The sequence below is a fragment of the Hemitrygon akajei genome, chromosome 7 (genome assembly GCF_048418815.1).
Source record: "Hemitrygon akajei chromosome 7, sHemAka1.3, whole genome shotgun sequence".
NCBI lineage: Eukaryota > Metazoa > Chordata > Chondrichthyes > Myliobatiformes > Dasyatidae > Hemitrygon > Hemitrygon akajei.
The window spans coordinates 2,497,295-2,561,505 of NC_133130.1; the positions used below are offsets into that span (position 1 = coordinate 2,497,295).

The following is a 64,211-nucleotide window of genomic DNA, read 5'->3' on the forward strand; positions in this document are numbered from 1 at the left end:
ATGGGTGGGGAGAGTCAGTGATGGGGAGTGTGTCTATGGGCTGTGGGAGGGGATTCAATGGGTGGGGAGAGTCAGTGATGGGGAGGGTGTCTATGGGCTGTGGGGGGGATTCAGTGGGTGGGGAGAGTCAGTGATGGGGAGTGTGTCTATGGGCTGTGGGTGGGATTCAGTGGGTGGGGAGAGTCAGTGATGGGGGAGTGTGTCTATGGGCTGTGGGTGGGAGAGTCAGTGATGGGGGAGGGTGTCTATGGGCTGTGGGGGGGATTCAGTGGGTGGGGAGGGTGTCTATGGGCTGTGGGGGGATTCAGTGGGTGGGGAGAGTCAGTGATGGGGAGAGTGTCTATGGGCTGTGGGGGGATTCAGTGGGTGGGAGAGTCAGTGATGGGGGAGAGTGTCTATGGGCTGTGGGGGGATTCAGTGGGTGGGGAGAGTCAGTGATGGGGAGAGTGTCTATGGGCTGTGGGGGGATTCAGTGGGTGGGGAGAGTCAGTGATGGGGGAGGGTGTCTATGGGCTGTGGGGAGGATTCAGTGGGTGGAGAGAGTCAGTGATGGGGAGAGTGTCTATGGGCTGTGGGTGGGGATAGTGTCTATGGGCTGTGGGGGGATGCAGTGGGTGGGGAGAGTCAGTGATGGGGAGGGTGTCTATGGGCTGTGGGAGGGGATTCAGTGGGTGGGGAGAGTCAGTGATGGGGAGAGTGTCTATGGGCTGTGGGAGGGGATTCAGTGGGTGGGGAGAGTCAGTGATGGGGAGAGTGTCTATGGGCTGTGGGTGGGATGCAGTGGGTGGGGAGAGTCAGTGATGGGGAGTGTCTATGGGCTGTGGGTGGGATGCAGTGGGTGGGGAAAGTCAGTGATGGGGAGAGTGTCTATGGGCTGTGGGTGGGATGCAGTGGGTGGGGAAAGTCAGTGATGGGGAGAGTGTCTATGGGCTGTGGGTGGGGATAGTGTCTATGGGCTGTGGGGGGATGCAGTGGGTGGGGAGAGTCAGTGATGGGGAGGGTGTCTATGGGCTGTGGGTGGGATGCAGTGGGTGGGGAAAGTCAGTGATGGGGAGAGTGTCTGTGGGCTGTGGGGGGGATTCAGTGGGTGGAGAGAGTCAGTGATGGGGAGAGTGTCTACGGGCTGTGGGAGGGGATTCAGTGGGTGGGGAGAGTGTCTGTGGGCTGTGGGGGGATTCAGTGGGTGGGGAGAGTCAGTGATGGGGGAGAGTGTCTATGGGCTGTGGGGGGGATTCAGTGGGTGGGGAGAGTCAGTGATGGGGAGGGTGTCTATGGGCTGTGGGGGGGATTCAGTGGGTGGGGAGAGTCAGTGATGGGGGAGAGTGTCTATGGGCTGTGGGGGGGATTCAGTGGGTGGGGAGAGTCAGTGATGGGGAGAGTGTCTATGGGCTGTGGGGGGGATTCAGTGGGTGGGGAGGGTGTCTATGGGCTGTGGGGGGGATTCAGTGGGTGGGAGAGTCAGTGATGGGGGAGAGTGTCTATGGGCTGTGGGGGGGATTCAGTGGGTGGGGAGGGTGTCTATGGGCTGTGGGGGGGATTCAGTGGGTGGGGAGAGTCAGTGATGGGGGAGAGTGTCTATGGGCTGTGGGGGGGATTCAGTGGGTGGGGAGGGTGTCTATGGGCTGTGGGGGGGATTCAGTGGGTGGGAGAGTCAGTGATGGGGGAGAGTGTCTATGGGCTGTGGGGGGGATTCAGTGGGTGGGGAGAGTCAGTGATGGGGGAGTGTGTCTATGGGCTGTGGGGGGGATTCAGTGGGTGGGGAGAGTCAGTGATGGGGAGAGTGTCTATGGGCTGTGGGGGGGATTCAGTGGGTGGGGAGAGTCAGTGATGGGGAGGGTGTCTATGGGCAGTGGGAGGGGATTCAGTGGGTGGGGAGAGTGTCTGTGGGCAGTGGGTGGGGAAAGTGTCTATGTGCAGTGGGAGGGGACTCAGTGGGTGGGGAGAGTGTCTGTGGGCTGTTGGGGGGATTCAGTGGGTGGGGAGAGTCAGTGATGGGGAGAGTGTCTATGGGCTGTGGGAGGGGATTCAGTGGGTGGGGAGAGTCAGTGATGGGGAGGGTGTCTGTGGGCTGTGGGGGGATTCAGTGGGTGGGGAGAGTCAGTGATGGGGAGAGTGTCTATGGGCTGTGGGAGGGGATTCAGTGGGTGGGGAGAGTCAGTGATGGGGGAGGGTGTCTATGGGCAGTGGGAGGGGACTCAGTGGGTGGGGAGAGTGTCTGTGGGCTGTGGGGGGGATTCAGTGGGTGGGGAGAGTCAGTGATGGGGAGAGTGTCTATGGGCAGTGGGTGGGGAGAGTGTCTATGGGCAGTGGGAGGGGATTCAGTGGGTGGGGAGAGTGTCTGTGGGCAGTGGGTGGGGAAAGTGTCTATGTGCAGTGGGAGGGGACTCAGTGGGTGGGGGGAGTATGTGTGAGATATGAGAGGGGTTTTGATGTGTAGGCAGACAGATTGTGATGGGAGAGACTGTTCATGGGCTGTGAGGGTGTGGGATTTGGTGAATGAGGAGAGTTTGTGATGGGGGTGAGAGTTGGTGACATGGTGAACAGCCCCTGGGGTAAAGGAAGAGATTCTGCTTTCGGAGCTGGCCATGTATGAGAAGCGATGTATTGGGAGAGGGGCACACCTGAGGAATGTGCTGTGAGCCATGGGACAGAGTCAGTGAGTCTGTGCTGAGCTTGGAAATTCAGGAGCTGTCCCAGACATTGTCTGTCTTTGGGCCAGTTTTGATCTGGAGTCTCAAAAATATTCACACCTGATTGACCGGGGAGCAAAAGGCACATGTAACAGCACCGAACATCAGAGCAACTGATGGGCCAAATGGCCTAACTCTGGCCCTATACCTTACAGTCTAGCAAATAAAATAGAATTAGTAGGTCATTCGGCCCTTCATGTCTGTTCTCCCATTTGGTTCATTTCCTGCAATTATATTTTATTCTTTCATTTCCCCTAAAAGCTAAAGATACTATGCTCCACTCCCCTCGATCAGATCTCAACTTCTTCAGCCCTTTGCCTTTTCCGCCATTCCCCTCCCAGCTTCTTACTTCATACCTCCTCCCCGTCAGCTGATCTTACCTTGTAGTTGTCGTCCTTCCCATTCTGCCTTTCTCCACCTTCCTTTGAGAGCTGTATAGCACAGAAACAGGCCTTTCAGCCCACCTAGTCCATGTTGAACCTCATTAACCTGCACTCGGACCATAGCCCTCCATACCCTCCCATCCAAGCCTCTCGTGAGTGTTACTATCAAACCCAGATGCACCACTCACACATCAGCTGATTCCACTCTCACCACCCTCCAGGTGGAGGTTACCCCTCATGTTCCCCTTAAATACTTCATCTTTAAACCTCAAATATTTAATCTTTCACCCTTAGCCTATGCCCCAAAAGGTTGTCTGTTCACTCCCCTCCATAGATGTTGCCTGTCCTGCTGCGTTCCTCCAGCACTTTGTGTGTGTTCCTCTGGATTTCCAGCATCTGCAGAATTTCCTGTGTTTTTGAACGCTGTTCTCTCATCTCAGCACACCCTGGAGACTTACCTATTGTGATGTTTTTCAAAACACCTTGCCCCTCCTCCTCCTTAAGACCAACATGCTCCACACCCCCTGATCTCACAAACATCCATGCCTGTCTCCTCAAAGCCCAGAGTAAATTTGTTATCACCTGACCTGTTTGGCAACAGCGCAAGGGACAGGTGTACAGCACAGCCAACGATAAATCAGTGGTATTCCTTTGAGAGGACTGGAATAGTCTAGTAATGCTGAGGCTTTATAGGGCATTGGTCAGACTGCACTTGGAGTATTGTGAACAGCTTGGGCCCCTTATCAAAGAAAAGATGCACTGGCACCACGGTGAGTGGGTTCCCAGGAGGGTCATAAGAATGATTCTGGGAATGAAAGGGGTAACATGGGAGTGTTGAACAGCTCTGGGCCTGTACTCGCTGGAGTTTAGGAGAATGGCAGGGGATGGTGTCTCATTGCAACACATTGAAACGCCTCGATACAGTGGATGTGGAGGGGGTGTTCTCTATTGGCAGTATGGTAGCGTAGTGGTTAGCACAATGCTTTACTGTACTGGTGACCTGAGTTCAGTTCCTGCTGCTGCCTGTAAAAGGTTGTACCCGTGACCGCGTGGGTTTCCTCTGGGTGCTCTGGTTTCCTCCCACAGTCCAAAGACATACAGGGTTGGTATGTGAATTGGTCGATGTAAATTGCCCTGGGATAGGCTAGGATTGATTAAATCAGGGGACTACTAGGTGGCACAGCTGGAAAGGCTGATTCCATATGACCACAAGACATAGGAGCAGAATTAGGCCATTTGGCCCATCGAGTCTGCTCTGCCACTCAATCATAGCTATCCTTTATTTGTATCTCCTTCTCAGCCCCAGTTCCTGGCCTTCTCCACGTAAACATGTCCATGTCATTCAAGAACCTAGCAATCTCTGCCTTAAATACAGCCAACGGCTTGGCCTCCACAACTGCATGTGGCAACAAATTCCACAAATTCACCACCCTTTGGCTAAAGCAATTTCTCATATGTTTTGAAAGGGCGCCCCTCTATCCTGAGGCTGTGCCCTCTTGTCCTAGGCTCTCCCACCATGGGAAACATCCTTTCCACATCTACTCTGTCTTGGCCTTTCAACATTTGAAAGGTTTCAATGAGATTCCACCTCATCCTTCTGAATTCCAGCGAGTACAGACCCAGAGCCATCAAACGTTCCTTGTATGATAACCCTTTCATTCCCAGAGTCATCCTTGTGATCTCCTCTGAACCCTCTCCAATGCCAGCACATCCTTTCTTATATAAGGAGCACAAAACTGTTCACAGTACTCAAGGTGAGGTCTCACCAGTGCCTTATAAAGCTTCAGCATCACATCTTTGCTCTTGTATTCTAGACCTCTTGAAATTAATGCTAACGTGGCATTTGCCTTCCTCACCACTGACTCAACTTGCAAGTTAACCTTCAGGGTGTTCTGCACAAGGACTCTCAGGTCCCTCTGCATCTCAGATTCCTGTATTTTCTGCCCTTTAGAAAATAGTCTGCACATTTATTTCTACTACCAAAGTGCATGACTGTGCATTTTCCAACATTGTATTTCATTTGCCACTTTCTTGCCCGTTCACCAAATCTGTCTAAGTCCTTTTGCATCCTACCTGTTTCCTCAACACTTCCTGCCCCTCCACCAATCTTCATATCATCTGCAAACTTGACAGCAAAGCCATCTATTCCATCATCTAAATCATTGATATACAGCATAAAAAGAAGTGGTCCCAACACCAACCCTGCAGAACACCACTAGTCACTGGCAGCCAACCCCAGAAAAGGATTATTTTAGTCCCACTCTCTGCCTCCTACCAATCAGCCATGTTGGTAACTTTGCTGTAATACCATGGACTCTTAAATTGGTAAGCAGCCTCATGTGCGATACCTTATCAAAGGCCTTCTGAAAGTCTGTATATACATCTACTACATCCCCTTTATTTATCCTACTTGTAATCTCAAAGAATTCCAACAGGTTCATCAGGCAGGATTTTCCCTGAAGGAAACCATGCTGACTTTGTACTATCTTGTCCTGTGTCACAAAGTACTCATCACCTCATCCTTAATAATTGACTCTAACATCTTCCCAACCGCTAAGGTCAGGCTAACTGGTCTATAATTTCCTTTCTGCTGCCTTCCTCCTTTCTGAAATAGTGGAGTAACATTTGCAATTTAATGATCTTTGAAAGATCATTCCTAATGCCACCACAATCTCTAATGCTACCTCTTTCAGAACCCTAGGGTGCAGTTCATCTGGTCCGGGTGACTTATGTACTTTTAGATCTTTCAGCTTTTTGAGCACCTTCTCTCTTGTAACAATAACTGCACCCACTTCTCTTCCTTCACACACTACAACATCAGGCATACTGCTAGCGTCCTCCACAGTGAAGACTGATGCAAAATACTCATTTAGTTCAGCAGCCATCTCTTTGTCCCACGTTATTATTTCTCCTGACTCATTTTCTAGCGGTCCTATATCCACTCTCATTTCTCTTTTAACATACAGTACTTGAAAAACCATAAGATATAGGATCAGAAGTAGGCCATTCAGCCCATCGAGTCTGCTCTGCTATTCAGTCATGGACTGATCCAGTTCTTCCACTCATCCCCATACCCTTTGGTGCTCTGGCTAATCAAGAACCTATCTACAAACGTTTGTATCTCTGCCTTAACTGCACTCAACGACTTGACCTCCACAGCTGCTTGTGGCAAAAAATTCCACAGATTTTCCACCCTCTGGCTAAAGTAATTTCTCCACATCTCTGTTCTAAATAGACGTCCTTCAATTCTGAAGTTGTGCCTCTTGTCCTAGACTCCCCTACCATGTGAAATAACTTTGCCATATCTAATCTGTTCAGGCCTTTGAACATTCGGAATGCTTCTATGATATACCCCCTCATTCTCCTGAACTCCAGGGAATACAGCCCAGGAACTGCCAGACATTCCTCATACAGTATTCCTTTCATTCCTGGAATCATCCTCGTGAATTTTCTCTGAACCCTCTCCAATGTCACTATATCCTTTCTAAAATGAGGAGCCCAAAACTGCACACAATACTCCAAGTGAGGTCACACAAGTGACTTATAGAGCCTCAACATCACGTCCGTGCTCTTATGTTCTATACCTCTAGAGATGAATGCCAACATTGCATTTGCCTTCATCACCACCGACTCAAACTGGAGGTTAACCCTTAGAGTATCCTGCACAAGGACTTCTAAATCTCTTTGCATCTCTGGATTTTAAAATCTCTCCCCATCTAAATAATTGTCTGCCTGTTTATTCCTTCCACCAAAGTGCATGACCGTACACTTTCCAAGATTGTATTTCATTTGCCACTTCTTTGCCCATTCCCCTAAACTATCTGATTCTCTCTGCAGGATCGCTGTTTCCTCAACACTACCCGCGCCTCCACCTATCTTTGTATCATCAGCAAATTTAGCCACAAATCCATTAATTCCATAGTCGAAATCATTGACTTACATCCTAAAAAGCAGCGGTACCAACATCGACCCCTGTGGAACTCCACTGGTAACCAGCAGCCAGCCAGAATAGGATCTGTTTATCCCCACTCTCTGCTGATCAGCTAATGCTCCACACATCTTATCTGATTAAGCAGCCTCATGTGCGGCACCTTGTCAAAGACCTTCTTAAAATCCAAGTACACCACATCTACTACATCTCCTTTGTCTACCCTGCTTGTAATTTCCTCAAAAAATTGCAGTAGGTTTGTCAGGCTGGATTTTTCTTCCAGGAAACCATTATGGCTTTAGCCTATCTTGTCATTTGCCTCCAGATACTTCGTAATCTCATCACTAACAATCGATTCCAACAACTTCCCAACCACTGAAGTCAGGCTAACAGGTCTATAGTTTCCTTTCTGCTGCCTTCCACCCTTCGTAAATAGCAGAGTAACTTTTGCAATTTTCCAGTCATCTGGTACAATGCCAGAATCTGTCGCTTCTTGAAAGATCATTGTTAATTCCTCCACAATCTCTTCAGCTACTTCCTTCAGAACCCAAGGGTAGAATCCAAGATGGCAGCACGACGCAGCTTGCAGCGGCCACTCCGAAGTATCTGTTATTTGTGAAGTGGGGTGCCATGCGCAATCATAATTGATTGAAAACGGACGTGGGAGCATGGAGGAACATCGGGAAATCTCCAGGAAGACCTTTTTCGTTGCTGCTGCTGCTGTGAGGTCCGGGACTCTGCTGGGAAGAACAGGCCCCCAGTCCTTGGTGTCGCATTGCTAATGGCCATTGGTGGGGCCGTCTTAATACGCTCGGCAGAGGATGGTTCTCGGAGAAGCTGTGTCGGAGGGGATGGTCGTCGGCTCGGAGGTTCGGTGGACTCGGAGTCCACTGCGGTCAGGTTGCTTTCAGTGTGTGCTGCGTCTGCGAGGCTGGGTTCGATGGAGCTTTCACTGTGTGCTACGTCTGCAAGGCTGAGTTGGGCGGCACCGTTGGAGTCCATAGCGGGGGTATTCCCTTCTGCCACTGGCGTGAGATGACAAGTCTATCGGGACCCTGAGGACTTGTGGAAACTGTGTGGTGGTTTCTTTTGAACTTAGAGACTTTTAACATCTTTGAACTATTTTTACTGTGCCCATGGTCTTTTTTTTTTTATCAATTATGCTATTGTTTGCACTGTTGTAACTATATGTTGTAACTATGTGATTTTGTGCAGGTCTTGTAGCTTTAGTTTTTGGTCTTGTTCTGTCTGGTGGGTTTGGAGCTCCTTTCCGGGGAAAGCAATATGATGGTAGTGCGATATTAATACACAGCAGCCCCTCTGGACTCTGGATTGGGGATTGCCAAACGTTATGTGGATTTTCTGGTGTCTGTTTTGTCATGTGCTTTTGTGATATCATTCTGGGGGAACGTTGTCTCATTTTTTAACTGCATTGCATTTGTGGTTTCTAAATGACAATAAACTGAATCTGAATCTGAATTTCATCAGGTCCAGAAGATTGATCCACTCTCAGTCCATTAAGCTTCCTGAGCACCGTCTCAGTCGTAATTTTCACTGCACAAACCTCACTTCCCTGACACTCTTGAATGTCCGGTATACTGCAGACGTCTTCCACTGTGAAGACTGATACAAAATACTCATTCAGTTCCTCTGCCATCTCTGCGTCTCTCATTACAATATCTCCAGTGTCATTTTCTATTGGTCCTATATCTACCCTCAACTCTCTTTTACCCTTTATATACTTCAAAGAGCTTTTAGTATCTTCTCTGATATTAGTTGCCAGCTTCCTCTCATAATTCATCTTTTCTTTCCTAATGAAATTCTTAGTTTCTTCTGAAAGTTTTTAAAAGTTTCCCAATCCTTTATCTTCCCACTAGCTCTGGCTTCCTTATATGCCCTCTCTTTTGCTTTTACTTTGGCTCTGACTTCACACGTCAGCCACGGTAGTGTCCTTCTATTTGAAAATTTCTTCTTATTTGGAATATATCTGACTTGTACTTCCCTCATTTCTCTCAGAAACTTTAACCGTTGCTGCTCTGCTGTCCTTCCTGCTAGTGTCTCTTTCCAGTCAACCTTGGCCAGATCCCCTCTCATGCCATTGTAATTTACTTTATTCCACTGAAATACTGACACATTGGAATTTAGTTTCTCCTTCTGAAATTTCAAAGTGAACTCGATCATATTGTGATCACTGTTCCCTAAGGGTTTCTTAACCTTAAGCTCGCTTATAGCCTCCAGATCATTGCACAACACCCAATCCAGCACAGCTGATCCTCGATTGGGCTCAATGACAAGCTGGTCTAAAAAGCCATCCATTAGACATTCTACAAATTCTCTCTCTCGAGATCCAGTACTGGCCTGGTTGTCCCAATCCAGTTTCATGTTAAAATCCCCAACGATTATCATGACATTGCCCTTCTGACATGCCTTTTCTATCTCCTGCTGTAATTTGTAATCCACATCCTGGCTGCTGTTTGGAGGCCTGTATACAACTGCCATTAGGGTCCTTTACCCTTACCATTTCTTAACTCAACCCATAGAGACTCTAACAACACACACAAAATGCTGGTGGAACACAGCAGGCCAGGCAGCATCTATAAGGAGAAGAACTGTCGACGTTTCGGGCCGAGACCCTTCGTCAGGACTAGTCGGGTCTCGGCCCGAAACGTCGACAGTGCTTCTTCCTATAGATGCTGCCTGGCCTACTGTGTTCCACCAACATTTTGTGTGTGTTGTTTGAATTTCCAGCATCTGCAGATTTCCTCGTGTTTGCTCCATAGAGACTCTGCACTTTCCAATCCTCTGTCATCCCTTTCTAATGATTTAATATGATTTCTTATACACAGGTCCACACCGCCCCCTCTGCCTACTAACCTGTCTTTCTGATACACCATATATCCTTGGACATTCGGCTCCCAATGGCAGCCATCCTTTAGCCAAGTTTCAGAGATGGCCACAACGTCATACTTGCCAATCTGTAGCTGAATTTCAAGATTATCCATTTTATTTCTTATGTTGCGTGCATTTTCAGTCCAGTATTCGTTGCTTTCTGTTTAAACTGCACCACACCTCTATTGCCCTGTAACTCATCCCACTGGCTGTGATTAAGTCTCGTCTCCTGTCTGTCCTTTCTATAATCTCTGTTGCACACTATCTTTGATTTATTTCTGTTTTCCCCTTCCTCAGCCCTATCACTCTGGTTCCCATCCCCCTGCTAAGTTGGTTTAAACCCTCCCGCACAGCTCTATTAAACCTGCCTGCTAGAAATAAAACTTTTACTATCCACTTTGATATTATTTGCTAGCTTGCTTCCATATTTCATCTTTTCCCTTCTAATGATTCTTTTAGTTGCTCTCTGTAGGTTTTTAAAAACTTCTCAATCTTCCCACTAATTTTTGTTTTGTTGTATGCCCTTTCGTTTGCTTTTACAATAGCTTTGACTTCCCTTGTCAGCCACGGTTGTACTATATTACCATTTGAGTATTTCTTCATTTTTGGAATACACATGTAGATAGATAGATAGATAGATAGATAGATAGATACTTTATTCATCCCCATGGGGAAATTCAACTTTTTTTCCAATGTCCCATACACTTGTTGTAGCAAAACTAATTACATACAATACTTAACTCAGTAAAAAAAATATGATATGCATCTAAATCACTATCTCAAAAAGCATTAATAATAGCTTTTAAAAAGTTCTTAAGTCCTGGCGGTTGAATTGTAAAGCCTAATGGCATTGGGGAGTATTGACCTCTTCATCCTGTCTGAGGAGCATTGCATCGATAGTAAACTGTCGCTGAAACTGCTTCTCTGTCTCTGGATGGTGCTATGTAGAGGATGTTCAGAGTTTTCCATAATTGACCGTAGCCTACTCAGCGCCCTTCGCTCAGCTACCGATGTTAAACTCTCCAGTACTTTGCCCACGACAGAGCCCACTTTCCTTACCAGCTTATTAAGACGTGAGGCGTCCCTCTTCTTAATGCTTCCTCCCCAACACGCCACCACAAAGAAGAGGGCGCTCTCCACAACTGACCTATAGAACATCTTCAGCATCTCACTACAGACATTGAATGACGCCAACCTTCTAAGGAAGTACAGTCGACTCTGTGCCTTCCTGCACAAGGCATCTGTGTTGGCAGTCCAGTCTAGCTTCTCGTCTAACTGTACTCCCAGATACTTGTAGGTCTTAACCTGCTCCACACATTCTCCATTAATGATCACTGGCTCCATATGAGGCCTAGATCTCCTAAAGTCCACCACCATCTCCTTGGTCTTGGTGATATTGAGACGCAGGTAGTTTGAGTTGCACCATATCACAAAGTCCTGTGAGGTCTATCTGTCAAGTAGTCCACTATCCAATCCACCATGTGAGAGTCTACTCCCATCTCCGTTAGTTTGTGCCTTAAGATCTTGGGCTGGATGGTGTTAAAGGCACTAGAGAAGTCAAGGAATGTAATCCTCACAGCACAACTGACCCCATCTAGGTGAGAGAGTGATTTGTGCAGCAAATACGTGATAGCATCCTCCACTCCCACCTTCTCCTTATACGCAAACTGAAGAGGATCCCGGGCGTGCCTGGTTTGTGGCCTCAGATTCTGTATTATCAGCCGCTCCATGGTCTTCATCACGTGCGACGTCAAGGCAACAGGTCTGAAGTCATTCAACTCCTTTGGTTGTGGTTTCTTCGGTACCGGGACAATACAGGATGTTTTCCACTGTCTGGGTACTCTTCTCTGCTCCAGGCTCATGTTGAAGATGCGCTGTAGTGGTTCTCCCAGCTCAGTCGCACAGGCCCTCAGTAATCGTGGGGAAACTCCATCCGGTCCAGCCGCCTTGCTGGTACAGATCTTCCTCAGTTGACCTTCCACCTGTGCAGCCGTAATCCTGGGCGTGGGCAAGGTCTCCTGTGAGTGGCTATTTTCCTGTGAGGGAAGTAAGCCTGGTGTGGATTTCTGCGGTGAGGATGAGATTGTGCTGTCGAACCTATTGAAGAAGTTGTTCAGCTGGTTCGCTTTCTCCACATCTCCACTTATGTTTGCCCCCCGCTTTGCACCGCATCCGGTGATGATCTTCATCCCATCCCACACCTCCTTCATGCTTTTTTTCTGCAGCTTTTGTTCTAGCTTCCTCCTATACTGCTCCTTTGCCCCCCTCATCTGTACTCTGAGTTCCTTCTGAACTCTTTTAAGCTCCAACCGATCACCATCTTTAAAGGCCCTCTTCTTCTGGTTTAGGAGGCCTTTGATGTGACTAGTGATCCAGGGCTTATTATTGGGATAGCAGCGAACAGTTCTAACAGGGACAATGGCATCCACACAAACGGCATCTTTGTAGTTTTTCCCAGAACCTCAGGCCATTGCTGCTCTGCTGACATCCCTGCCAGCAGCTCCTTCCAATTTATTTTGGCCAAGTCCTCTCTCATACCACTGTAATTTCCTTTACTCCACTGAAATACTGCTACATCAGACTTTAATTTCTCCCTATCAAATTTCAAGTTGAACTCAATCATATTGCGATCACTGGTTCCTAAGGGTTCTTTTCCCTTAAGCTCCCTAATCGCCTCCGGTTCATTACAGAACACCCAATCCAGTGTGGCTGATCTCCTGGTAGGCTCAATGGCAAACTGCTTAAAAAGCTATCTCATCGGCATTCAACAAGCTCACTCTCTTGAGATCCATTACCAACCTGATTTTCCCAATTGACCTACATTTTAAAATCTCCCATGATGATCATAACATTGCCATTTTGACTGGCCTTTTCTATTTCCTGTTGTAACCTGTGGTCCACCTCCCAGCCATTGTTGGGAGGCCTGTAGATAACTGTCATCAGAGTCCTTTAACCCTTGCAGTTTCTTAACTCAACCCACAAGGATTCAACATCTTCCAATCCTATGTCGTATCTTTCTACTGATTTGATGCAATTCTTTAGCAGCAGAGTCCCACCACCCCTCTGCCTACCTTCCTATCCCTCCGATACAATGTGTAACCTTGGATATTCAGCTCCCAACTACAACCATCCTTCAGCCACGATTCAGTGATGGCCACAACATCATACCTGGAAATCTGTAATATTGCAACAAGATCATCCACCTTATTTCTTACATTATGTACATTTAGATACCCCTGAGTGTCAGGTGAAGTAGGAGACACCCAGTGATCATTACACAGATACCCCTTTGGGCGTGGTGAGGGGGCTTTTCCACAGACGGTGGTCATCGTATAGATACCCCTCAGGGTGAGGTCAGCTGTCTGTCCAGAATGATTATAGGATTGATTCAAGATTCCCATTCTCCTACATCTTCACACACACACAGGCCACCCAACTCCAGGCCCGGCCACCTTTGGGCCTCCAGTTCCTGGCCCTGGACTCACAAACTTGCAGCCGTTGAGACTCCAATCTCCATTCTCTGGACATGCAGAGCCAGCTTTTTGGGCCACACATTCTGGTGTGTCTAGCTAGTGAGCTAGTTAAGCCCCATCATAGGCTTCCGATAGCAGCTCCCTACAGACCTCTCTCCTGGGCCAGTATTTCACATTGTTCCCAGGTGTAGCCCATCTTCTTGGTGTATCCTTCTTCTCCCAGGGATGAGGTCTTTGGAGCTTCTGTTGGCGTTTCTGTAGCTCTGGGTTTTTAGGGGACGGGGTTGCTGGTCCCATGTCCAACCTCCTCCTTTCACAGCGGAGATCAGGGTAGAATTCAGCATGCCCAGAGGTGGCGGAGTGGAGGTACATCTCTACCAAAGGAGGTGTAAGGCTCTTCTTCCATCCACTAGTCTGCAGGTCACCTTGGGCAAGGTGTAGCATCTGCTTAGTCCCTGATCAGGGTTACATGAAGCCATAGGAGAAGGTGGTGGGTGGTCGTACGAGCAACTGGTGCATATCACAAGACCTGGTTATGTGACTGCTGGTACCAGGCAGACAATCTCTGAAGAGTATTGATAATGGCTGGGGTCACCCGTCTTGTAAAGACACTGCCCAGAAGAAGGCAATAGCAAAGCACTTTTGTGGAATAATTTGCCAGGAACGATCATGGTCGTGGAAAGACAATGATCACCCATGTTCTACAACACAGCATGTAATGATGATGAGAGGTTGAATAAAGTTGGGTTGGGAACCAGAGAGGTTCCCGAAGTTTTATTTAATGTATCAGATCAAAGACATTTAATCAGTGAGAAAACAAAGGTTAACCCTGGTCCTCTCTCCGCAGAAACTGCCTGACCGGCCGAGTGTTTCCTGTTTTACCAGAGGAAGCTGTTGTGAAGTCAGGAGGGTTCAGGTTGTGAAAGAGTTAATGCTGTCAAAACGATGAGCTGTGGTGTCTCAGGGTCAGAGTGTTCTGCGTAGGCGGTGGACTCCCCTGCAAACAGTCTTATCCCATTGGCTGCCCTTTGCCAAGCTGGCTGGTTAATCTTTACACTTGGAGGAAGTGAGAGATCAACTGGTTTGTCGACCAAAGGTTGGTGTGCTGAAGTTACAGCAGGTCTGTGCCCAGCACAGATAAACTTCGCCCGGCGCTGTGCGATGTGGAGGCATCACCTTTGCCCATGTCCTTCCTTGCCACCGGCTTTGGCTGCCTACCCCTGAGGAGGAGTTTTGGACTCGGTCGCCCACCCCCCCCCGTCCTGGTCAGTGAGTGCAGATTGGGGCTCTCTCAGTGGATTGGCGGCTGGAGCTGGGGGAGCAAAAGCTGGAGAGAGGCTGGGAGGGGCTTGGGAATGATCTTGACGGGATTTGGTATGTCATCATGACTTTAGCAAATTTCTACAGATGTACCATGGAGGATTCCAACTGCTTGTGTCACTGTCTGGTATGAGGATCTACAAAAGCTGCAGACGGTTGTAAACTCAGCCGGTTCATCATGGGCACAACCCTCCCCACCATCCAGACTATGTTCAAAAGGCAGATCCATCATTAAGGACCCTCGCCACCCAGGACATGCCCTCTTCTCATTGTTATCATCAAGGAGGAGGTATCAGAGCCTGAAGGCACACAGTCAATGTTTTAGGAACATCTTCTTCCCCTCTGCCATCAGATTTTTGAATGGAGAATGAACCCCTGAGCACCACCTCACTATTCCTCTTTTGGACATTTATAAGCTTTATAATTTGGAGTGATTTAAAGTCCTTACGCTGTCCTGCTGCCTCAAAACAACAAACTTCACTTCACATCATGCAAAACACTGGAGGAACTCAGCAGGTCAGGCAGTGTCTATGGAGAAGAATAAACAATGAACATTTGGGGCTGAGTCTCTTCATCAGGACTGGAAGAAGGGGCCAGAAGGTGGAATAAGAAGGTGGGGGAAGGGGAGGAGTACAAGCTGGTGAGACCTGTGAGGGGAAGGGGAGGTGTACAAGCTGATGAGACCTGTGAGGGGAAGGGGAGGTGTACAAGCTGGTGAGACCTGTGAGGGGAAGGGGAGGTGTACAAGCTGGTGAGACCTGTGAGGGGAAGGGGAGGTGTACAAGCTGATGAGACCTGTGAGGGGAAGGGGAGGTGTACAAGCTGGTGAGACCTGTGAGGGGAAGGGGAGGAGTACAAGCTGGTGAGACCTGTGAGGGGAAGGGGAGGTGTACAAGCTGATGAGACCTGTGAGGGGAAGGGGAGGTGTACAAGCTGATGAGACCTGTGAGGGGAAGGGGAGGTGTACAAGCTGATGAGACCTGTGAGGGGAAGGGGAGGAGTACAAGCTGGTGAGACCTGTGAGGGGAAGGGGAGGTGTACAAGCTGATGAGACCTGTGAGGGGAAGGGGAGGTGTACAAGCTGATGAGACCTGTGAGGGGAAGGGGAGGTGTACAAGCTGATGAGACCTGTGAGGGGAAGGGGAGGAGTACAAGCTGATGAGACCTGTGAGGGGAAGGGGAGGTGTACAAGCTGGTGAGACCTGTGAGGGGAAGGGGAGGTGTACAAGCTGGTGAGACCTGTGAGGGGAAGGGGAGGTGTACAAGCTGGTGAGACCTGTGAGGGGAAGGGGAGGAGTACAAGCTGGTGAGACCTGTGAGGGGAAGGGGAGGTGTACAAGCTGGTGAGACCTGTGAGGGGAAGGGGAGGAGTACAAGCTGATGAGACCTGTGAGGGGAAGGGGAGGAGTACAAGCTGATGAGACCTGTGAGGGGAAGGGGAGGAGTACAAGCTGATGAGACCTGTGAGGGGAAGGGGAGGTGTACAAGCTGATGAGACCTGTGAGGGGAAGGGGAGGAGTACAAGCTGGTGAGACCTGTGAGGGGAAGGGGAGGTGTACAAGCTGATGAGACCTGTGAGGGGAAGGGGAGGAGTACAAGCTGGTGAGACCTGTGAGGGGAAGGGGAGGTGTACAAGCTGGTGAGACCTGTGAGGGGAAGGGGAGGAGTACAAGCTGATGAGACCTGTGAGGGGAAGGGGAGGTGTACAAGCTGATGAGACCTGTGAGGGGAAGGGGAGGAGTACAAGCTGATGAGACCTGTGAGGGGAAGGGGAGGTGTACAAGCTGATGAGACCTGTGAGGGGAAGAGGAGGTGTACAAGCTGGTGAGACCTGTGAGGGGAAGGGGAGGAGTACAAGCTGATGAGACCTGTGAGGGGAAGGGGAGGTGTACAAGCTGATGAGACCTGTGAGGGGAAGGGGAGGAGTACAAGCTGATGAGACCTGTGAGGGGAAGGGGAGGTGTACAAGCTGATGAGACCTGTGAGGGGAAGAGGAGGTGTACAAGCTGGTGAGACCTGTGAGGGGAAGGGGAGGAGTACAAGCTGATGAGACCTGTGAGGGGAAGGGGAGGTGTACAAGCTGGTGAGACCTGTGAGGGGAAGGGGAGGTGTACAAGCTGGTGAGACCCGTGAGGGGAAGGGTTTGGGTGGACGTTGGCAGTTGTTTATCCATCTTGTGTGCGGTTTTTCACTGATCCTTTTGTGTTTCTTTGTGTTTACTGTGAATGGCTGCAAGAAAATAAACCCCAGGCTTGTGTATGGTGGTATGTATACACACACACACACACACACACACACACACATACACACACACACACACACACACACACACATACACACACACACACACACACACACACACACATACACACACACACACACACACACACACACACACACACACACACATACACACACACACACATACACACACACACACACACACACACACACACACACACACACACACACACTCATAGGGTACACACACACACACACACCCTATGATGTGTGTGTGTGTGTGTACCCTATGAGTGTGTGTGTGTGTGTGTGTGTGTGTGTGTGTGTGTGTGTGTGTGTGTATGTGTGTGTGTGTGTGTGTGTGTGTGTGTGTATACACACAAATAAATTTAATAAATTTACTCTCAACTTTGATTTTTTCCCTCCATAGACACTACCTAACCTGCTGAATTGCTCCAGTGATTTGTGTGTTGTTTTGGTTAACCTGCTGTAGAAACGTCGTCGTTAGTCGGAGAATTAAGAGCTCGAGACAGCAGGGTTAAGGTCAATGGGGAAAGATTTAAAAGAATGTGAGTGGCAGCTTCCTGCAAAGGATGGGACATATCAGAATCGAGTTTATAATCACTGACAAATGGCGAAAAATCTGTTGTTTTGCTGCAGTAGCACTGAGCAATATTTTAAAATCTCTACAGATTACAAAATAAATCATGCAAATGAGATTAACCAGGTGTTCACTGTCCATTCAGAAATCTGATGGCAGAGGGGAAGAAGCTGTTCCTGAAATGTTGAGAGTGTGATGTCAGAATCCTTCACCTCCTGCTCCTTGCAATGTGGAATGAGATGCCAAGGGAAGTGGACGAGGCAGGTACAGTAATGCCCTGGGCTGGCACGGTTGCACAGTCGTCAGTGCAATGCTTTACAGTGCAGACAACTGGGGTTCAGTACCCGCCGTTTCCTGTCAGGAGTGTGTACGTTCCCCTCCAGACTGCGTGGGTTTCCTCCCACAGTCCAGCTGGTACATTGTAGATTGTCCTGTGATTAAGCTAGGGTGAGATTGGGGATTGCCGGACAGCACAGCTCGAAGGGTGGAAAGGTCGATTCTGCACTGTATCTCAATTATTAAACATTAAAAGCCATTTAGATGGCGCACCATCAGCTCGGGTGCACCCCAAGCCTGTGGGCTTCGTTCCCTGCTCTGTGTCTGGCTAAGCACAGCTCCAACACCACGTTCACGTTTGCTGACCACACTATAGCTGTCGGCCAAATCAGCTCATCAGAGGGAGACTGAAAATCTGGCTCAGTGGTGTCGTAACACAAACCTCTTGCCAGGCGACCGAGGAACTGATTATAGACCAAGAGGAGGGACCCAGGGGTGCATGAGTCAGTCCTCACCGGGGGATACGAGGTGGAGAGGGAACTTTAAATTTCAGAGGATGGCTCATACGCCCAGTGTGTCAGTGCAAACAGGAAGACAGTGGGGCAGCACATGAAGTTTGTGAAAATGTCATCTAAAGTACAGTGGAGAATACTGTATCACAGCCTGGTATGGGAACACCAATGCCCTTGAATGGAAAATCCTACAAAAAGTAGTGGATACAGCTCAGTCCATCGTGTGTAAAGCCCTCACTACCATTGAACACACCTGCACAGAGCATTATCACAGGAACGACACACACAAAATGCTGGTGGACCACGGCAGGCCAGGCAGCATCTATAAAGAGAAGCACTGTCGACGTTTCAAACGTACAAACTCCTGACAGGAAACGGCGGGTACTGAACCCCAGTTGTCTGCACTGTAAACGTCGACAGCGCTTCTCCTTATAGATGCTGCCTGGCCTGCTGCGTTCCACCAGCATTTTGTGTGTGTTGTTTGAATTTCCAGCACCTGCAGATTTCCTTGTGTTTGCTCATTATCACAGGAATACTGCATCCATTATCAGGGACCCCACCACCCAGGTCAGGCTCTCTTCTCACTGCCAGCATCAGGAAGAAGATACAGGAGCTTCAGGACTCGCTCCACCAGGTTCAGAAACCGTTATTACCCCTCAGCCTTAAGGCTCTTGTCAGGATGCTGGAGCAGGGATCCAGTCATGGACCCAGTACCGTGCACCGAGTCTGCTCGGATGGTGGGGACGTCTTCCATACAGGGTCATCCATCACTCCTCCATTGGTTAACTTTTTCTTCTATAGTGATAATCTCTTCATTTTTCTGGGTTGTGCTTTCATGTACTTCTGATTGGAATTGCATACACTTGCATGGCGCACCGGTTATTGTTACGAATATTATTCTCTTGTTGTATTTGCTCTGCTTGCTGCTATTGGAACCGTGGTTTTGTCCTGATGGGTACGCTCTTTCATTGATTCTGTGGTGTTCCTTTGTATTTACTATGAGTGCACACAAGAAAATGAATCTCAGGGCTGTATATGTACTTTGATAATAAATTCACTTTGAACTGAAATACAAAGTGTTTAGAGGGATATTGGCCAATCACAGGCAAACGGGGCTAGTTTAGACAGGCACGGGTGAGCTGGTCTGATGGCCTGTTTCCGTGGTGCGTCCCACAGGGTGGAAGTGGGGTATGAACGACCCCGGCCTGCCAGACTGATCTTGCCGCCGGTCACTGCTGTTCAGGTTACTGGACAGGCCTGTTCCTCAGCTCGCTATTTTCCACACGTGTGACTGGAGAAGACACTAACATCAGCGCTCGCCTGGCCTTGCATTTCAGATGTGCTAAGGACACCACCTGATGGCTCCACCTTTAGTTCTGGGCGCAGAGACCTGGGCCGCGAGCGGTGGGACTTACGTGGTGACCCTGGACACGTTCTGTGCCCTGAGCCTCCTGCTTCTCATCCTGCTTGTGATCTCCTGTGGGGACTGCATGAGGTAAGTCGTGGAGACGGGGGTGATGGCGGGGGCAGGGTAACATTGCACGGGGCATGGTTCTCATGCTGTGAACAACGTCAGAAGCTTTGGGTCTTTTATCTAAGAAAGGATGTGCTGGCATTGGAGAGGGTGCAGAAGAGGTTCTAGACAATGACCCTGGAAAGGGATGTGGGAGTATTTGTGTAGGATTCCTAAAATGTTAACTTGCAGGTTGAGTCAGTGTTGAGGAAAGCAAATGCAGTGTTAGCATTCATTTCGAGACAACTACAATATCAAAATCAGGTTTATCATCACCGGCATCTATTGTGAAATTTGTTAACTTCGCAGCAGTAGTTCAATGTAATACATAATACAGAATAAATCAATCAATCAATCAATCAATCAATCAATTACACTATATGTATATTGAATAGATTTAAAAATGTGCAAAAACAGAAATACTATATATTAAAAAAGGTGAGGTAGTGTCCAAGGGTTCAATGTCCATTCAAGAATCGGATGGCAGAGGAGAAGAAGCTGTTCCTGAATCGCTGAGTGTGTGCCTTCAGGCTCCTGTATCTCCTACCTGATGGTAACAGTGAGAAAAGGGCATGCCCTGGGTGCTGGAGGTCCTTAATAATGGACACTGCCTTTCTGAGACACCGCTTCCCAAAGATGTCCTGGGTACTTTGTAGACTAGTACCCAAGATGGAGCTGACTAGATTTACAACACTCAGCAGCTTCTTTCGGTCCTGTGCAGTAACCCCTCTGTACTAGACAGTGATGCAGCCCATCAGAATGCTCTCCACAGTACATCTATAGAAGTTTTTGAGTGTACTTGTTTACATACTAAATCTCTTCAAACTCCTAATGAATTATAGTCGCTGTCTTGCCTTCTTTTTAACTGCATCAATATGTTGGAACCAGGTTAGATCCTCAGAGATCTTGACACCCAGGAGCTTGAAACTGCTCACTCTCTCCACTTCTGATCCTTCTATCTGGATTGGTATGTTTTCCTTTGACTTACCCTTCCTGAAGTCCACAATCAACTCTTTCATCTTACTGATGTTGAGTACAAGGTTGTTGTTGTCCGGTTGCTACAGGCCTCACCCACAGAGCCAGTTCAGCATCCATTTGCTGCAGGCCTCACCCACAGAGCCAGTTCGGCATCCAGTTGCTACAGGCCTCACCCACAGAGCCAGTTCAACATCCAGTTGCTACAGGCCTCACCCACAGAGCCAGTTCGGCATCCAGTTGCTACAGGCCTCACCCACAGAGCCAGTTCAACATCCAGTTGCTACAGGCCTCACCCACAGAGCCAGTTCAGCATCCATTTGCTGCAGGCCTCACCCACAGAGCCAGTTCGGCATCCAGTTGCTACAGGCCTCACCCACAGAGCCAGTTCAACATCCAGTTGCTACAGGCCTCACCCGCAGAGCCAGTTTGGCATCCATTTGCTGCAGGCCTCACCCACAGAGCCAGTTCAACATCCAGTTGCTACAGGCCTCACCCACAGAGCCAGTTCAGCATCCAGTTGCTACAGGCCTCACCCACAGAGCCAGTTCAACATCCAGTTGCTACAGGCCTCACCCACAGAGCCAGTTCAGCATCCAGTTGCTACAGGCCTCACCCACAGAGCCAGTTCAACATCCAGTTGCTACAGGCCTCACCCACAGAGCCAGTTCAGCATCCAGTTGCTACAGGCCTCACCCGCAGAGCCAGTTCGGCATCCATTTGCTGCAGGCCTCATCGGCAGAGCCAGTTCAGCATCCAGTTGCTACAGGCCTCACCCGCAGAGCCAGTTTGGCATCCATTTGCTGCAGGCCTCATCCGCAGAGCCAGTTCAGCATCCATTTGCTACAGGCCTCACCCACAGAGCCAGTTCAGCGCTGAGGCAAATAAAACCTCACCGAGTAGTGAGCAAAATACTGGTTTGTTCTTCATCCTCAGCCTCGACACCTTAATCCTTTTAATCTGACTCGGTGTTTAAATCAGCAAAACATTTGCTCATTTTTAAACTCTTGGGCCTGGGCCCACTTCAATCGGGCCCAAAGGATGCTCCAGCAACGGGAGAGGAGGGAGCAGAGGGGAGATTCTGTGGACGTGAATGGGACGACAAAGTGCCAGGTCTGGGATGTCTCAGATCACATCCATAACATTTTGGAGAGGCAGAGACAGCAGCCAGATGTCTTGGCACATATTGGTACCAATGACATAAGAAGGAAAAGCAAAGAGGTCCTGAAGAGAGAATTTTAGAGAGCTAAGAAACAGGATGTCTATGGTAGTAACTTCTGGATTGCAACCAGTGCCACGCGCCATTAAGAGTAGAAACAGGATGATTTGGCAGATAAATATGTGGCTGAGAAGCTAGTGCAGGGGTCAGGGCTTCAGGTTCTTGGATCATTGGGATCTCTTCTGGGGGGAAATACGATCTGTACAAAAGGGGCAGGTTGCACATGAATACAAGGGGGACCAATATCCTCAGGGGCAGGTTTGTTAGATCTGTTGGGGAGATTTAAACTAAATTGGCAGGGGGTTGCGAACCAGAGTGAAGGGACCCAGGATAGGACGGATGGTAAAAAAGCAAAGATAGCCGGCAGTCAGACTGTCAGGAAGGGGAGACAGGTGATGGGACAAAATTGCAGCCAACAGAGTGAGTATCAGTGCATTAGGGATGCAGAATCAAAAAGGGTAGCAAATACAGGACTCAAAGTGTTATATCTCAATGCATAGAGTATAGGAAATAAGGTGAATGATCTTGTTACACTATTACAGATTGTCAGGTATGATGTTTTGGCCATCACTGAATCGTGGCTGAAGGATGGTTGTAGTTGGGAACTGAATGTCCAAGGTTACACATTGTATTGGTGGGATAGGAAGGTAGGGAGAGGGGGTGATGTGGCTCTACTGATAAAGAATGGCATCAAATCAGCAGGAAGATGTGACATAGGTTCAGAAGATGTTGAATCTTTGTAGACTGAGTGAAGAAACTGCAAGGGAAAAGGACCCTAATAGCAGTTATATGCAGGCCTTCTAAGAGCAGGTGTGATGTGGACCACAGATTACAATGGGAAATGGCAAAAGTGTGAATTTTTTGAATGCCTATGAGATAGCTTTTCAGCGCAGTTTGTTGTTGAGCCTACTAGGGAATCAGCTATACTGTATTGAATTGGCTGTTATTCAATGAAACAGAGGTGACTAGGGAGCTTAAGATACAGGAACCCTTAGGAGTCAGTGATCACAATATGATTGAGTTCAGTTTGAAATTTGATAGGGAGAAAGTAAAGTGTGACATGACAGTACTTCAGCTGAGTAAGGGAAATTACAGCGGTATGAGAGAGGAGTTGGCCAAAGTAAATTGGAAGGAGATATTGGCAGGGATGTCAGCAGAGCAGCAATGGCGTGAGTTTCTGGGGAAAAATGAGGAAGGTGCAGGATAGATGAATTCCAAAAACAAAGTACTCAAATTGCAAAATAATACAACTGTGGCTGACAAGGAAGTCAAAGCTAATGTAAAAGCAAAAGAGAGGGCATACAACAAAGCAAAAATCAGTGGGAAGACAAAGGATTGGGAAGCTTTTAAAGACCTACAGAGAGCAACTAAAAGAATCATTAGCAGGGAAAAAATGAAATATAAAGACAAGCTGGCAATCATATCAATGTGGATAGAAATAGCTTTCTCAAGTATGTATAAAATAAAAAAGAGATGAGAGTGTATATAGGAACCCTAGAAAATGAGGCTGGAGAAATAATAATGGGCAGACAAGGAGATGGCAGATGAACTAAATGAGTATTTTGCATCAGTCTTCACTGTGGAAGACACGAGCAGTGTGCCAGGTGTTGAAGGGTGTGAGGGAAGAGAAGTGAGTGCAGTTACTATTACAAGGGAGAAGGTGCTCAACAAGCTGAAAGACTTAAAGGTACACAAGTCACCTGGACCAGATGAACTGCACCCTAGGGTTCTGAAAGAGGTAGCGATAGAGATTGTGGAGGCATTAATAATGAACATTCAAAAAGCATTGGACTCTGGCATGGTTCTGGAGAATTGAAAAATTGCAAATGTCACTCCACTCTTTAAGAAAAGAGGAAGGCAGCAGACAGGGCAGTTATAGACCAGTCAACCGGACCTCTGTGGTTGGGAAGATGTTAGTGTCAATTGTTAAAGCTGAGGCAATGGAGTACTTGGTGACACCGGACAAGACAGGACAGAGTCAGCATGGTTTCCTTAAGGGAAAATCTTGCCTGACGAACCTGCTAGAATTCTTTAAGGAGATTACATGGAGGATAGATAAAGGGGATGTAGTGAGTGTTGTATATTTGGACTTACAGAAGGCCTTTGACAAGGTGCCACACATGAGGCTCCTTACCAAATGAAGAGCCCATGGTGTTTCAGGAAAGTTACTGGTATGGTTAGAGCATTGGCTGCTTGGTAAGAGGCAGCAAGCAGGAATAAAAGGATCCTTTTCTGGTTGGCTGCCAGTGACTAGTGGTGTTCTGCAGGGGTCGGTGTTGGGACCACTTCTTTTTATGCTGTGTGTCTATGATTTAGAATGGAATAGATGGATTTGTTGCCAAGTTTGCAGATGATATGAAGATTGGTGGAAGGGCAGGTAGTGTTGAGGAAACAGGTAGGATGCAGAAGGACTTAGACAGATTAGGAGAATGGGCAAGAATGTGGCAAATGAAATACAATGTTGGAAAATGCATGGTCATGTACTTTTGTAGAAGAAATAAATGTGCAGATTATTTTCTAAACAGGGAGAAAATCCAGGAATCTGAGATGCAGAAGGACTTGGGAGTGCAATATCCTTGTCAATTTTCTCTGCACTCTTTCAATCTTATTGATATCTTTCTAGTAGGTAGGTGACCAGAACCGGAACAATACTCCAAATTATGCCTCACCAATGTCTTATACAATTCCAACACAGCATCTCATCTTCTGTACTCAATACTTTGATTTATGAAGACCAGCTTTCTTTAAGACCCTATCAACCTGTGCTGCAACTTCCAATGAATTACGGACCTGCATTCCAAGATCCCTTTATTCTATTACATTCCTCGATGCCCCACCGTTCACCGTGTAAGACCTACCCTGGTTTCTTTATGACCTGATCTACCTGTGACACCATTTTCAAGGAGTTATGTTGCAAGGCTCTGCAGTTGTGCTGAACGGGACAGACTCAGAGCGGATCGGACAGATCCCACCGGGGTCCCGTGAACCATCATCACCAGCAGAAACGCACCCCCCTCAACCTGTGACCTCCTGCCAATCCAGGGGACCAACCCTGGGTCAGGGGCACATGGCAAGGGCAGCAGCAGGCAGGCAAAGTCAACATTGAGTTGATTGCCACACGTTTTTTATGCATGGTGCTAAGAGTTATGTTTTCCCTCATTTCATCTTTTCCCTTCTTATAGCATTTTCAGTTGCCTTTCATTGGATTTTAAAAACTTTCCAATCAACCAACTTCCCACTCACTTTTACTACGTTATATGCCCTTTCCTTGGCTTTTGTGCAGTCCTTAACTTCCCTTGTCAGCCGCAGTTGCCTACCCCATTTGAGAACTTCTTCCTCTGTGGGACCTATCTGTCCTGTGCCTTGTGAACTATTCCCAGAAACGTCAGCCACCTCTGGTCTGATGACGTGAGACTTCAGGTTTCTGTACCTCCTGCCCAATGGAAGTGACAGCCCAGTGAGATTGCAACACAAAGTATTTCTCAACATAAACACTCATAAGTACTTCATTGCTGTAACAGGCTTATATTTGGAGTAGCATCTGCACCTGCACCTTGGCGGAAAGCCAGGGACCAGGTGTTGCAAGGCTGCTCAGGCACTCAGTGTTACCTGGGTGACATCATTGCTATCAGCAAGGATGACAAGGAACATCTCCAAAACCTCTAGACAGTGTTAGAAAGATTAGAATCTGGGATCAGAGCACGACGCGACAACTGTGAATTCTTTAAAGCAAGCATCACTTACTGTGGTCACACGATTGACGCACAAGGATTACACAAATGTGCTGACAACATTCAAGCAGAGTTGGATGCCCCGAGGCTAAAGGATGTGTCACAGTTGCAGCTCTTTTTGGAATTGTCAATTATTACAACCGGTTCCTGCTACGCTTCATAGTCGGAGACTGCAGGTGTTGTGGATGGTGTGGAGGGCTGTCAGAGGTTACAGCGGGACATTGATAGGATGCAAAACTGGGCTGAGAAGTGGCAGATGGAGTTCAACCCAGATAAGTGTGAGGTGGGTCATTTTGGTAGCTCAAATATGATGGCAGAACATAGTATTAATGGTAAGACTCTTGGCAGTGTGGAGGATCAGAGGGATCTTGGGGTCCGAGTCCATAGGACACTCAAGGCAGCTGTGCAGGTTGACTCTGTGGTTAAGAAGGCGTACGGTGTATTGGCCTTCATCAATCGTGGAATTGAATTTAGGAGCCGAGAGGTAATGTTGCAGCTCTATAGAACCCTGGTCAGACCCCACTTGAGGTACTGTGCTCAGTTCTGGTCGCCTCACTACAGGAAGGATGTGGAAACCATAGAAAGTGTGCAGAAGAGATTTACAAGGATGTTGCCTGGATTGGGGAGCATGCCTTATGAGGATAGGTTGAGTGAACTCGGCCTTTTCTCCTTGGAGTGACGGAGGATGAGAGGTGACCTGATAGAGGTGTACAAGATGATGAGAGGCATTGATTGTGTCGATAGTCAGAGGCTTTTTCCCAGGGCTGAAATGGTTGTCACAAGAGGACACAGGTTTAAGGTGCTGGGGAGTAGGTACAGAGGAGATGTCAGGGGTAAGTTGTTTCTTTTACTCAGAGAGTGGTGAGTGTGTGGAATGGGCTGCCGGCGGTGGTGGTGGAGGTGGATATGATAGGGTCTTTTATGAGACTTTTAGATAGGTACACGGAGTTTAGAAAAATAGAGGGCTATAGGTAAGCCTAGTAGTTTCTGAGGTAAGGACATGTCCGGCACAACTTTGTGGGCCGAAGGGCCTGTATTGTGCTGTAGGTTTTCTGTGTTTCTATGTCTATGTTTTCACCCCTTGCTTCATTACTGCAGATTGGGAAGATATGGCAATGGATAAAACAGCGGGAGGTGGCTTTCCAAAAGATGAGTGAAAAGATGATGTCAGACACTGTACTAACACATTATGATCAACATTGTCCAGTGACCCCTCGCCCTCTGGTAGAGGTGCAGTCATGTCACAGGTTATGAGTGGCCCCGTAGTCTTTGCATCCCGTTCCCTTACCACTGCAGAGAAAAATTATGCCCAGATTGACAGAGAGGCTTTGAGTCTCATTTGTGATGTAAAGTACTTTAAATAGTGTTTATCTGGGAGAGAGTTTACCCTCATTAATGATCATCAGCCACTAGTGTCCATTTCCGATCCACAGAAGGGTGTTCCACCCACAACAGCAGCGCGAATGCAGAGCTGGGCTTCTCTGTTTCTCGGAGGACACAATTACAAGATTGAATTCAAGAGGATGACTAATCATGGAAATGCTGATGGATTATTCCCGTTTATCCTTGGAAAAGGAAATACTGGAAACATTTACAAAAAAAGACACTGCTTTTGACGTATTCTCCCAAATGCAAATCGGAAGTCTTCCTATTACAGCAGAGATGACCCAAAGGGAAACCAGAAAATACCCTACACTACCTCAGGTCTCCGTAGCTGGAACATGCAACAGAAACCCCAGTTGCCGCATTTTACCGATGCCGATGTAGGCATTGTTAAAATGAAAGCTGGCTCGAATCTTTGATGGTCTGGGATAGATCACCAGCTTGCCAAGCATTGTTTGAGATGCCAACACATCCAGAAGATGCCTCCCCATCCCCGGGAATGGCCTGCGTTGCCCCGGCAGTGGATTCAAATTGATTTTGCTGGACGACTCAAGGCACATATTTCTGGGTTGTAGTGGATTCAGCTACAAAGTGGTCAGAAATGCTCCCAATAGCCTCCACTGTAGCCTCACACACTGCTGACCAGTCGAGAAGCCTATTCACAAGGACTGGTATTCCAGAACACTTAGTCGGTGATAATGGACCACGGTTTGTTGCAGATCACTTTCAGTCATTCCTCAGAATGAGTGGACTGGACCACCCGGCTTGGCAGGAAGGTTTGTCTGGAGTCTAAGGAACACACTGTGAGCAACGCCAGCAGAACATACGACACTAACACTGAGTCAGAAACTCGTTAATTTCCTCCTTGCAGCACACTCCACAATGAACAACTCACCAGGTAAGGTGTTCCTGAGTCGTCCCTGGATATCCTCAGACCCAATTCCAGAAGGAGCTCCTCGAACAAGGAGGTTTGCCGTTTCACTCCCAGGAAAGCAGTCTTGGTGAGGGACTACAGAGTGGGCACTCAGAGGGATTCAGGACAGAACTGGACCACCCTCCTGCACAGTCTGTGATGACATGGCAGCAACACATTGATCAGTCGAGGAGACCAAATTGTTCAAAAAGAAAGATGTCTACAGCTGTCAAAACCACTTCCTGCAGTCTCATGCTCAATCCCTACAACCAAGAGAGGAGGCCCCAGAACCTAACTTTGTTTCAGAGCAATACACCTAACCTGCAAGCAGAGTGACCTGGCTTGTCAGGAAAGATGCTATCCCACAAGAGTAAGAAATCTTCCACAGGGATTAAATCTTTAGGCCTGAATGGGACAATTTACAATTTACTATGCTGTGTATGTCTGTATTGTAGCTGTATTAAATAGTACACTCTGCATATAACGCCGTACGATACGTACGATATAAGAGCACAAGTAGGCCATTCGGCCCATTGAGTCTGCTCCGCCATTCGATCACAGGCTGATCCAATTCTTCCAGTCATCCCCACTCCCCTGCCCTCTACCCATACCCTTTGATGCCCTGGCTAATCAAGAACCTATCCGTCTCTGCCTTAAACACACCCAATGACTTGGCCTCCACAGCCGCTCTTGGCAACAAATTCCACAGATTTACCAGCCTCTGACTAAAGTAATTTCTCTGCATCTCAGTTCTAAATGGACGTCCTTCAAAACCTGAAGTCGTGTCCTCTTATCCTAGACTCCCCTACCATGGGAAATAACTTTGCCATATCTAATCTGTTCAGGCCTTTTAACATTCGGAATGTTTCTATAAGATCCCCCCTCATTCTCCTGAACTCCAGGGAATACAGCCCAGGAGCTGCCAAATGTTCCTCATACGGTAACCCTTTCATTCCTGGAATCATTCTCGTGAATCTTCTCTGAACCCTCTCCAATGTCAGTATATCCTTTCTAAAATAAGGAGCCCAAAACTGCACACAATATTCCAAGGTTGAGGACTTCCAAGTCTCTTTGCATCTCTGCATTTTGAATTCTCTCCCTATTTAAATAATAGTCTGCCCATTTATTTCTTCCACCAAAGTGCATGTCCATACACTTTCCAATATAGTATTTCATTTGCCACTTCTTTGCCCATTCCCCTAAACTATCTAAGTCTCTCTGCAGGCTCTGTTTCCTCAACACTACCCCCTCCTCCACCTATATTTGCATCATCGGCAAATTTACCCACAAATCCATTAATACTGTAGTCCAAGTCATCTGTTACAATGCCAGAATCTATTGATTCTTGAAAGATCATCGTTAATGCCTCTGCAGTCTCTCCAGCTACTTCCTTCAGAACCTGAGGGTGCATTCCATCAGGTCCAGGAGATTTATCCACTCTCAGACCATTAAGCTTCCTGAGCACCTTCTCAGTTGTAATTTTTCCTGCACAAACTTCACTTCCCTGACACGCTTGAATGTCCGGTATACTGCAGACATCTTCCACTGGGAAGACTGATGCAAAGTACGCATTCAGTTCCTCTGCCATCTCTGCATCTCTCATTACAATATTTCCAGTGTCATTTTGTACTGGTCCCATATCTACCCTCGACTCTCTTTTACCCTTTATATACTTAGAAAACCTTTTAGTATCTTCTTTGATATTAGTCAGCAGCTTTCTCTCATAATTCACCTTTTCCTTCTGAATGACTTTTTTAGTTTCCTCCTTCAAGTTTTTAAAAGCTCCCCAATCCTTTATCTTCCCACTAGCTCTGGCGTCCTTGTATGCCCTCTCTTTTGGTTTTACTTTGGCTCTGACTTCACTTGTCAACCACGGTCGTGTCCTTCTTCCCTTTGAAAACTTCTTCTTATTTGGAAAACTTCTTATCTGTCTTGCACTTCCCTCATTTTTCACAGAAAGTCCAGCCATTGCTGCTCTGCTGTTTTTCCTGCAAATGTCCCTTTCTGGTTAACTTCAGCCAGTTCCCCTCTCATGCCAATGTAATTTCTTTTATGCCCACTGAAATACTGACACATTGGATTTTATTTTTCTCTCTCTCAAATTTCAATGTGAACTCAATCATATTGTGATCATTGTTCCTTAAGGGTTCCTTAACCTAAGCTCTCTTATCACCTCCGGATCATTGCACAACACCCAGTCCAGCACAGCCAATCCCTTAGAGGGCTCAACAACAAGCTGTTTTAAAAAGCCATCCCTTATACGTTCTGCAAATTCTCTCTCCTGAGGTCCAGTACTGGCCTGGTTTTCCCGATCCACTTTCATGTTAAAAGCCCCAGTGATATAGTTGAAATGCATTCTCTGTTGCGTTGGAGTTTATAGCTAAGCAGGGAGGAATGTTGTGTATTTAATATTTCAGTAACATTTGAGTAATCTTGTATATATGGTGTATTGTTTGATTAAGCATTCTTGTTCATTCAAATAAGTCATTACAGGTTATATGTAAAAAATGTCAATTCCATATGTCATCACGCTATCATGTGATGTTTGTGCACCTCGCTTAATGTAAACACCAAGTTAGACTCACATTTCTTCCTTTGAATTAGTTTAATGTTTTGAAGTTATCAAACAACATTAGCGAGGAGGTAATTTCAAAATGAACCCGAAATGGCTATTGACCTATTGAAGTGCAACAAGATGTTCGATCTAACAGCTAGGAACAGCAAGTAGAAAATATGGTCCAGCACATGCAGGGTAGTCGAGTTAAAACAAAAGCAACAGAGCTCGTGTTCTTTGGAAGGGAAAGCACAATTGAGTCTTTTTGTCACAATCGAGATTGTCAGAAAATAGAAGAATTCACACGTTCATAAAGAATGAGTACTGGTTGATAATAATCATAAAAAGGAGCAGAAATGATTGGCTACATTGGAAGGATTGGCACTTTTGATTCTATAAGCGATAACTGAGTATACTGAGTTGATTGAACAGTATTTTGAAGCAAATGAAAACAATAAATAAATAAATAAGCAATAAATATCAAGAACATGAGATGAAGAGTCCTTGAAAGTGAGTCCAGTTCAGTTTAATGATGGGGTGAGTAAAGGTGAGTGAAGGTTGAGTTGGATGTTAATGCAGTCAATGCATTTTGCCGCATGTTTCAATGTATATGAATACATCTGAATCTGACATCAGGGTCGAGGGTGTGGGTAATAGCGACAGGCTAAGGACACTGACATGGTTCCCAGTCACAACTGTGGTGTGGGTGATCCACATTAACTCCCTCTTGGGATCATTACAGGAGTGGTCTCCAACTACCTGATTCCATTTACAAGATGTGAGGAACAGGCTAAGAGCCCAGGATACAAGAAAGGTAATGGGATCAGACAATGTCCCTCCTGTGGAACTGGAGAAACATATCTAGAAGGGACCAGAGTGTGGTCATGGGGCCCTGTGCATAGAACTGGTTGTGCCTCTGGCCAAGAAGTTTTAAGGCCAGGTACAATGATCGTATTCCCCGGAGAATGTGGAGAATTAACCACATACGCCCAGTACACACTGGATATCACAAACACAATCTAACCAGTCAGTCCACTCTCAGACAGTTCATTGACAGAGCCAGAGCAATAAACACAAAATGCTGGAGGAACTCAGCAGATCAGGCAACATCTACGGAAGAGAGTGAACGGTCACCGTTTCGGACCAGTCCCTTCATCCAGCATTTTGTGTGTGTTGCTTTGGTTTTTCAGCATCTGTCGATTTTCCCCTGTTTGTGGTTGACAGAGCCAAGAGGGACGCAAAGGCAGCATTAGACCAGGTGTGGCATCATGGAGCCCTGGTAAATGTCTCAGCGGTTTGAGCCATTTATCTCCTGACGATTTTGTAGGAAGGACACACTTTGTTGAGAGCTGCACAGACGTCACAAAGATAGGTGGAGAGGCTGATGTGTTGAAGAAGCAGGTAGTCTGTGGAAGGACTGAGACAAATTAGGAGAATGGGCAAAGAAGTGGCAGATGGAATATAGTGTAGTGACATATATGGTCATGCATTGTGGTAGAGGGAATAAAGGTAAAGACTATTTCCTAAACATTCAAAAATTAGAGGTGCATAGGGCTTGGTAGTTCTCATCCAGGATTCCCTAAAGGTTAACTTGCAGGCTGAGTTGGTGGTGAGGAAGGTAAATGCAATGTTAGCATTCATTTCGAGAAAACTAGAATATAAGAGCAAGCTTGTAATTCTGAGGCTTGGTCAGACCTCACTTGGAGTTTGTGAGCAGTTTTGGTCCCTTATCTAAGAAAAGATGTGCTGGCATTGGAAAGAGACCAGAGGAGGTTCACGAGAATGATTTTGGGAATGAAAGGGTTAACATATGAGTCGTGTTTGATAGCTCAGGGCCTTTACACATTGGGGTTTAGAAGAATGGGGTGGGATCTCATTGGAACCTGTTGAATATTGAAAGGCCTGGATAGAGTGGATATGGAGAGGATGTTTCCTATATGGGGAATCTAGGTCCAGTGGGCACAGCCTCAGAAAAGGAGGACATTCATTTAGAACAGAGATGAGGAGGAATTTCTTTAGCCAGAGGGTGGTGGATCTGTGGAATTCATTGCTAAATACAGCTGTGGAGGCCAAGTCATTGGGTATTTTCAAAGAGGAGGTTGATAGGTTCTTGATCAGTAAGGGTGTCAAAGGTTATGGGAAGAAGCAGGAGAATGGGGTTGAGAGAGGTAATAAGTTAGCCATGATGTAATGGTGCAGCAGACTCAATGGGCTGAATGGCCTCATACTTGTGCACAGTGGAAAGGATAATGAGATGAGCTGTATTAGGACAATGGCTGCATGGCTCTGGGCATGGAGTCCTGTACTGGTCCTGGGATGATCTGCAGGACAGAAATCCCACTGGGAATTTCCACACAAACATGGGAGTTTTCTAACATCTGCTGTTCCTCTCTCTTGTAGGAATTCATCTCAGTTCTCAACGGACAGGAACTACACGGAATATACAGAGGGTGAATCACAGCTGATCCGGGTGGTGAGTGGAAACAGGAGGGCCATGGTGGAGGGAGGAGGGGGCATGTTCCTGCTACCTCTGCTCCAACTCATTCAGCGGATCTCCGGCTGAGAAACCAGTGACTGGGACCTAAGGGTCAGTAGCGTGTCGGACAATGAGGTGGGCTAATTGGTCTACTCTCACACAGCTACTGAGATAGGGCTGAGGTTTATAGATTCTTGGTTACTCAGGGTGTTACAAGTTACAGGGAGAAGGCAGGAAATTGGGGTTGAGAGGGATAGTAAATTAGCCAGACTCAATGGGCTGAATAGCATAAAATTGCTCCTATGTCAGAGGTTACAGGTGTTTTGTTTTACACAGAGCGGTAGTTACGTGGAATGTGCTGTCTGGGGTGGGGGAGAGTAGAGGCAGATACATTAAAAATTTCTTAGGCCATGGATTATAGAAAAATGGAGGTGTATATGGGAGGGAAGGGTTAGATTGATCTGGAGTAGGTTAAAGGTCAGTCCAACATCATGGGTCGAAGGGCCTGTACCGTTCTATGGTGCACAAATATGTCAGTGATGTCCCAATTCCGGAAACCAGACCTGGAATATCTCGTAATGAAGGGTTGGCCATTTTACCTGACGCAGGAGATTTCAACGATCATTTTGGTACCTGTATACCTTCCACCTCAGGCCAGTGTCAAACAGGCTTGGATGATCTGAGCAATGGGATCAAAATGCACCAAACAGGCCAGACTGTCGTCTTCCCCATCATTCTGGGGGATTTTAACCAGCCCAGCTTGAAAAAAATCACTAAATAATTCCCATCAATAAATCACTTGTCATACCGGAGGAAGCAACACACTGGACCACTAAAGTTCGAAATTCCTACTGTGCTCACTTTGGAAATTCTGATCACCTGGCTGTACTTCTACTCCCTGAGTCCAGGCAGAGACTGAAGACTCCAGCACCAGTCCTGAGGACCAAGAAGGTTTGGACAAGGGAAGCACAAGAGCATTTTCAGGACTGCTTTGAATCGGTGGACTGGACCATATTCAGGGATTCATCTTCAAACCTGGATGAGTATGCTGTAGATGTTACCAACTTAATTAAAACCTGTGTGGATGAGCGTGTGCCTACAAGGCCTTACTGTACATTCCCAAACCAACAGCCGTGGATGAACCAGGAGGTACGTCATCTGCTGAAGTCTAGATCTGCGGCATTTAAGTCTGGCGACCCAGGTCTGTACTAGAACAACACACAGAGATTTCCTCATGTTTGCTCTGTACCAGAATGCCAGGTATGATTAGTGGAGGACTATTTCAAGGGCGAAATAGAAACATAGAAAACCTACAGCACAATACAGGCCCTTCGGCCCACAAAGCTGTGCCGAACATGTCCCTACCTGAGAAATTACCTGGGGTTACCCAAAGCTCTCTATTTTTCTAAGCTCCATGTAGCCATCCAGGAGTCTCTTAAAAGACCCTATCATGTCCACCTCCACCACTGTTGCTGGCAGCCCGTTCCACCACTCACTACTCTCTGCGTAAAAAAACTTACCCCTGACATCTCCTCTGTACCTACTTCCAAGCAACTTAAACCTGTGTCCTTTCATGTTAGCCATTTCAGCCCTGGGAAAAAGCCTCTGACTATCCACACTATCAATGCCTCTCATCACCTCATACATCGTATGCTGTCCAGTAGCCACTCACATCTGCAGTGAAGAAATGCTTTGAGAGGTTGTTCATGGCTAGAATAAATTCCTGTCTCAGCAAGGACCTGGACCCACTGCAACTTGCCTTTTGCCACAGTAGGTCCACGGCAGATGCGATCTCAATGGGTCTTCGCGTGGCCCTAGATCACCTGGATAATACAAACACCTACATCAGGATGCTGTTCATCGACTATAGCTCAGCATTTCGCACCAGCATTCCCACAATCCTCATTGATAAGTGGAAGAACCTGGGCCTCTCTACCTCCCTCTGCAACTGGATCCTCGACTTCCTCACCGGAAGCCCACAATCTGTGTGGATTGGTGATAACATCTCCTCCTCACTGACGATCAACACTGGCCCATACTCTACTCTCTATAACCATGACTGTGTGGCTAGGCATAGCACAAATGCCATCTATAAATTTGCTGATGATGCAACCATTGCTGTAGATGCAAGGGTGCAAAGGATTTTTGCTCTATATTTAATTTAACTATATACATACTTACTGTAATTGTTTTCCTTATTTTTCTCTATATTATCACGTAGTGCTGCTGCTAAGTTAACAAATTTCATGATACTTGCTGGTGATACTGAGCCTGATTCTACGAGGGGTGATTGGTAGAAGGAGATGAGTTATACAGCTCTCGTTACATGCACGTGCAGTTCAACTCTTTGAGTGATTATGCAGAAAGTTTGAAGTTAATAACTCATCGGGGCGATTGATAAGTTCGTGGCCTAAGGTAGAAGGAGATGAGACTCTTTCTTCTTCTTTACGGGGTCTCTGGTGATGCTGGCTGTTTTACTGAGCCAGCGAGAAGTGTCCATGGAGAAGAGACTGGTTCCTGTGACGAGCTGAGCTGTGTCCACAGTTACATGTGGTCACGGGCAGAGTAGTTGCTGTAACAAGCTGAGGTGTACCCGGACAGGATGCTTTCTATAGCACACTGAATTTCTTTAGCCTCCTGAGGAAGGATATAACAGTGAGGGTGTGGACCCTGGAGTACCAGCCAACTCGAGGAGGAGACACACATCTGGGAGTGTGGGGGCTTATCTTCTGTTGGGACAGGATGGGCGGGGGATATGGGGAATCAGACCATGGCCAAGCCATAATTAGATGCTCTGTCCTCCTTGCAGATGAAGCTAGACAACGATGAACAGCCAAAGATCACCTGCAAACCGACGTTAAGAGAAGGTATGGGCCTGCGAGAAGGTACACTCTGGTGAGATGTGGGTATTTCTGGTTTGTACATATAATTATTCTATTTATTTAGATATACAGTGTGGAAATTCCAGGCCTTTGAGCTGTGTCACCTAGCAACCCTGATTTAACCCTCGCCTAATCACGGTACAGTTTACAGTTACCTACTAACCAGTAGAGTTTTGGACTGTGGGAGGAAAAAGGGTTTTGGGCTGTCAGGAGGTGAGCTCCTCACCAAAGGATCCACAACTCTTGTAGTCACGAGGCCAGTCCAGCAGTATCTGGTGATGGGAATGGGGAGCCCAGGTTTTCAGACTCTCTGCTGAAGATGGTAGTGACAAGATGTGAGTCCAGTGCTCAGCTGGGGCTGCAGAGAGATCTAAACTCAGTGAACGAGCCCAGTCCTGGATTGTTGGGATTGTCAACACGTGGAGAGTGCGGAGTCAGCAGATGCAGTGCCAGGGGTGGGGTGGGGTGGGGGCGCGGTGAACTGGAACCCGGTTCACTGTTTTGTTCTGTGGTTTTTAACTGTCAACATGAGACAAATCACTTCCTCTCTCCTGCTGATGTCAACTCTCAGCTCACAGATAGCTGTTTCTGTGCGGGCATGTGGGTGTGTGTTATTAGAGTGAGTGAGTGAGTGAGTGAGTGAGTGTGTGTGTATGTATTAATGTGTGTTTGTATGTGTGCCTCTGTGTGGTCGTGTGCGAGTGAGTCTGTGTTTTAATGTGTCTCCCAACCGGCCTACAGGGGGAGTGTGGATAACCCAGTCCGTGTCTCCCAACCGGGGTGCAGGGGGAGTGTGGATAACCCAGTCCGTGTCTCCCAACCGGCCTACAGGGGGAGTGTGGATAACCCAGTCCGTGTCTCCCAACCGGCCTACAGGGGGAGTGTGGATAACCCAGTCCGTGTCTCCCAACCGGCCTGCAGGGGGAGTGTGGATAACCCAGTCCGTGTCTACCAACCGGGGTGCAGGGGGAGTATGGATAACCCAGTCTGTGTTTCCCAACCGGGCTGCAGGGGGAGTGTGGATAACCCAGTCCGTGTCTCCCAACCGGGGTGCAGGGGGAGTGTGGATAACCCAGTCCGTGTCTCCCAACCGGCCTGCAGGGGGAGTGTGGATAACCCAGTCCGTGTCTACCAACCGGGGTGCAGGGGGAGTGTGGATAACCCAGTCCGTGTCTCCCAACCGGGCTGCAGGGGGAGTGTGGATAACCCAGTCCGTGTCTCCCAACCGGGGTGCAGGGGGAGTGTGGATAACCCAGTCCGTGTCTCCCAACCGGGGTGCAGGGGGAGTGTGGATAACCCAGTCCATGTCTCCCAACCGGCCTGCAGGGGGAGTGTGGATAACCCAGTCCGTGTCTCCCAACCGGCCTGCAGGGGGAGTGTGGATAACCCAGTCCGTGTCTCCCAACCGGCCTGCAGGGGGAGTGTGGATAACCCAGTCCGTGTCTCCCAACCAGGGTGCAGGGGGAGTGTGGATAACCCAGTCCGTGTCTCCCAACCGGGCTGCAGGGGGAGTGTGGATAACCCAGTCCGTGTCTCCCAACCGGGCTGCACGGGGAGTGTGGGTAACCCAGTCCATGTCTCCCAACCGGCCTGCAGGGGGAGTGTGGATAACCCAGTCCGTGTCTCCCAACCGGGGTGCAGGGGGAGTGTGGATAACCCAGTCCGTGTCTACCAACCGGCCTGCAGGGGGAGTGTGGATAACCCAGTCCATGTCTCCCAACCGGGCTGCACAAGGACTGTGGTTAACCCAGTCCGTGTCTCCCAACCGGCCTGCAGGGGGAGTGTGGATAACCCAGTCCGTGTCTCCCAACCGGGCTGCACAAGGACTGTGGTTAACCCAGTCCATGTCTCCAACCGGCCTGCAGGGGGAGTGTGGATAACCCAGTCCGTGTCTCCCAACCGGGGTGCAGGGGGAGTGTGGATAACCCAGTCCGTGTCTCCCAACCGGCCTGCAGGGGGAGTGTGGATAACCCAGTCCATGTCCCCCAACCGGGGTGCAGGGGGAGTGTGGATAACCCAGTCCGTGTCTCCCAACCGGGGTGCACGGGGAGTGTGGATAACCCAGTCCGTGTCTCCCAACCGGCCTGCAGGGGGAGTGTGGATAACCCAGTCCGTGTCTCCCAACCGGGCTGCACAAGGACTGTGGTTAACCCAGTCCGTGTCTCCCAACCGGCCTGCAGGGGGAGTGTGGTTAACCCAGTCCGTGTCTCCCAACCGGGGTGCAGGGGGAGTGTGGATAACCCAGTCCGTGTCTCCGAACCGGCCTGCAGGGGGAGTGTGGATAACCCAGTCCGTGTCTCCGAACCGGCCTGCAGGGGGAGTGTGGATAACCCAGTCCGTGTCTACCAACCGGGGTGCAGGGGGAGTGTGGATAACCCAGTCCGTGTCTCCCAACCGGGCTGCACAAGGACTGTGGTTAACCCAGTCCGTGTCTCCCAACCGGGCTGCACAAGGACTGTGGTTAACCCAGTCCGTGTCTCCCAACCGGCCTGCAGGGGGAGTGTGGATAAACCAGTCCGTGTCTCCCAACCGGGGTGCAGGGGGAGTGTGGATAACCCAGTCCGTGTCTCCCAACCGGCCTGCAGGGGGAGTGTGGATAACCCAGTCCGTGTCTCCGAACCGGCCTGCAGGGGGAGTGTGGATAACCCAGTCCGTGTCTCCCAACCGGGGTGCAGGGGGAGTGTGGATAACCCAGTCCATGTCTCCGAACCGGCCTGCACAAGGACTGTGGTTAACCCAGTCCATGTCTCCCAACCGGCCTGCAGGGGGAGTGTGGTTAACCCAGTCCGTGTCTCCCAACCGGCCTGCAGGGGGAGTGTGGTTAACCCAGTCCGTGTCTCCCAACCGGCCTGCAGGGGGAGTGTGGATAACCCAGTCCATGTCTCCGAACCGGCCTGCAGGGGGAGTGTGGATAACCCAGTCCATGTCTCCGAACCGGCCTGCACAAGGACTGTGGTTAACCCAGTCCGTGTCTCCCAACCGGGGTGCAGGGGGAGTGTGGATAACCCAGTCCGTGTCTCCCAACCGGGGTGCAGGGGGAGTGTGGATAACCCAGTCCGTGTCTACCAACCGGGGTGCAGGGGGAGTGTGGATAACCCAGTCCGTGTCTCCCAACCGGCCTGCAGGGGGAGTGTGGATAACCCAGTCCGTGTCTCCCAACCGGCCTGCAGGAGGAGTGTGGATAACCCAGTCCGTGTCTCCCAACCGGCCTGCAGGGGGAGTGTGGTTAACCCAGTCCGTGTCTCCCAACCGGCCTGCAGGGGGAGTGTGGATAACCCAGTCCATGTCTCCGAACCGGCCTGCAGGGGGAGTGTGGATAACCCAGTCCATGTCTCCGAACCGGCCTGCACAAGGACTGTGGTTAACCCAGTCCGTGTCTCCCAACCGGGGTGCAGGGGGAGTGTGGATAACCCAGTCCGTGTCTCCCAACCGGGGTGCAGGGGGAGTGTGGATAACCCAGTCCGTGTCTACCAACCGGGGTGCAGGGGGTGTGTGGATAACCCAGTCCGTGTCTCCCAACCGGCCTGCAGGGGGAGTGTGGATAACCCAGTCCGTGTCTCCGAACCGGCCTGCACAAGGATTGTGGTTTAACTGCAGTTGCATCACAGTCAGGCTGACTCACCCAGAAGTTGTCGCTGTTTTCCCAAAACGTTTGACACTCATGACTTGTTTTATCATCTGATCTCTTTGCTGTGTCTGGCTCACTCATTTCAGTTATGAGTAACTCTCTGTAAGGCCTGGGAGCCTCTCCCAGTTAGACTGTAAGATACAGGACCAGAATCAGGCCATTTGTCCCATTGAGTCACGGCTGATCCATTTTTGCTCTCAATCTCCTGCCTGCTCCCTCTACACCTTCATGCCCTGAGTGTTCAAAAATCTAACAAGCTCTGCCTTAAATATACATAAAGTTTTGGCCTCCACAGCAGCCTGTGTGGCAAGGAATTCCACAGATTTACCACCCTCTGGCTCAAGAAAATCTTCCTCATCTGCATTCTAAAAGGATGCCACTCTATTCTGAGGCTGTGTCCTCTGGTCTTAGACTGTCCCCACGATAGGAAGCATCCTCTCCACATCCACTCTATCAAGGCCTTTCCCATTTGATAGGTTTCAATGAGGACACCCCTCATTCTTCTGAATTCCAGTGAATACAGGCCCAGAACATTCAGGCGCTATTCATATGACAAACTATTCAATCCTGGAATCATTTTCGTCTGCCTCCTTTGAGCCCTCTCCTGTTTCAGCACGTCCTTTCTAAGGGCCCAAAGCTGCTCACACTACTCCAAGTGAGGCCTCGCCAGTGCTTTATAAAGTTTCAGCATGACATCTTTGCTTTTATATTCCCGTCCTCTTGAAATGAATGCTATCATCACATTTGCCTTCCTCATCCCAGACTCAGCCTGCAAACTAATCTTCCCAAGAACCTTAAAGCTCTCTAGTCATGGTAACTTCACACACTTCATGACCCCCGACACCTGGAACTTCCACCATACTGTTAGTGTCTCCCACAGTGAAGACTGATGCAGAGTACTTATCCAGTTCATCCATTATTTTGTTGTCCTCCATTACTACCTCTCCAGCATCATTTTCCAGTGGTCTGATATGCATGCTCACCTCTCTTTTACACTTTATGTATCTGAAGAAACTTTTGGTGTCCTCTTTAATATTATTGGCTAGCTTACTTTTATATTCCATCTTTACCTTCTTAATGACTTTTTTTAGTTGCCTTCTGTTGATATTTAAAAGCTTCCCAATCTTCTAAAATCCCACTAATCTTTGCTCTATTATATGCTCTCTCTTTGGTTTTTATCTTTGGCTTTGACTTCCCTTGTTAGCTACAGTTGTGTCATCTTTCCTTCAGAATGCTTCTTCCTCACTGGGATGTATATGTCCCGTGCCTTCCGAATTGCTTCCAGAAATTCCAGATAATGCTTCTCTGTCATCAACCCTACCAGTGTTCTGGCCAACTCCTCTCTCGTGCGTCTAAAATTCCCTTTACTCCACTGTAACACTGATGCATCTGATTTTAGCTTCTCCTTCTCAGATTTCAGTAGGTTTCAATAGGTTCTATAGGTACATTTAATGTCAAACAAATGAGTACAATATACATTCTGAAATTCTTCTTTGCAAACATCCACGAAAACAGGGGAGCGCCCCAAAGAGTGAATGACAATTAAATGTTAGAACCCCAAAGCCCCCCCAGCTCCCCCCTCCCACACGTAAGCAGCAGCAAAGCAACAACCCCCCCCCAACCCCACCAGTAAAAAAGCATCGGTGACCCCCACCGAGCACTCGAGCGTGCAGCAAAGCATCAGTAAAGACACAGACACAGCACCCCAAAGACTACTCGTTCACCCTGTAATCCGACATACCACTGCTCTCTCTCTCCTTAATAAGGGAAAAGAGGTGTCCCCATTTCACAGCGAGAGGGGAGGCGTAACAAACAACTCACTGATTTACGAGGTTAAAAGTCTGTTGCGTCGCCTTTACCGATCTCAGCGCCCGGAGAGTCGGCCGCAGAAAGCCACAGGTCTCTGGTCACACAGCTAACCCGCTGTGTCCGATGTTCTGTGTTCTCCTGCCTCGCTTCAGTCTGGGGCACCGGCCTAGCATCAGCCTGTCTCCAGAGCCACGAAAATCCGGCACTCTCGTCTTCCAGGCCGGGTCCTTGGGATATCAAAAAGCGGCTGGTCACGAGGCCCTGAGAGTGGGTCCCACTCCCGCAAAGTCAGAGTGTAACTCCAGGTCAGGGTCTTCAAAAGAACCTTGAAAAGGAAAATTAAGGATATCAAAGATGGAAATAGAGCTGTTTCCGAAGATGCAAGCAAAGGAGTTGCCGTATAGCGCCATCTTAACTTTTCTCGCCCCTGCGAGTCCAGGGTGAATTCTGATCACTTTGCCCTGAGGGTTCTTTCAGCTTAAGCTCTCTTGTCAATTCTGCTCTCTCCTGCCCTGCCTTCCACAGAATAATGTCCTGTTCAATTACCTCATCATTTTCTCTCAGAAGTCGCTCTGTGCCCTTTGATGTATCAGTTTCTGAGGTTTGCACGTACACATCAGTCGTCACGTTTGACACAGATGTGAAACTGGAACTAGGGATTCTGGGTTAAGGCTGAAAGGTGAAATGTTTAAAGGGAACATGAGGGGGAATTTCTTCACTCAGACAGTGTGCAATTAGCTGCCAGTGGAAGTGATGTATATGGGTTTGATTTCAACATTTAAATGAAGTTTGGATAAATACATTGGTGGGAAGGGTATAGGGACAGGCAGATTGATGGGAATAGGCAGATTAACAGTTTGGCATGGACTAGATGGGCTGAAGCACCTATTTCTGTGCTGTATGCTCCATGAAATTCCGTAAATACTCAGTGGTCCAGGCAGAGTCTGTGGAGAGAGAATTGGGCTGTTAACCTTTCACCTAACCTGACCAGCTCCCACACAAACTGGGCTGGCAGGCTATCTGAAGTGGTCCAATTCAGGAAATGCTGTGGCTCTTTGTCCCGGAGTTAGATGGTGCTGTTTTTAAATCCAGTTTCCAGCATCTGTAGTTTTTTGTCGCACAAACATTTTTTTTCTTTTCTCTCCTCTTGTATAGAAACATAGAAAACCTACAGCACAATAAGGCCCTTTGGTCCACAAAGCTGTGCTGAACATGTCCCTACCTTAAAATTACTAGGGTTATCCATAGCTCTCTATTTTTCTAAGCTCCGTGTACTTATCCAAAAGTCTCTTAAAAGACCCTATTGTATCCACCTCCATCACCATTGCCGGCAGCCCATTCCACACACTCACCACTCTCTGAGTAAAAAACTTACCCCTGACATCTCCTCTGTACCTGCTTCCTAGCACCTTAAACCTGTGTCCTCTTGTGGCAACCATTTCAGCCCTGGGAAAAAGCCTCTGACTATCCACACGATCAATGCCTCTCATCATCTTATAAAATAGTACAGCACATTACAGGCCCTTCAGCCCACAATGTTGTGCTGACCCTCAAACCCTGCCTCCCATATAACCCCCCACCTTAAATTTCTCCATATACCTGTCTAGTCGTCTCTTAAACTTCACTTGTGTATCTGCCTCCACCACTGACTCAGGCAGTGCATTCCATGCACCAACCACTGTCTGAGTGAGAAGCCTTCCTCTAATATCCCCCTTGAACTTCCCTCCCCTTACCTTAAAGCCATGTCCTCTTGTACTGAGCAGTGGTGCCCTGGGAAAGAGGCGCTGGCTGTCTACTCTGTCTATTCCTCTTAATATCTTTACACCTCTATAATGTCTCCTCTCATCCTCCTTCTCTCCAAAGAGTAAAGCCCTAGCTCCCTTAATCTCTGATCATAATCCATACTCTCTAAACCAGGCAGCATCCTGGTAAATCTCCTCTGTACCCTTTCCGATGCTTCCACATCCTTCCTATAGTGAGGCAACCAGAACTGGACACAGTACTCCAAGTGTGACCTAACTAGAGTTTTATAGAGCTGCATCATTACATCGCGTCTCTTAAACTCTATCCCTCGACTTATGAAAGCTAACACCCCATAAGCTTTCTTAACTACCCTATCTACCTGTGAGGCAACTTTCAGGGATCTGTGGACATGTATCCCCAGATCCCTCTGCTCCTCCACACTACCAAGTATCCTGCCATTTACTTTGTACTTTGCCTTGGAGTTTGTCCTTCCAAAGTGCACCACCTCACACTTCTCCGGGTTGAACTCCATCTGCCACTTCTCAGCCCACTTCTGCATCCTATCAATGTCTCTTATACAATCTTATACACCTCTATCATGTCTCCTCTCATCCTCCGTCACTCCAAGGAGAAAAGGCCTCGTTCACTCAACCTGTTTTCATAAGGCATGCTCCCCAATCCAGCCAACATCCTTGTAAATCTCCTCTGCACCCTTTCTATGGCTTCCACATCCTTCCTGTAGTGAGGCGACCAGAACTGAGCACAGTACTCCAAGTGGGGTCTGACCAGGGTCCTATATAGCTGCAACATTACCCCTCGATTCCTAAACTCAATCCCATGATTGGTGAAGGCCAATGCACCGTATGCCTTCTTAACCACAGAGTCAACCTACGCAGTAGCTTTGAGTGTCCTATGGACTTGGACCCCAAGATCCCTCTAATCCTCCACACTGCCAAGAGTCTTACCATTAATACTATATTCTTAGACAGTCAACGGGTTAAAAAGAAGTTCGAAGTGAATTGATTATCAAAGTACATGTACATCAGCATACACGTCCCTGAGATTTGTTTTCTTGCAGGCATTCACAGTAAGTACAGAGAGCGCGATAGAATCAATGGAAAACCATTCATAACAAAGACAGACAAACAACCAGTGTACAAAACGCAATAAACTGTGCAAATGCAAAAAGGAAAAGTACATAAATAAAGGAATTTTTAAAAATTAAAAAAATAAATAAGCAATAAATATTGAGAACCTGAGATGAAGAGTACTTGAAAGTGAGTCCATAGCTTGTGGGAGAGTTCAGTGATGGGGCAGGTGAAGCTGAGTGAAGTTATCCCCTCTGGTTCAAGAGCCTGATGGTTGAGGGGTGATAACTGTTCCTGAACCTGGGGGTGAATCCCGAGGCTCCTGTACCACATTCTTGATGGTTGAGGGGTAATAACTGTTCCTGAACCTGGGGGTGTGAGTCCTGAGGCTCCTGTACCTCCTTCCTGATAGTTGAGGGGTAATAACTGTTCCTGAACCTGGTGGTGTGAGTCCTGAGGCTCCTGTACCTCCTTCCTGATGGTTGAGGGGTGATAACTGTTCCTGAACCTGGGGGTGTGAGTCCTGAGGCTCCTGTACCACCTTCCTGATGGTTGAGGGGTAATAACTGTTGCTGAACCTGGTGGTGTGAGTCCTGAGGCTCCTGTACCTCCTTCCTGATAGTTGAGGGGTAATAACTGTTCCTGAACCTGGGGGTGAGTCCTGAGGCTCCTGTACCTCCTTCCTGATGGTTGAGGGGTGATAACTGTTCCTGAACCTGGGGGTGTGAGTCCTGAGGCTCCTGTACCTCCTTCTTGATGGTTGAGGGGTGATAACTGTTCCTGAACCTGGGGGTGTGAGTCCTGAGGCTCCTGTACCTCCTTCCTGATGGTTGAGGGTTGATAACTGTTCCTGAACCTGGGGGTGAGTCCTGAGGCTCCTGTACCTCCTTCCTGATGGTTGAGGGGTGATAACTGTTCCTGAACCTGGGGGTGTGAGTCCTGAGGCTCCTGTACCTCCTTCCTGATGGTTGAGGGGTGATAACTGTTCCTGAACCTGGGGGTGTGAGTCCTGAGGATCCTGTACCTCCTTCCTGATGGTTGAGGGGTGATAACTGTTCCTGAACCTGGGGGTGAGTCCTGAGGCTCCTGTACCTCCTTCCTGATGGTTGAGGGGTGATAACTGTTCCTGAACCTGGGGGTGTGAGTCCTGAGGCTCCTGTACCTCCTTCCTGATGGTTGAGGGGTGATAACTGTTCCTGAACCTGGGGGTGTGAGTCCTGAGGCTCCTGTACCTCCTTCCTGATGGTAGCGGAGAGAAGACAGCATAGCTTGGGTAGTTGAAATCCTTGATGTTGGCTGCTGCTTTTCTGTGACAGTACTCTGTATCGATGTGCCAATGATGGGGAGGGCTTTACCCATGATAGACTGGGCTGTATCCACTACATTTCTGTAGAATTTTCCATTCAAGGGCATTGGTGTTTCTATACTGGCATGGGAACATCCTCTGTAAGAAGCTCGTATGTTCTCCTTGTCAAATACATGGGTTTCCTCCAGGTACCCCGCATTCCTCCAGGTACCCCACTTTCCTCCAGGTACCCCACATTCCTCCAGGTACCCCACTTTCCTCCAGGTGCCCCTCTTTCTTCCAGGTACCCCACTTTCCTCCAGGTACCCCTCTTTCCTCCAGGTACCCCACATTCCTCCAGGTACCCCGCATTCCTCCAGGTACCCCGCATTCCTCCAGGTACCCCTCTTTCCTCCAGGTGCCCCTCTTTCCTCCAGGTACCCCACTTTCCTCCAGGTACCCCACATTCCTCCAGGTACCCCACTTTCCTCCAGGTACCCCACATTCCTCCAGGTACCCCACATTCCTCCAGGTACCTCGCTTTCCTCCAGGTACCCCTCTTTCCTCCAGGTACCCCCGCATTCCTCCAGGTACCTCGCTTTCCTCCAGGTACCCCACATTCCTCCAGGTACCCCGCATTCCTCCAGGTACCCCGCATTCCTCCAGGTACCTCGCTTTCCACCAGGTACCCCTCTTTCCTCCAGGTACCCCACTTTCCTCCAGGTACCCCACATTCCTCCAGGTACCCCGCATTCCTCCAGGTACCCCTCTTTCCTCCAGGTACCCCACATTCCTCCAGGTACCCCGCATTCCTCCAGGTACCCCGCATTCCTCCAGGTACCTCGCTTTCCTCCAGGTACCCCTCTTTCCTCCAGGTACCCCACATTCCTCCAGGTACCTCGCTTTCCTCCAGGTACCCCTCTTTCCTCCAGGTACCCCACATTCCTCCAGGTACCCCGCATTCCTCCAGGTACCTCGCTTTCCTCCAGGTACCCCTCTTTCCTCCAGGTACCCCACTTTCCTCCAGGTACCTCGCTTTCCTCCCACAGTCCAAAAACGTGCTGGTTGTTCGTGATTGTAAACTGTCCTGTGATCAGGCTCGGGTTATACAGGTGGTGCTGCTGGGCAGCCTGGTTTGAAGGGCTCATTCCACGCTGTATCTAAATAAATCCCAGATGAAAACACGGAACTGTGTTTCAGAGCAGCGCACACAAAATGTTGGAGGAGCTCAGCAGGCTAGGCAGCGTTTAAGGAAAGGAGTAAACAGTCAGTGTTTCGGGCCCACCCCAAAGAACCCATTCCAGGCACATTTGAACTCCTCCATTCTCACCAAACTGCATTCCCTCTGCTACCCTTGGAGAAAGATTCTGACTGACATAGAAAACACAGAACATAGAACACTTCAGTACAGGCCATTCGGTCCACAGTGTTGTGCTGACCTTATGCCCTACTCCAGCATCAATCTTCCCTCCTACACAGCCCTCCATTTATATGCCTATTTAAGACTTTGGTCTGGTAATATATTTTCACTCTGGTGGAAAGCCTCTGACCGAACACACGAGGTCAGTAGATGCTGAGCGTTTCTCTGTTCCCCTGCTAGGTTTTCGGTAACTCTGCTGTGGTGAAGAGATCAATCTGGTTAATCGGTTTTCACCGGAGCATCTGATTTTAATCGTAAATTTTATTTATTATTGTCACTGGCAAGTGAATGGGCTCAGATTCCAAAGAAACAAAGCAGCTTTAAAGAGCCACTGGGACTATTAAAGGCTCGGGCGATTGATACATTGGTCAGCTGGTTTACTACGGTCACATGTACTGAGAGACAGTGAAAAGCTTGTTGTGCATATTGTTCATACAGATCAGCTCACTACACAGTGTATCGAGGAGTGTTACAGTGTCAGAGAGAGTGTAAGGGCCATAGCCAGGTAGATTGTGTCAAGAGTCCATCATGTTGTACCAGGGCAGTGGTTCTCAACATGGGCCATATGGCCCCCCAGGGACCAATGTTCCCTCTAAGGTGTGAGTGTGCGTGCACACATCTTCTGCTACCAGCACACAAAGGAACTTCAACTGTGCACATAAGGCTGTCACCCCCTACCTCGTTGGCATGTTAAGTATACTTCACAATCGTACACAATCACCATTTCCTTTTCCAGTTTCTGATGCAGACGGAGTTGACAACGTGGAGTTTGCGATGATTCGTCTGTAGATTTTAGAACTGGCTTATTTATACTGTTTGTATTGAAGAAATTGTTGATTCACTATGTCAAATTCCAAAGAAGCAAAAGGAGTGAAGCTCAAAAGAACTGCGAGCTCATTTAAAGCAGATTGGCTTATTACCCTTAGAAAAGCTTCAGGTTTACTTCCATTTAAAAATTCAGTGTGCTCATGTTGTTATCATTGGGCAAAATATTGCACAGCACAAGATTTTTGTGCACACTGGTCTTTACAAATTAGAGGGAACATTGTCGGGAGCCATACCGGATTTTGTAGAGGCCATAAGCAAAAAGTAAGAAACTGGGAGGAACAGGACTTTCTGAACACTTACTTTCTTGGGCCCTTAGCCTCCCATGGAGCTAGGCCATTGGTGGCCTCGTGTCTCCATGGTCCTGTGAAGTTGATGGCATGGTTGGAGTTCATCAACGCTTCTGAAATTGGTTGCGTCAGCTGTACAGAGGACTGGCATTTTCAGCTTCACCACAGCCCTGCAAGCTGGCCTCACCTGTTTCCACCTCTCACAACAGGGATGTAAGGCTGCACCTTGAGAAGCACAGGAGTTTCTGACTGAACCATCAGATGTTTACAGTTTTAATGAAATATTCCTAAAACGTATAAATGAAACAGAAACAAAATGTGTAATTTATTTGGAACCCAGAATGAAACGAATGGGAAAATATGACAGACGATGCAAGTGAGGGAGCAAATCGCATGTGTGTGTGGTTTCTCCTCCGTGATCACACACAGATCACCATTCACACCCTGCAGGGTGGCCCACAGGGGCGAATGAAAGTCACAAGAGGGCCGAGAGAGAAAATGGTTGAGAACCACTGTACTAGAGGACCACTCAATAGTCTTATAACAGCAGGGATCGAGCTGTCCTTGAGCCTGGTGGTACGCGCTTTAAGGCTTTTGTATCTTCTGCCCGATGGGAGAGAATGTCTGGGGTGGGAGAAGTCTTTGATGATGCTGGCTGCATTACTGAGGGAGTGAGAGTGTAGACAGGGTCACGGAGGGGAGGCTGGCTTCTGTGATGTGCTGAATTCTGATTAGAGCTGAGGATTCCTTAGAGTAGGTTAAAGGGTCATCAGAACATCATGGGCTGAATGGCCTGTACTGTGTTGTACTGTTCTATGTTCACGCTTTCTCCTCAAATCTCCATAGGTTCCTTGCATTCGCAAGAGGCGAGCTGGCAAAATGATGTGCGGGTGCCTGGGCCCACATCCCCTGAACTTCGGTGTTCCCCTACTCCACAGAGCAGGGCACTGCCGGACATTCCCACGGGCCCCGTTGACACCGAGGGAAAGGGAGACCCCATCTACCAGACAGCCAGCGAGTTGGACGCCCCTTGCCAGGGTGCAGAGGAGGAGCCAAACGAGCAACCATATGTGGCCTCCAGCCAGCTGGGTCCAGACACACCAACGACCGATCTGATCCTGGAGGAGGAGGAGGAGGGTGGTAGGTCTGCTTCGGAGAAAGTGACGGCCGTCTACGCCCGGGTCAGCAAGAAGGTGAAGAGCCCATCAGGTGAGGCAGCCCCGGCCCCTTGCCCTCCACCTGGGAAACTGGAGCAGGACGAGCTGCCCCCTCCCATCCCAGAAAAGCTCTTCAGCGATGGAGACATCGGCGATTCACCGGGGAACCAGGTGAGGCAGGAACTGGTTCAGAGGACTACACCTACATGCCCAGGGGCAGGTGAATGAGTGGTGAGCAGGGGAAGGTTTATAAGTCAGTGGTCAGACCACACAGAGTATTGTGTGCTTTGAGGGCTTTGGGTCCTTTCCCTAGAAAGGACATGCTGGTATTGGAGACAGTCCAGAGGAGGTTGGTGAGAATGATTCCAGGAATGAAAGGGTTAATGTATGAGGTGTGTTTGATGGCTTTGGGCCTGTACTTGCTGGACTTTAGGAGAATGGGGGGTGGGGGTCTCCTTGAACATTGAGTAGATGTCTAGAATATGTTTCCTATAGTGGGGGAGTCTACAACCAGAGGGCACAGGCTTAGAGAGAGGAGCATTTATTTAGAGCAGAGATGAGGAAGAATTCTTTATCCAGTGGCTGGTGACTCGTTGCCATGGATGGATATGGAGGCCAAGTCATTGGGTATATTTAAAGCAGAAGTTGATTGTTGATTAGTCAGGGTGATTACAGGGAGAATGGATAATAAATCAGTCATGACGGAATGGTGGAGCAGACTCGATGGGCTGAATGGCCTAATTCTGCTCCGATGTCTTAAGGAACACACAAAAAAACATTACTAGGCAAGTGGCTGCATGGGAGCTAGGGCGGTGAAGGAGGTACAACAAGTCAGGCAGCATCAATGATATAAAGTGGTGTACAGGGGGATCCTGGCGTAAAAGTTTCTAACTGCCTGAAAGTGCTGCACTTATTGATAGGGTGGTAAAGACGATGTACACCATGCTTGCCGTTATTAGCCGAGGCATTCAGTTCAAAAGTCAGGAGGTTATGTTGCAAGTTTATAAATCTCTGGAGTATTGTTTACAGTTCTGGTCGCCCCACCATAGGAGGGATGTTGAGGCTTCTGAGAGGGTGCAGAAGAGGTTTACCAGGATGCTGCCTGGTTTAGAGACCTTGTGTTATAATGAGAGGCTGGATGAACTTGGGCTGTTTTCTCTGGAGTGTCGGAGGCTGAGGGGAGATCTGATAGAGCTTTACATGATTATGGGGGGCATAGATAGAGTGCACAGACAATATCATTTTCTGAGGGTTGAAATGTCTAATACCAGAGTGCGTGCGTCGAAGGTGAGATGTGAGGGGCGAGCCATTTCACACAGAGGGAATATGCTCTCTGAGTGGTGGTGGAGACAAGTTTCACAGAGGCGTTCGAGAGAGGAACAAGAATTTGCAGGGAAAAGAAAGTGAAGCAGTTAGAGGAACCCTACACGGTCACGGGGAGAACTCCCTACAGACAGGCCACTGGCACTGCGATAGCTAACCCAATGCCCCTGATATCCTTCCCAGCAGGGAATCAAACTCTGGTCTCCTGCGTAACAAGTGGATATACTTATTACTGTGTTACTCAGGGCCAGAGACTTACCACACCACCACCAGGAACTAGAGACTTCCCACACCATTACCAGGAACTAGAGACTTCCCACACCATTACCAGGAACTAGGGACTTCCCACACCACCACCAGGAACTAGATACTTCCCACACCACCACCAGGAACTAGAGACTTCCCACACCACCACCAGGAACTAGAGACTTCCCACACCATTACCAGGAAGTAGGGACTTCACACACCACCACCAGGAACTAGATACTTCCCACACCATCACCAGGAACTAGAGACTTCCCACACCACCACCAGGAACTAGATACTTCCCACACCATCACCAGGAACTAGAGACTTCCCACACCACCACCAGGAACTAGAGACTTCCCACACCATTACCAGGAAGTAGGGACTTCACACACCACCACCAGGAACTAGATACTTCCCACACCATCACCAGGAACTAGAGACTTCCCACACCACCACCAGGAACTAGAGACTTCCCACACCATTACCAGGAACTAGGGACTTCCCACACCACCACCAGGAACTAGATACTTCCCACACCACCACCAGGAACTAGATACTTCCCACACCATCACCAGGAACTAGAGACTCACACACCATCACCAGGAACTAGAGACTCCCACACCATCATCAGGAACTAGAGACTCCCACACCACCACCAGGAACTAGATACTTCCCACACCATCACCAGGAACTAGAGACTCCCACACCACCACCAGGAACTAGAGACTTCCCACACCACCACCAGGAACTAGATACTTCCCACACCACCACCAGGAACTAGAGACTTCCCACACCACCACCAGGAACTAGAGACTTCCCACACCATCACCAGGAACTAGAGACTTCCCACACCACCACCAGGAACTAGAGACTTCCCACACCACCACCAGGAACTAGAGACTTCCCACACCATCACCAGGAACTAGAGACTTCCCACACCACCACCAGGAACTAGAGACTTCCCACACCATCACCAGGAACGAGAGACTTCCCACACCATCACCAGGAACTAGAGACTCCCACACCACCACCAGGAACTAGAGACTTACCACCAAAGTACCGAGCACTAGAATCCTTGTTTCCTGTTGTGTTCTTCAGGACTGGGGTGTGAGTGTCCCCCGGTGTCCTGCCCTGCTACTCACTCTGTCCTTCCTTTCCAGAGCTGGGACCGGACAACCGACGACCCCTCCCCAGTGGAGGGTGTGCGTGCTGACCCCCTGCCGGAAGGGTGCCGTGGATGAACAGATGCGGCGATTGGAGTGGCCAGGCCGAAGGGCTGACAGATCCGGCACCGCAGGATGGCATCTCTCTCTGGGCTCCTGGTCTTCAGCCATCTTGGGCCAGCTCACACCCTGGCTAACAGACTTCAGCTCAATCTCACATATCACTGGGGTGGGGGTGAGCAAAATGGGGGGCCAGGGTTTGGACCTCACCCTTTAATGCTCCTTCACCAGCGTAGCTGTCACCATTTGAGAAGATTGCCAAATCCCTTGTGGAAGACATCGCCAGTGTCCACTGAATAGTGCTTTGCGTTATGCTTTACAGTGCCAGTGATCCAGGTTCACTTCCCTCTGCTATCTGTAAGGGGTTTGTACGTTCTCTCTGTGACCTCCAGATGCTCCAGTGTCCCCCACTCCATGAGTGAAGCTGCCCCTGTACTGTCGCCTCGGCAACCTGTGAGCTGTTCCGTCCCGCTCTGGGGCAGAGGAACGCCTGAATGGTCTGAAGCAGTTATATCTGGGTTACATTAGATCAGGGTTATTTCTCATATGTACTTCGAAACTTAGATGAAATGCACCATTTGCATCAATGACCAAGAGCGTGGAAATGTGTGCTGGGGCAGCCCGCCACGATTCCCCCCCCCCCAACACAGCTGACTAACTCTAACGCGTGTCTTTGGACTGTGGGAGGAAACCAGAGCACTGGGAGGAAAGCCACGTGGTCATGGGGAGATCGTACAAACTCTTAAAAACAGCAGTGGGAATTGAACCCCGATTGGGGTAGCTCGCACTGAAAAGTGTTACGCTAACCGCTACGCTGCCTGTGTATCAATGCAGAGCAGAGCCTCGGTGTATAATGGCAGGGAAGCTGGAGACAGGGATCTATCCTGTCCTGTCTCTCCCAGAGCGATCCCAGGAATCCACAGCTCTGACCTGTTCCCCCGTGGTTTTCAGTGACAGGCTGACGCAACGTCGTGGAGACAGAGCTAGAGGGAACTGGAACCCAGCAGCAGGACTGGGAGTGGACAGCAACTCTGACTCCTCCTGGAAGTGAACTCTGGTTGTGTGGCGTCATACAGCGCAGGAGGCCATTTGGCCCGCAGAGTCCATTCTGACTCATTCACTCCAATCCCATTTCTTCCTTTCCACCAACCTGTCACTTTGCTCTGATACCCCCACATGTCATTTACCCCACCAATGCGTACGTCTTTAGGATGTGGGTCGAAACCGGAGCACCCGAGGAAAGCTGATCCAGACACTCCGGGTGCCTGACCCGGGTCCCTGGATCTGTACTAATAGCGTCACCCGGTCGCACAGCTGCTGAGTGTTATTTTTAATATTGTACCAACAGTAAAAAGCATTTATCATTTGTTAAGGGCATTGTCTCAGTCCAAAACGTCGACTGTTCATTCCTCTCCATAGATGCTGCCCGTCCTGCTGAGTTCCTCCAGCGTTTTGTGTGTGTTGCTCTGGATTTCCAGCATCTGCAGAATCTCGTGTGTAATCTTTTTTTAATTCATTAAAATAAAAGGCAGATATTCAGATGCTGGTGTGTCGAGGGATTGTACGAACACAGAACGTTAGAGCAGTGTACACCCACCATGATGTAACCTAGCCCCTCCCACCCACATGGCCCTCCATTTTTCTATCATCCACATGCCCTAAGAGTTTCTTACATACCCTAATGTATCTGCCTCTATCACCACCCTGGCAGCACATTCCACACACCCACCACTCTCTGTAAAGAACTTTCCTGACACCCCCTCCCCTACACTTTCCTCCAGTCACCGTAAAATTACAGTTCAAATGTCCAATTCGACGTCAGAGAAATGTATCCAATATACATCCTGAAATGCTTTTTCTTTGCAAACATCCACAATAACAGAGAAGTGCCCCAAAGAATGAACGACAGTTAAACATGAGTCCCCCCCTCCCATGCATGTGGCAGCAAAGCAACGATACCCCCCCAGCAAAAAAAAGCGCACCTGCTACCGAGCACCAAGTGTGAGCTAGGCGATAGCAAAGAGAGACCCCGGAGTTACCCCAAAGACTATCGCATTTCATCCAGCATTCGACAAACCACAGGTCCTCTCTCCCTAATAAGTGAGAGGGAGGTGTCCCCCATTTTCACAGCGAGCACGAGACGTAACAACAACCCTCTGCTTTATGATGTTAAAAAGTCCGTTTCATCGTTTTTTTCGAGCTCTGTGCCTGAAGATCGCAACGAATTTCCGAGCTCCCCAACAACACACGGGTCTCCTGCCGTGACACTGACCCTCGATCAGCCCGACTCCAGAGCCCCGAGATCTTAGGCTTCCGAATTCGAGCTGGACTCTCAGGCCGAATCCTTGGCATGCTGAACTATGGGCAGTTCTGAAATCCCGAGAATGGGTCCCATTCCCACACAGAACCGAATTCAGCGTTTAACTCCAGGTCAGGGTCTTCAAAAGAAGCCTGAAAGGGAAAAGTAAAGATATCAAAGATGGAAGTAGAGCTGTTTCCGAAGATGCAAGCAAAGGAGTCACCATTTAGCGCCATCTTAACTCTGCCTCCTTGTATTATACCCCTTGTATTAGCCCCCTTGTCTCTGGCCATTCACCCCACCTCTGCCCCTTATCATCTTGTACACCTCTATCAAAGTCACTTCTCATCCTCCTTCACTCCAAAGAGAAAAGCCCTTGCTCACTCAAACTACTCTCATAATGCATGTCCTCTAATCTGGACAGCATCCTTGTAAATCTCCTCTGCACCCTCTCCAAAGCTTCCACATTTCCATATAACCATATAACAATTACAGCACGGAAACAGGCCATCCCGGCCCTTCTAGTCTGTGCTGAACGCTTACTCTCACCTAATCCCACTGACCTGCACTCAGCCCATAACCCTCCATTCCTTTCCTGTCCATATACCTACCCATTTGTTTTTTAAATGACAATACCGAACCTGCCTCTACCACTTCTACTAGAAGATGGTTCCACACAGCTACCACTCTCTGAGTAAAGAAGTTCCCCTCGTGTTACCCCTAAACTTTTGCCCCTTAACTCTCAACTCATGTCCTCTTGTTTGAATCTCCTCTACTCTCAATGGAAAAAGCCTATCCACGCCAACTCTATCTACCCCCTCATAATTTTAAATACCTCTATCAAGTCCCTCCTCAACCTTCTACGCTCCAAAGAATAAAGACCTGACTTGTTCAACCTTTCTCTGTAACTTAGGTGCTGAAACCCAGGTAACCCTCTAGTAAAACTTCTCTGTACTCTCTCTATTTTGTTGACATCTTTTCTATAATTCGGTGACCAGAACTGTACACAATACTCCAAATTTGGCCTCACCAATGCCTTGTACAATTTTAACATTACATCCCAACTCTTGGAGGAATTTAAGGTGGGTGTTATATGGGAGGCAGGGTTTGAGGGTCAGCACAACATTGTGGGCTGAAGGGCCTGTAATGTGCTGTACTATTCTATGTTCTATGTTCCATACTCAATGCTCTGATTTATAAAGGCCAGCATACCAAAAGCTTTCTTCACCACTCTATCCACATGAGATTCCACCTTCAGGGAACTAGACACCTTTATTCCTAGATCACTCTGTTCTACTGCATTCCTCAATGCCCTACCATTTCATCCAAGATGGCGGCGTGACACAGCATGCAGCAGCCGCTCCGGAGCTGATTATCTGTTATTTGTGAAGTGGGGTGCCGTGCGCAATCATAATCGATTGAAAATGGACGTGGGAGCACGGAGGAACACCGGGAAATCTCCAGGAAGACCTTCTTCGTTGCTGCTGCTGCTGTGAGGTCCGGGACTCTGCCGGGAAGAACAGACCCCCAGTCCTTGGGGTTGCGTTGCCGATGGCCATTGGCGGGGCTATCTTAATACGCTCGGCAGAGGATGGTGCTCGGAGAAGCTGTGCCGGAGGGGATGGTCGTCGGCTCGGAGGTTCGACGGACTCGGAGTCCGCTGTGGTTAGGTCGCTTTCGGTGTGTGCTGCGTCTGCGAGGCTGGGTTTGACGGAGCTTTCATTGTGTGCTGCGTCTGCGAGGCTGAGTTGGGCGGTGCCATGGAAGTCCATAGTGGGGGTATTTCCTTCTGCTGCCGGCGTGGGATGGTGAGTCTGTCGGGACCCTGGGGACTTGTGGAAACTGTGGTGATTACTTTTGAACTTATAGTCCTTTAACATCTTTGGACTATTTTTACTGTGCCCATGGTCTGTTTTTTTAAATCAATTTTGCTATTGTTTGCACTGTTGTAACTATATGTTGTAACTATGTGGTTTTGTGCAGGTCTTGTAGCTTTAGTTTTTGGTCTTGTTTTGTCTGGTGAGATTGGAGCTCCTTTCCGGGGAATGTGCTAAGACGGTAGCACAATATTAATATGCAGCAGTCTCTCCAGACTCTTGATTGGGGATTGCCAAACATTATGTGGATTTTCTGGTGCAGTCTGTTTTGTCATGTGCTTTTGTGATATCATTCTGGAGGAACATTGTCTCATTTCTTAACTGCATTGCATTTGTGGTTTCTAAATGACAATAATCTGAATCTGAATTTCGGTTGTATAAAGAGCAAAAGGGAGGTGAGAGTTGATATTGAACCATTAGAAAATGATGCTGATGAGGTATGTAACTCTTGCTTTGGCTTGTGGCTTAATATAGGGGTTGATAGCCTCCTGGCCTGGCCAAACTTAAGAAATCCCATTTGGGTGGATGCTGCGTGATGGTAATTCGTAACCCTGTTACAAATCAGTACCCTGAAATAACAAACAGTGCACAATATGCAAGTAAGCGTTTGAGCTTTTTAACTCTTAATTGGACTCTTTGGTTAGTAAAACAAACAAAAGATGGAAAAGGGCCCATTCTCATGAAAAAGTCTTGTGCAATGTTGGAGCTCACTGATAAGACTGTTCATCCACCATCGACCTCCTCCGATCCTCGCTGACCTTCGGACCCTCACTCCAACTCCACTCTGTCCAAGGTCTACCAACTCTCTCCATTCGTGTCTTCTCTCCTCATCTCTCACCGGCAAAACACCGCTAATTCCCGGCTCCCAGACACAGAAGAAAGAACAACATGCCGCTCATTGGCTAACATGCCCCGTTATCTCTAGTCATAACCCAAACATTGCTGCTACAGAGAAGCCATTACCTCAGCAGTGGAACATTACAGAGAAGCCATTACATTAGCAGTGAAACCTTACAGCGTGTTACAGGTACTAATGAGGACAAAGAAATGGCACATGAATGCAATGGGTACTTTAGACCATAAGACAAAGGAAAAGAAGTCAGCCATTCGGCCCATCGAGTCTGCTCTGCCATTTCATCATGAGCTGATCCAATCTCCCCTTTAGTCCCATTCCCTGCCTTCTTACCATAACCTTTGATGCCCTGACTACTCAGATACCTATCAATCTCTGCCTTAAATACACCCAATGACTTGGCCTCCACTGCCACCCGTGGCAACAAATTCCACAGATTCACCACCCTCTGGCTCAAAATTTTTTTCGCATTTCTGTTCTGAATGGGCGCCCTGAAATCCTCAAGTCATGTCCTCTCGTACTAGACCCCCCCACCATGGGAAACAACTTTGCCACATCCACTCTGTCCATGCCTTTCAACATTTGAAATGTTTCTGTGAGGTCCCCCCTCATTCTTCTAAACTCCAAGGAGTACAGTCCAAGAGCGGTCAAACATTCCTCATATGTTAACCCTTTCATTCCCGGAATCATTCTAGTGAATCTTCTCTGAACCCTCTCCAATATCAGTACATCCTTTCTTAAACAAGGAGCCCAAAATTGCACACAGTATTCCAAGTGAGGTCTTACCAGTGCCTTATAGAGCCTCAACATCACATCCCTGCTCCTATACTCTATTCCTCTAGAAATGAATGCCAACATTGCATTCGCCTTCTTCACCACCGACTCAACCTGGAGGTTAACCTTAAGGGTATCCTGCACGAGGACTCCCAAGTCCCGTTGCATCTCAGAACTTTGAATTCTCTCCCCATTTAAATAATAGTCTGCCCGTTTATTTCTTCTACCAAAGAAATTTTGTATCGGTCTTCACAGGGAAGACACTAGCAGTGTGCCAGAGATCTGTGAGTGTCAGGGAGCAGGAGTGAGTGCCCTTGCGATTACAAAGGCAGAAGTGTTAGGTTCTCAGGTAGACAAGTTGCCTGGGCTACATGGACTACATCCCAGAGTTCTGAAAGAGTTTGCTGAATAGTTAGCAGATGTATTGGTTCTGATCTTTCAAGAATGACTTGCTTCTGGCATGCTTCCAGAGATCTGGAAGTTTACAACTGTCACCCCATTCTTTAAGAAGGGAGGAAGGCAAAAGAATGGAAATTATAGGCCAGATAGCCTAACCTCAGTGGTAGGAAAGTGTTGGAGTCTGTTATTAACGATGAGGTTTCGAGGTACTTGGAGACTAATGTTAAAATAAGCCAAAGTCAGCATGGTTTCTGTGAAGGAAACCCTTGCCTGACAAATCTGTTAGAGTTCTTCGAGGAAGTAACAAGCAGGGTGGACAAAGGAGAGGCAGTGGATATCATTTACCTGGATTTTCAGAAGTTATTTGTTAAGGTGCCTCACATGAGGCTGTTTAACAAGATAAAATCCTATGGCGTTACAGGAAAGCATGGATAACAGATTAGCTGACAGCCAGGAGGCAGCGAGTGGGAATAAAGGGGGCCTTTCTGGTTGGATGCCAGTGACTAGTGGTGTTCCTCGGGGGACTTCTGCTTTCCACATTGTTTGTCAATGATTTCGATAATGGAATTGGTGGCTTTGTGCCTAAATTTGCAGATGATAAGGAGATAGGTGGAGGGGTAGGCAGTGCTGAGGAAACAATGTGATTGCAGCAGGACTTGGACCAAAATGGAAGAACGGGGAAAAAAGTGTCAGATGGAATACAGTGTTGGGAAATGTATGATGGTGCTTTTTGGTAAAAGGAACGATAGTGTGGACTATTATCTAAATGGGGAGAAGGTTCAAACATCAGAGGTGCAGAGGGACTTGGGAGTCCTCATGAAGACTCCCAGAAGGTTAATTTACAGGTTGAGTCTGTGGTAAAGAAGGCAAATGCAATGTTGGCATTTATTTCAAGAGGAATAGAACATAAAAGCAAGGAGATAATGCTGAGCCTTTATAAGACACTAGTCAGGCCGCACCTGAAGTATTGTCAACAGTTTTGGCCTCCATATCTCAGAAAGGATGTGTTGTCATTGGGGAGTCTGGAGAAGTTTCACGAGAATGATTCTGGGAATGAAGCAGTTGACATACGAGGAGTGTTTGGCAGCTTTGGTCCTGTACTCACTGGAACTTAGAATGCAGGGGATTTCATCGGAAACTACTGAATGTTGAAAGGACTAGTTAAGGTGGATGTGGAGAGGATGTTTCCTATGATGGGTGTATCCAGAACTAGAGGGCACAGCCTCAAAATTGAGGGCAACCCTGTAGAACAGAGGTAAGGAGGAATTGTTTTAGCCAGAGAGTAGTGAATCTGTGGAATGCTCTGCCACAGACTGTGGTGGGGCCAATACCGTGGGTATATTTAAAATGAAAATTGATAGTTTCCTGAATGGTCAGGACAAAGGATATGATGAGAAGGCGAGTGTGTGGGGTTGAGTGAGATCTGGGATCAGCCATGATGGAACGGTGCAGCAGACTCGATGGGCTGAATGGCCTAATTCTGCTCCTATGCCTTATGGTCTTACTTCTGTTCTAAAGGGACATCTTTGTACTCTGAGGCTCTGCCCTCTGGTCTTTGACTCCCGGACTGTAGGAAACATTCTCCCCACATCCACTCAGTCTAGGCCTTTCAATACTCGATGGGCTTCAATGAGATCCTTTCTCATTTTTCTGCACTCAAGCGAGTAGAGACCCAGAGCCATCAAATGCTCCCCCTACATTCACTCTTTCATTCCTGGAATTATTGTGGTGACCCTCCTTTGGAGTCTGTCCAATGTCAGTTTTCTCAGATAAAACTGCTCTCAGTACTGCAAATAGATAGATAGATAGATAGATACTTTATTCATCCCCATGGGGAAATTCAACTTTTTTTCCAATGTCCCATACACTTGTTGTAGCAAAACTAATTACATACAATACTTAACTCAGTAAAAAATATGATATGCATCTAAATCACTATCTCAAAAAGCATTAATAATAGCTTTTAAAAAGTTCTTAAGTCCTGGCGGTAGAATTGTAAAGCCTAATGGCATTGGGGAGTATTGACCTCTTCATCCTGTCTGAGGAGCATTGCATCGATAGTAACCTGTCACTGAAACTGCTTCTCTGTCTCTGGATGGTGCTATGTAGAGGATGTTCAGAGTTTTCCATAACTGACCGTAACCTACTCAGTGCCCTTCGCTCAGCTACCGATGTTAAACTCTCCAGTACTTTGCCCACGACAGAGCCCGCCTTCCTTACCAGCTTATTAAGACGTGAGGCGTCCCTCTTCTTAATGCTTCCTCCCCAACACTGTCTGACCAATGCCTTATAAAGCCCCAGCAAGACATCCAGGCGTTATACTCTCAACATGAATGTTCACATTGCATTTGCCTTCCTCACCACTGACTCAACCTGCAAATTAACCTTTGGGGAATTCAGCCCCAAGACTGCCTAAAGGTTAACTTGCAGGTTGAGTCGGGAATGAGGAAGGTGCAGAGACACACACAGACATTCAGTCTGTCTCTCTATCCCTCCCCCACCTACACACCCACTCACATTCACACAGACTCACCCCCCGCAATAACACACAAACTCACCTGACACATTCTCACAATAACACATAAACTCGCCTGACCATTCACTCACCTGACACATTCTCTCTCACACACACTCACCTGACACATTCTCTCACACACACACTCACCTGACACATTCTCACAATAACACAAACTCACCTGACACATTCTCTCACACACACACTCACCTGACACATTCTCACAATAACACAAACTCACCTGACACATTCTCTCACACACACACACTCACCTGACACATTCTCTCACACACACACTCACCTGACACATTCTCACAATAACACAAACTCACCTGACTCATTCTCTCACACACACACTCACCTGACACATTCTCTCACACACACACTCACCTGACACATTCTCACAATAACACAAACTCACCTGACTCATTCTCTCACACACAAACTCACCTGACACATTCTCTCACACACACACACTCACCTGACACATTCTCTCACACACACACTCACCTGACACATTCTCACAATAACACAAACTCACCTGACTCATTCTCTCACACACACACTCACCTGACACATTCTCACAATAACACAAACTCACCTGACTCATTCTCTCACACACACACTCACCTGACACATTCTCACAATAACACAAACTCACCTGACACATTCTCTCTCACACACACTCACCTGACACATTCTCACAATAACACAAACTCACCTGACACGTTCTCTCACACACACACACACTCACCTGACACATTCTCTCACACACACACTGCAGGACGGCGGGAGGTGGGGCGGTTGCTGGGGAATGTGAGATCTGTCACGTCCGCGGGGCGGCGTCGGGATCCGTGTACCAGGGAACGTACAGTCTACATTCTCACTCCCCGCGTTCCCATTCCCATTCCTATCTCCTTTTCCCATTCCACGTATCTATTCCAAACCTGCACTCCCATTGCTCCTGCATTCCCATTTCCTTCACTCCCGGTTCCCGTAATCCAATACCCTTCCCTATTACCCTTCCTATTTCCTTCCCTCCCCTATCCCCATTCCCTGCCCGCATATCCAGTCCATTCCCATTCCTTTGCCATTCTATTCCCTCCCCCTGACTCGGCACACACAACCTCGTGGTTCTGCAGTTTACACCAGGAGTTGGACAAATCGTCCACAAAACCAGGAACAGAGTTTGCACAATACACGGAGTCGTACTCAAAGATTGATTTTACTTGAAACTTATGGAGCATTATGAAAGCAACCCGTTGTTATAGGTTTGGAGAGGGGTGACGATGAGTCAGATGGCGTGCTTAACTCACGCCACTTGACAAGTGAACTCTTGGTTGCCTTAAGAAATTCCGGTATCATTCTCCGGACTTTCGTAACTGCCAGTACCTCGGGCTCCAGTTAAAAGAGCTGAACTCCCGGCCGATCCAGAACAAGCGGGACTGTCGAGTAGAGAGAGAAGAGATAGACAGGTTATATAGATAGATATAGAGGCAGAGTGAGAGAGATACAGAGACACACACACACACACACACACCCCTCTATTCGATTAGTGAGAGTGGCCGGAGATGTGAGAGGTGATCGAACTGTGGCCGGAGAGGTGACTGAGAGCTCGAACCAGTTGGCCGGAGAGGTGACCGGACAGCGCTCGGAGTGGCCGGAGAGGTGACGGAACCGATCTCGGAGAGGTGACGGGACAGCGCTCGGACAGTGACCGGTGCACGATGCCCGGTGGAGAGAGGTATGCCTGGGACAGCGTGCCCACCCCGACCCTCCCGCCTCCCCACATGCGGGGGCAGGGAAGCCACGGTCTGAGATCGGTCCGGGCAGGCCCCCGAGCGCACACTCGCAACTGATCCACAACGGCCCCTGCCCTGCCCGTCTCCACAGCCCCCCGCCCCACACCACCACCCCCAACTTCAGACAGTAGTCAGCAGGACAGGCAGCATCTTGTGTGCTGGAGGCTCCCTTGAACAAACCCTCAGCTCTCTAGGCACCAGGTTTGTGTTGTAGCACCCACAACAGCCACCTATCCCACCCTCCGGGTCACTCCACCCCCTCAGAGTGCCCGGTCGGGGGAGGGGTCTGCCCTATTAGTGTGACCTCTTTACCCATTCTTTCCCACCCCCGCCTGAATTCCATCCCCATATTCCCTTTCTCCCATGGTCCACAGTCCCACTTCCCCCTGGCTGCCCTCCCCCTCCCCTTTCTCCCATGGTCCACAGTCCCACTTCCCCCTGGCTGCCCTCCCCCTCCCCTTTCTCCCATGGTCCACAGCCCCACTTCCCCCTGGCTGCCCTCCCCCTCCCCTTTCTCCCATGGTCCACAGCCCCACTTCCCCCTGGCTGCCCTCCCCCTCCCCTTTCTCCCATGGTCCACAGCCCCACTTCCCCCTGGCTGCCCTCCCCCTCCCCTTTCTCCCATGGTCCACAGCCCCACTTCCCCCTGGCTGCCCTCCCCCTCCCCTTTCTCCCATGGTCCACAGTCCCACTTCCCCCTGGCTGCCCTCCCCCTCCCCTTTCTCCCATGGTCCACAGTCCCACTTCCCCCTGGCTGCCCTCCCCCTCCCCTTTCTCCCATGGTCCACAGCCCCACTTCCCCCTGGCTGCCCTCCCCCTCCCCTTTCTCCCATGGTCCACAGCCCCACTTCCCCCTGGCTGCCCTCCCCCTCCCCTTTCTCCCATGGTCCACAGCCCCACTTCCCCCTGGCTGCCCTCCCCCTCCCCTTTCTCCCATGGTCCACAGCCCCACTTCCCCCTGGCTGCCCTCCCCCTCCCCTTTCTCCCATGGTCCACAGCCCCACTTCCCCCTGGCTGCCCTCCCCCTCCCCTTTCTCCCATGGTCCACAGCCCCACTTCCCCCTGGCTGCCCTCCCCCTCCCCTTTCTCCCATGGTCCACAGTCCCACTTCCCCCTGGCTGCCCTCCCCCTCCCCTTTCTCCCATGGTCCACAGCCCCACTTCCCCCTGGCTGCCCTCCCCCTCCCCTTTCTCCCATGGTCCACAGCCCCACTTCCCCCTGGCTGCCCTCCCCCTCCCCTTTCTCCCATGGTCCACAGTCCCACTTCCCCCTGGCTGCCCTCCCCCTCCCCTTTCTCCCATGGTCCACAGCCCCACTTCCCCCTGGCTGCCCTCTCCCTCCCCTTTCTCCCATGGTCCACAGCCCCACTTCCCCCTGGCTGCCCTCCCCCTCCCCTTTCTCCCATGGTCCACAGCCCCACTTCCCCACTTCCCCCTGGCTGCCCTCCCCCTCCCCTTTCTCCCATGGTCCACAGCCCCACTTCCCCCTGGCTGCCCTCCCCCTCCCCTTTCTCCCATGGTCCACAGCCCCACTTCCCCCTGGCTGCCCTCCCCCTCCCCTTTCTCCCATGGTCCACAGCCCCACTTCCCCCTGGCTGCCCTCCCCCTCCCCTTTCTCCCATGGTCCACAGTCCCACTTCCCCCTGGCTGCCCTCCCCCTCCCCTTTCTCCCATGGTCCACAGCCCCACTTCCC

At 48.8% G+C, this 64,211-nt stretch overlaps 2 protein-coding genes across 8 annotated transcripts in view; both read left to right on the forward strand.

Annotated features, from left to right (window-relative positions):
* paqr8 (progestin and adipoQ receptor family member VIII) overlaps window positions 1-8,482 on the forward strand; it is a 33,196-nt gene extending 24,714 nt beyond the window's left edge. For 2 of the 3 annotated variants that reach the window (XM_073050297.1, XM_073050298.1), the window contains exon 3: window positions 6,911-8,482. The gene's annotated coding sequence lies outside the window, so the exon portion shown is untranslated. The remainder of the gene's footprint in view (window positions 1-6,910) is intronic. The other variant, XM_073050299.1, reaches the window with a different exon arrangement.
* A 4,608-nt stretch (window positions 8,483-13,090) lies between these two features.
* Window positions 13,091-53,256, forward strand: LOC140730171 (uncharacterized). Of its 5 annotated transcripts, none has more exons than XM_073050302.1 (6): window positions 13,091-14,632; window positions 19,651-19,808; window positions 33,002-33,074; window positions 35,887-35,944; window positions 48,894-49,375; window positions 51,937-53,256. In XM_073050302.1, the coding sequence occupies exons 2-6, from the start codon at window positions 19,672-19,674 to the stop codon at window positions 52,015-52,017; spliced, it is 831 nt and encodes a 276-aa protein (XP_072906403.1). In that variant the 5' UTR covers window positions 13,091-14,632; window positions 19,651-19,671; the 3' UTR covers window positions 52,018-53,256. The 5 variants fall into 5 exon arrangements, with proteins under 5 accessions (XP_072906403.1, XP_072906402.1, XP_072906401.1 ...); XM_073050301.1 differs by having other exon boundaries at window positions 13,092-14,628; window positions 19,490-19,808; XM_073050300.1 differs by having other exon boundaries at window positions 13,092-14,628.
* The last annotated feature ends 10,955 nt before the right edge of the window (window positions 53,257-64,211 follow it).

What these genes read in the sequence shown, in the direction of transcription:
- LOC140730171 (XM_073050302.1), top strand. Translation starts at nt 19,672, where the DNA reads ATGGCTCCACCTTTAGTTCTGGGCGCAGAGACCTGGGCCGCGAGCGGT. An exon ending in TCCTGTGGGGACTGCATGAG is followed by an intron (nt 19,809 to 33,001) that starts GTAAGTCGTGGA and finishes TCTCTCTTGTAG; the next exon opens with GAATTCATCTCAGTTCTCAA. An exon ending in CAAACCGACGTTAAGAGAAG is followed by an intron (nt 35,945 to 48,893) that starts GTATGGGCCTGC and finishes AAATCTCCATAG; the next exon opens with GTTCCTTGCATTCGCAAGAG.